The 60,948-nt window shown below is 42.1% G+C and overlaps 3 protein-coding genes across 6 annotated transcripts; 1 reads left to right on the forward strand and 2 right to left on the reverse strand.

Moving 5' to 3' along the window:
- Positions 1-4,478: 4,478 nt before the first annotated feature.
- Positions 4,479-5,206, reverse strand: LOC114557837 (uncharacterized). The gene is made up of 2 exons (XM_028581516.1): positions 4,831-5,206; positions 4,479-4,791 (listed from the first exon to the last, which is right to left on the reverse strand). The coding sequence occupies exons 1-2, from the start codon at positions 5,184-5,186 to the stop codon at positions 4,494-4,496; spliced, it is 654 nt and encodes a 217-aa protein (XP_028437317.1). The 5' UTR covers positions 5,187-5,206; the 3' UTR covers positions 4,479-4,493.
- Positions 5,207-24,536: 19,330 nt separating this feature from the next.
- ttc17 (tetratricopeptide repeat domain 17) lies at positions 24,537-54,030 on the reverse strand. Of its 2 annotated transcripts, XM_028573877.1 has the most exons (26): positions 53,889-54,030; positions 53,502-53,773; positions 52,179-52,268; positions 51,680-51,849; positions 51,419-51,530; positions 48,506-48,637; positions 47,897-48,006; positions 47,627-47,774; positions 46,814-46,953; positions 43,832-43,992; positions 43,564-43,676; positions 41,324-41,476; positions 40,608-40,723; positions 40,240-40,396; positions 39,795-39,866; positions 38,395-38,619; positions 34,671-34,890; positions 31,476-31,595; positions 29,697-29,995; positions 29,405-29,558; positions 29,161-29,281; positions 28,433-28,592; positions 27,110-27,193; positions 26,143-26,262; positions 25,051-25,194; positions 24,537-24,855 (listed from the first exon to the last, which is right to left on the reverse strand). In XM_028573877.1, the coding sequence occupies exons 2-26, from the start codon at positions 53,670-53,672 to the stop codon at positions 24,724-24,726; spliced, it is 3,624 nt and encodes a 1,207-aa protein (XP_028429678.1). In that variant the 5' UTR covers positions 53,673-53,773; positions 53,889-54,030; the 3' UTR covers positions 24,537-24,723. The 2 variants fall into 2 exon arrangements, with proteins under 2 accessions (XP_028429678.1, XP_028429687.1); XM_028573886.1 differs by lacking the exon at positions 53,889-54,030 and having other exon boundaries at positions 53,502-53,782.
- Positions 53,449-60,348, forward strand: traf6 (TNF receptor-associated factor 6). 3 transcript variants are annotated; one of them, XM_028573898.1, is made up of 8 exons: positions 53,449-53,941; positions 54,944-55,269; positions 55,409-55,559; positions 56,086-56,244; positions 56,396-56,467; positions 56,790-56,867; positions 58,082-58,405; positions 59,170-60,348. In XM_028573898.1, the coding sequence occupies exons 1-8, from the start codon at positions 53,918-53,920 to the stop codon at positions 59,773-59,775; spliced, it is 1,740 nt and encodes a 579-aa protein (XP_028429699.1). In that variant the 5' UTR covers positions 53,449-53,917; the 3' UTR covers positions 59,776-60,348. The 3 variants fall into 3 exon arrangements, with proteins under 3 accessions (XP_028429699.1, XP_028429704.1, XP_028429713.1); XM_028573903.1 differs by having other exon boundaries at positions 53,449-53,836; XM_028573912.1 differs by lacking the exon at positions 53,449-53,941 and adding an exon at positions 54,059-54,136.
- The last annotated feature ends 600 nt before the right edge of the window (positions 60,349-60,948 follow it).

Genomic DNA, 60,948 nt, shown 5'->3' on the forward strand with positions numbered 1-60,948 from the left:
TACATAAGAGCATTGCTGCATCTAAAAATAGAAATGCAGCAATGGTAAACAGGAGCCTAAACTGTTGGCTCTAAGCTTTCAAAGGAACCTGAATGAAATTTAGATTAAAGCTCCATCTCGGACATAAATGGATCCGCTGCTGATCCCAACCATGAGAGCCTGCAGGCAAGTACAGGAGGCCTGATGTCCACGTGTGACTGAGTGTGAACGAGGTGGATGAAGACTGAGAGTTAAAACTGTTGCATTGATAAATGATCAAGTAAGAAGTTAAATTATGACTTTGACAAAACATATAAAAAAACTGTTTTAATATATAAAAGTATATGGACATATTTTAATCACACAACATGGTGCACTACAGATAGACATTCAGCACTGTGTGTTGATGGACAGCTCCACATCATTGTCATTGATTTTGAGAATGCACCTTGTTGATAGAGACGTATAGTTGAGATTTACAACGGTACATATTGAGAACAACCTGTCTGTTATTGCATAAAACACATACAAAAGGAAAACCAGTCAGAGCAATTGTACACCGCAAAAGGTACACACTGATTAAACGTTTGTTTCACAAACATGGCACTCCAAATGCTGTGATGTTATTAAAACTACACATGCAAAAGCAATACAGACACATGATGTAAGATTTCACACTGCTTTATAAAAATGGTTAAAAGCATCAATATTGAAACATACATAATCTACAAAGGTGAATATACCAGTAAACCCATTCAGTCTCTTAAGGTTAGGCTTTTTTTTTTAAATCTATGTATGCACATTTTCAATTAGTCCATAGACATGACATATTTTAACAAAGAGAAAAGATGACAAAATCAGATCAAATATAAAATTATGTTATTTTAAATAACAAATAGGGAGACAAAAAAAGCACACAAGAGAGGGATTAAAGTGTAAGGTAAAAGTTAACACACACACAGTGTCTTGTCTCACATTTTCATCTGTTAAATTGAGAAAAAGACCACAAATCAATTATTCAAGGGAAAATGGAGAGTTGAGCTAAACGGCATATTTAAAAGAGTTTTAAATGTTGATCAATTTGCTTTTGGAGCCTAACCACTTATGTGTACCTGGTTGTTTTCCAGTTCAAGATAGTTGAACATTTCCTTGACCCATAGAGCGTGAGAAGAAATGGTCGCAGCTTTTCATTTAATTCAGTGCATGTCTGGCTGATTAAATGGCTGCTCGGTGTACATCTGATAACTATACTGCTGCATTTTACAAATAATTGTGAAAACACACACACACACGATTCACAATGAACATAGGAAACAGAGACAGTCTGCTTAAACAGAAAGTGTTCTTTAATGAAGCAGCTCGACAAAAGGGTAATGGTACAAACTGCAGCTTAGGTTTCTTCCCATCTGGGGTCGGTCAGCCTTCAAAAGGTGTAGTCCTGTGAGGATTCAAGCAGAGGGAGAGGTTAGTCTTTTCCTGGCCAATATCCTTGTTGACCATCAGCTCCTAACATGTTACTCCCCTGGGCCTTTGTTGCTCACTGTCTCCTCCCCCTCTGCAGCCTTGGGCTGGCTCTCTTAACACCTTCCCTCTGATTACCTGATGGGCTGCAGGTGTGACCAGTGCCAGGTGCCAAGTGGCTGCAGCACCTGCACAGGCAGATAGACTCCCTCAATCACTTCCCCCAGTCTGAGCCTATGTACCCACGCCCTGTGCTGGACTGGCTGACCCGTTTCCCCTGGTTTGCCACACACCCCCTCCACCAGCTCCAGGCAGGGGCCGAGAGCGTCCACAAACCCACATTCCTCCCTCCTAGAGAGGGCATCTGCATTCCCCTTGGCTCTTCCCGACCTGTGCACAACAGTAAAATTAAAGTTTTGCAACTCTAAGAACCACCTTGTGATTCGTGCGTTAGTGTCTTTGGCGGTTGCCATCCATTTAAGTGGTGCATGGTCAGTTACCAGTGTGAACTTTCTGCCAATGAGATAGTACCGCAGCTTGGTTAGGGCCCATTTAATAGCCAGGCATTCTTTTTCCACTGTAGAATAATTCTTTTCATGTTTTTGCAACTTACGGCTAATAATATACATCACAGGGTGTTCCTCCCCCCCTCTGGCCTGAGATAGCACAGCTCCAAGCCCCGTCCCCGAGGCGTCGGCGTGGACCACAAACGTGTCCTCAAAGTCCGGTGTATGCAGGACTGGCTCTGTGCATAGGGCCTTCTGAAGGGTGGTGAATGCCTCCTCTGCCTCGACACTCCAGAGGACATGGTGTGGGTGGCTCTTCCTTGTCATCTCATGTAGAGGGGCTGCAATGGTAGCAAAGTGAGGGATAAAACACTGATAATAGCCCACAAGGCCCAGGAATGTTTTTACTTGCCGCTTAGTTGCTGGCTTAGGCCAGGTGGTTATGGCCTCCACCTTTCGGAGCTGGGGCCTCACACTGCCCTTCCCGATAGTGTAGCCGAGATATTCTGCCTCCTCAAGACCCAGATGACACTTTTTGGGATTGGCTGTCAGGACGGCATGTCGTAGAGCTCCCAGGACCGTTCCCAGGTGGCCAAGATGGGTGGTCCAGTCAGGGCTATGGATTATTATGTCATCTAGGTAGGCGGCGGCATACTCACAATGAGGGCGGAGTATCTGGTCCATCATGCGTTGGAACGTAGCTGGCGCTCCATGTACTCCAAAGGGCAGCACTCTGTAGTGATACAGATCGTCTGGAGTAGAAAAGGCTGTCTTTTCCTTGGCTTCCTCAGTGAGGGGGACCTGCCAGTATCTTTTGGTAAGATCAAGAGTAGATACAAAACGGGCAGGGCCTAATCGCTCTATTAACTCATCCACTCTAGGCATGGGGTAAGCATCAAACTTAGAGACTTCATTCAACTTTCTGAAATCATTGCAGAATCTATCAGTGCCGTCTGGCTTGGGAGTCAGAACGATTGGGCTGGACCAGGCACTACGTGACTCTTCTATAACACCCATTTCCAACATCTTTCTCACCTCCTCTTTAATGGTTGCCCTCTTGGCCTCTGGGATTCGGTAGGGACGGAGCCTCACCCTCTTTCCTGGTTCAGCGATTATGTCGCGTTGGATCACGTTCGTTCGGCCAGGTCGGTCAGAGAAAACGTCTTTAAACTGACTGGTCCGTTCTACCAGGTCTTGACGGTGGACAGGGGTCAGCTGGGAGCCTAAAAGGCACCTGTGGAGAGTCATAACCTGGCACTTCAGCTGTTAACGATGTCATCGGCACACAATCAGGGACATGCCATTTCTTAAGGTTTACATGGTAAATCTGGCAGGTCTTTCTTCTATTCGTCTATTTGACCCCACCACCTCATAAGGCCCATGCGACTTTGCCAAGAACTTGCACTCTGCAGTTGGTATGAGGACAAGGACAAACTCACCAGGCTGGAATTCCCGCACTTGAGCATTCCGGTTGTAGACCCGGGCCTGGGCTTGTTGGGCTTGCTGCATATGCTCCCGTACTAGTGCCCATATTTTAGCCATCCTCTCTTGCATCTAATCCACATACTCTATGACGGAGCGGTGGGGCGATGGTTGTTGCTCCCAAGCCTCTTTAGCCAGATCCAGCATGCCTCTGGGTCTCAGTCCATACAGCAACTCAAACGGTGAAAACTCTGTGGAGGCTTGGGGAACTTCTCGTATGGAAAACAAGACAAAAGGTATTAGTTGGTCACAATTTTTCCCATCCACATCAATGACTCTCCTCAGCATCTGTTTGAGGATTTTATTAAACCGCTCTACAAGGCCATCTGTCTGTGGGTGATACACTGACGTTCTTATTTGACTCACTTTTAACAATCTGCACATCTCCTTCATTACCCGAGACATGAAGTAGCTTCCCTGATCCGTCAAGACGTCCTCTGCAATGCCAACTCGACTGAAGAGGAGAAATAATTCTCGGGCAACAGCTTTAGCAGTACGTAATGGGATGGCTTCTGGGTAACGAGTGGCATAATCCATGATGACTAGTATATACCGGTGCCCCCTACTGGACTTTGACAGGGGACCTACTATATCCATGGCCACTCTCTGGAAAGGGATGTCAATTATAGGTAAAGGGATCAAGGGGTTCCGATATGCTACCTTAGGGGCTGTCTTCTGGCACTCCCTGCAACTTCTGCAATAATCCTGGATTGCCCGTTTGACCCCTGGCCAGTAGAATCTACCCAAAATTCTGTCATAGGTCTTCTCCACCCCCAAATGAGCTCCCAAAAGATGTGAGTGGGCAAGCTACAAAACTTTGGGAACATAGCATTTTGGGACTAGGAGCTGATCAACAATGAGTTCATCCCGCTTAACCATCCTATACAAGAGGCCCTTTTTCACAGAAAAACAAGTTGACTCACCCCCTCCACACGTCTCCCCTCAACGACCACTATGTTCTGTCTGGCATGTTCCAAGTTGGCGTCGTCTAACTGGGCAGTCCCAAACTGCCCTTTTCCCGCTCCTGTTAACCCTTCGGAGAGGGGAAACTCGGGGGAAAAAAACTCAGAAAAAAACTTCCTCTGATGAGGTCTCGTCCGGTCCCGGGTCTTCTTTTCCTAGGTCCTCTACCGGAACCCAAGCTTCTTCAGCGGTTTCTTCATCAGATGAAAGGGCGTGTACCAACTTTGTTTTTCGGTTTCCCAGGAGTTTCTTCTTTTTACTGCTTCTCCTTGGACCCCCGGTTCTGTGCTCCCACAATCGCCAAAATATAGGGCAGTCCCGCCCAATCAACACTGGTACTGGCAACTTTTCTACCACGCCGGCCTCGACCTCAAAGGTACCTCTCGTGGTCTGCACCTTGATGTGGGTTGTGGGATAATCCTGCGAGTCTCCATGGATGCAGGACACCGGGATGATGGGCCCACTGGTCAACTCTGGCCTTATAAGGGTCATGGAACTCCCCGAGTCCAGCAGGGCCTCTGCGTCCCAGATCCCAATCCTAACTGGCAGCTTAGGGGCCTTTAGGCCTTCATGGGCCCAACAGGTGGTGAGATAGCTGCCACTCTTTTGGGTGGAGTCCATTGGCCCAGCTGTGGGCATTGATTCCTCATTGTTGGCACAATTCAAAGCTAAATGACCCTCTTGTCTGCAGGTAAAACATTTCCGGTGGTCGTAGTTCAGAGGTCGACGCGGGGGGGGCAGGTGACCTAGGCTGCCCCATCTGGGTGGTCTGGTGTTGATTCTGTGCGTCCACATTCCCCTTCTTCAGTCTTGTCTTGGATCGGAATGGCTTGGGCGCGGGTTCTCCATCCGGCTGCCTTGCATAAGCTCCATGGTGACCTGGTGGTTCTCCAACAGCGCTATTCGTTCATCCACTGTCCTTGGGCTGCTTTGGGAGGCATGTCATTTTGCGTCTGCTGGGAGAGCTCTAATACACCTGTCCATTAGAACCCTGTCAAGGGCTGAGGGTCCATCGCCGGTGGTTAGCCAGCCACGGGTCAGGCGTATTAGCGCAGCCACCTGTGGCCGTACTGGGGCAGTGCTGTCATAACTCCAGGAATGGAACCGCTGCGCCCTTGTCTGGAGATTGTGGCCATAATGAGCTAAAATGGCCACCTTCAATACATCATAATTATTCACATCTGGGAGTGCAAGGTCCCGACAGGCTTTTTGAGCTTCACCTGTTAAGAAAGGAGCCAGGATGCCCGCCCACTCGGCTTTCGGCCAACGCTCTCTCCCTGCTGTCCTTTCAAACACCTTGAGGTAAGCCTCAATGTCATCTTCACCTCCTTGCTTGGTCAGCACTTTACTGGGTTCCGTGGCTTCATCAAATGCTGGCCGAGCGCAGTCATAGCATCTTGTAAGGCCACCAGGCTTTGGGCCTGCTGGGTTTGGGTCCGGACAAGCTGGGCCAGCACATCCTCCATAGCAACAGCTGCGTCTCTCCCTCTACCTATGTCATTGTGAATCGTTAGCGACGGAACGACACTGCCCACATTCTCCACCAAAATGTGGCAACCCAGGGGATATGAACGCCAGATTCACAATGAACATAGGAAACAGAGACAGTTGGCTTAAACAGAAAGTGTTCTTTAATGAAGCAGCTCGACAAAAGGGTAATGGTACAAACTGCAGCTTAGGTTTCTTCCCATCTGGGGTCGGTCAGCCTTCAAAAGGTGTAGTCCTGGGAGGATTCAAGGAGAGGGAGAGGTTAGTCTTTTCCTGGCCAATATCCTCATTGACCATCAGCTCCTAACATGTTACTCCCCTGGGCCTTTGTTGCTCACTGTCTCCTCCCCCTCCACAGCCTTGGGCTGGCTCTCTTAACACCTTCCCTCTGATTACCTGATGGGCTGCAGGTGTGACCAGTGCCAGGTGCCAAGTGGCTGCAGCACCTGCACAGGCAGATAGACTCCCTCAATCACTTCCCCCAGTCTGAGCCTATGTACCTGCGCCCTGTGCTGGACTGGCTGACCCGTTTCCCCTGGTTTGCCACAACACACACACATATATACAGTATATACAGACACACATCTGCAAAAGTAACACTATTACATGAATGGGCATTAATTCCCTATACACATCTTTCTCCGTGCGTCTTGCCTTTTAAATGAAGACCGCGCTCATAGTCATAGCTGTGATACATAACAGTGATACTGTTGTCACAGCATAAAAAATAAATAAAGGACAAAGTCAAAGAAAAACTAAGAGATGGCACATCCTACAGTAATACATTTAGAAATGTCCATGCAAGGTTTCTTTCTTGTTTAATGTCCCGTCCCAAACACATCCATCACATTACGTACAGGACATGATATACACGACAAGGACAAATACAGTATGTCCCATAATATATACAATAATGGCACATAACATGTGAAAAAGAAAATCACACAAACACACACAACTTCTTTAGTCCCTGGATCTGAACTCTTTACATTTATATATCATTTTAGTGTTCCTAATATTTCTCTAAAATAGGAATTATATTGGTCAAATATGTTTTAAAGACTTTTTAAATGTGGTTGTCTTTCACTGTAGACATCACATCATCTTTCCACTATTGCTGCATTTTCATCAAGTTATTGTCACCAACCCCACACCTCACAAAACAGAGAACTACAGAAACAGACTGTCCGGACCAGTGTGTGTGTGTGTGTGTGTGTGTGTGTGTGTGTGTGTGTGTAACTGTAAGTACTTCTCCTTCAAGCAGGTGAGCTGATTAAAAAAGCTGTCCTGGAGGGGAAATCACAGGGAGAGGGAGGCTTTAACACATTTGCACTGTACCGAAGCAGGAGCTCCCTGCTTCGTGAGCTGCTAGACTTCTCTGAGGCGGGGGGGGGTTGGCTTATTGCTCATGGGCGTGAGACCTGAGACCACAGGACCCTAGGGTTGGGGCCCCTGAGCCAGATCTCCTGCGTGAAGTGACTCTCATAAAAATATTACAAAAAAAGCACATTTGTAAAACCAAAGGAAAAGCTTAAACATTCACAAGGAAGTATCATTTATCACCTTAGGTTTTTCTGAAGGATGTTCAGGTCTAGTGAACTATTTGAACTGAATACTTTACAACTGCGTGGAGATTTTGACTGAACAACGGATTTTCACATGGCAGTCAAAGTTGCTAAGCGTGCTGCCAGTGTTCCCACATTGAAGCATTATGAATGATTTTCAACACAATGTGTGTGTAACACGTTCTACTTGTTTTAGTGTGTGTAAATGGGTGAATGAGAGGCAGATTGTAAAGCGCTTTGTCTATAAATGCAGTCCATTTGCCATTTGCAGTAGTACTGAGCTAGCCTGGTCCTACCAGACTATGGTATATTTCATTTGTGCAGAGAATCTTCCCACTCTCCATTGACAAGTGTTAACTTCCTTGAGGAATACTCTGTAATAATATTGGAAATAAATCTTTAATTCCAGTTTGTGATGGAAAAGAGTTTTAAAGTGGGCATGTGTTAAGTTTTGCCAGTTTTTTATGTTAAGGTTATGTTAATACTCTGTTGAAGTTTAAAACTATTGGATCTGCCCAGAGCCACTCTGGATCTGCCATAACCAATCGCTAACGTTTGGTCATGACGTATGTCATGCGCATGTGCAACAAGAATGGAGACCGACAACTATCGGCTTATATTTAGCATTAGCATAGCTAGTGTTAGCCTTAGCCAACTCCTTCACCACTAACAGAGCGAGCTGGACAATCTAACTTTTCCCGAAACCCCATGGGGAGAAATGGCCACAACATCACGGCCACCAACACAACTCAGCAAAGATTGTTCTTGCTCAGGCTTTAGCTTCTGGATATTCGGCAGCGTTGCTGCCACAAAGGACCGAACGGCTTCGCTCGCATCTTTCTAGCGCACATCCTCAACTTCATCGTTCTCAGCTACTCCTTCTGTTCACTGATTGGACCGCCAAATATTTGAAAACCGGAGAAAACCCAAGAATATACCGCAAGTATATTACCGTTCTACCAGGTAATATACGTGGGAGGGCGGAGCCAGGCTAGTACTGAGCCTTAATCAGAACAAATGCATTTCCTTATATGGCTGGTAATTATAGCCATTCAGGCACATTCCTAACTTGCACAGTGCTGTGACATTCTGGGATAGTGGAAAAAAACATTCCGGCTAGTTTGAATTTCTTTAAACCAATCGCAATCGCCTTGGGCGGCGCTAAGCTCCAGATGCAGCGACAGTGCCCTTGCAAAATAGATACCGGCAGAGATATAGCGGGGAGGGGAATGCCGCCTAAAATATGCAGCCAATGGCAGTCCTTATCCCAACAGTCTACATCCGGTGAGTCAGACTGAGCTGGCAATAATAAGTAGACGCCCTTTGTTTATTGCAGATAATACTGCTAAGCAAGTCTAATAGCCTAATCTTTTTGTTTGTCTTTTTTAAAGTAAAGGATGTGTAGACAAAATTAATTTCCATTCTTGTAATATGTGGCGATCAAAAAAAAGAAGAAGAAGAAGAAGAAGAAGAAGAAGAAGAAGAAGAAGAAGAAGAAGAAGAAGAAGAGTATAAAGAACAAGACAATTTTAAATATAACACAATCTTAGGGTGACACACAGATAAATGCCCATCCATGCTGCCTGAGCATTTTAACATAAGTTGATGCTGAAAATGATGAAAAACGACTGTTTACTTCTCTTTTACAGTTTTCCCCACTCACTCGGTGGATTCATCCTGCGGCCCCCACTTTGGTTTGGTCAGTGCCCCCGTCTCCCGGCGTAGTGTGTGCGTGATGTGTAGACAGCCTGCGAGTTCAAAAGCCATAAACAAAAACAATAAAGATAATATGAGAAAGCGGAAGCAAATATATCATATATATATAATCATCAATATTGCTTCCAAACGTTCCTGATCCAGAAGGGAAACTGATGTGACATTGGTATACATTACATTGTGAGTTAAATGGGAAAATGTACTGCAAAATGAAGAAGACACTCAAAACATTGAGAACATCCATATATACAGTAGTATGCTGTGAATGTGATAAAATAGGAATTCTTAAGCTTTTGAATTTGCATTTTGTTGACGGTTGATTAGGTTCACAAAAGCATACAGTGGTGTATTTAAAAAAAAAAAAGGCCAAATATTTAAATTTGAAAAACATGTAAGTGCACCTCAGGTTTCTGCAGTGGTGATTTCTGGTACATCCTGTGTTTGTATGACATCTATGCAGAAACGCCCCAATTCCTGATTTAAGGTATATTTAAGTAACTTAAGTAACTTACTGCTTTGAATATAATGCCTTAATAACTATTTCTAATAAAAGCAAAAAAAATCCCCACAGCTGATTCATCTTCAGCTCTGTGACAGCTGTCAGTCTACGTCCCAGATGTTTAGTCAGCAGAAATGTAAGAATCAAAACAACACGTTGCTAAAATAAAAGCTTCACCGTAGAACGTCGTATTTTCATCTGCTCGTAAACAAGAAGCTGTAAAAAATATACATCACGTAAGAAGGCATTAGCATGCATGTCCAGGGAACAAATTCTGATGAAGATGATGTAATTCTGATGCAAAATAATGAATCAATAAAAAACTATTTTTGTTTATTCTAATAATGCATACATTCCTACTGTGTTGTGAAAAATCCTCCACATCTGTTGCTCTTTTAAACATGTTCGTTTATAGCACAACAGAAACCAACGCTGTGCATAATGGTGCATCACAAGTGTAACACCAAATAATCCAATGGACTGCTGAATGAGTGTACACTGGTGTTGGAGGTAGGAGATGGTGTAGGTTTTGAATTTTAATTTGTTTATTTTGCACAATAAAATTAAGGCAACAGTAACGCAAGAAAATAGAAAAATACATACAAAAAAAAAGATTGTGCAGGTGAGATTAAGAAAACCCCTAGGGGCTTATAGAAGGGATCTCCCCTAAGGAAGTGAAGAAGATATATATATATATATATATATATATATATATATATATATATATATATATTTAAAATTACAATCATAAGAGTCCTAAAATCTACAAATTGAACACAAGTATGCACTGAATTTAAAAACAAAACAAGCATAAGGTTGGCTACATAAAACAACAAAGTCATAAAATAAATTACGAGAACATAGATACAAGGATGATGTGTGGACTTATGTGTGTATGTGTCAGTAGTTATGAGAGACAGGAAGGCCAAACAAAAGCAGATATGAATGTGAACTATTCATGAATATGAATAGTTCAGATCAATACAGACAGTTAAGTTTGGGTCATCAGACAGGTCCTAAGCCTCTTTTTTATCATTTTTGACAGAAGTTGACTGAAATGCAGCGTTGCTGTAACTGTTCCATAGCTGCTACGCTCCCCTGTATCTAATGGAGAACTGACAGAGCCTATACAGAACATTGGAGTGTGTTCAGGGGTGCAAGGCAACACTCCTTATTTTAGTATTTAAAAAAAAATTTTGACCTGTGGACTCACTCCCTTACTTTAAGTATCACAGCTGGAGAGGATTCATATTGAAATCCATTTAAATGTGTAACATCATGCTATTACAACTCATCACTCTGTGTGTGTGTGTGTGCGTGTGCGCGTGCGTGCGTGTGTTTTGAAAGCATGGGTCACACTTGTACACTTTGTGAGTCCAGACCCCCGTTGTTACAACAAACCCACTGAGCCAGCAGTGTGACTTCTCTGTCCCAACAACATGAACGACGTTCATATCCTCCACAAATGCTTTTTGGGGTAAGGGCTTCCCAGATTCATGTAGGTACAGCAAGCCCAGACCGCAAAAAGATTCGTGACGGACAACGGCTACGGCTCCCAGATCCACATCCACTCCAGTCCACGGCTCCTCGAGGGGTCTTCATCCGCACAGTGTCTGGCGTTATAGGGGCGTTTATATGCACAAACGGCTCGGTTATTTTGGTTGATCATCCGCCGTAGAGGTTGCTACCAAAAGCTCAACCACACTGGATTGGCATTGCTTTTCTGCAGCAACACGCAGCCTTGTTATTAAAAAGAGCGGCGGCGAGAAGAGGCGGCATCTCACTGCCGTTACAGACTTTAACACGCAGCAGAGGGATGGCCGCGGTTCCATTGGACAGGACGACTCGACCGTCTACCAATGGCGATGCGGGGGGGGGGAGAGCACCTATAAGCAGGAGGCCACAGCACCTCACACTTTCATTACTCCCCTCCAACGTTCACTATGGACACCAATGGGACATTAAACCAAACAATAACCAATAACAGATGAGGTAAATACACGAGGCAACATCGTAATCTGATGTGTGGTTTCCTATGTGTGGATCCTTTTTTACATTGAAAAAAAAAAAATTAGAATAAAAAAATAAATAATAATAATTGGTTGAAAACCACCAGTGCCTCCAGTTTCATAAATAGTAAAGTTCCCTTTATTTGCAAAGGGTTAATTTGGCTCCAAAACCTCCAGCTGCCGAAGCAGGGGCCCCACCCTCGCTCCGTTTCCATTGGGCCGTCCAAGCCTTTCATTCGCGGACGCGTCTCCCAGCCGGTCACGATTTCCCCCCATCTGTCTCGAGCGCACCGGAGCCAGACGCCACTGACGCAGCACGCGCCTTACTCACTTTTTTAGCAGTCACGACTCGAGACTCATCGTGCACAAAAGAAGAAAAAAAGAAGGAAAAAAAAAAAAAAAAACTGCAAAGAAGGATCGGTGTGTCCTGTTCGGCGGCGAGCTACTTGGGATTCTCGCCCTTCAGCCTCTTCATTTAAAAAAACAAAACAAAAAAAGCGATGATGGAGATTGGAGATTAAAAAAAAAGATTGAAAGAGCAAAGCATCGAGAACAAGATATCGTAAAAGCCCATAAAAGCTTTTATGTGAAACCTGGGGCATTGGAACTTATCAGAAATGCCCACACCGGTAGCCTACTGTAAGGACGTTCCGCGTAAAAGAGCAAACACTGTCTTAAAGCACTTCAGCACCACAGCCAGAGGACAGCTCCCTACTCACGCCTTCAGAATAACCCAAACACGTTCTCTTGGTCCAACAGAGTAGCTACAGTACACATTAGGATAACAATGCTTTTGTCAACTACAGCGAGACTACTGACAGGAGACACATCCACCCTATTTGAATGAGAAGTGAGGGTGATTCCCGTGCAGCTGCAAACACAGACTGGTTAGAAATCCCTGTATAAAAAAAAAAATAATAAAAAAAAAAAGCATAAATCCACACAAAACACTCATGACATCGCGTTTCTCTCCGCACACATCTCCCCCCCTTTCTCATCAAACAATCGCATTTGCTATTGCCCCACGTTTTGCATTTGCATTGAATGAAAGGCACACATAATACAGCAGAGCCGTAAGAAAGAAAAGAAAAAATATAACGGGGGGGGGCGCGTGCAGCTAGAGAAAGGTTCACACAACTCACCGTTGTAGCAGCTGAGGCTCCTTTAAAAACACGAGAAGTGCCACGAACACGGGGGACAAAAAAAAGCCCCCCGTTCCTCCATCAAACACGCTCCGGCTTTTCGCTTCTTCAAACTGTGCACACACTGCACTCTTGAATGGTGTGCCTTTCATAGGAGTGATGCCCCCTATCTATTTCTGGATCACGATCCAACCCCGTTTCTATTTTTAGCTCGCGCGTGATGAAAAAAAAAAAAAAAAAAAAAAGCTCGCAGAGGTTCCTTGGAGGAATTTCGAGCGTGCCTGCCTGCCTGCGTGGTGCGTGCGTGCGTGCGGCGTTTGAGAAGTGGCGCGAGCTCCCGCGTTTCTCCCTCCCTGCACGATCGAATGCGCGTGCACGGTAGCATCTCCCTAAAATGATGGCGCTGTGGAAAACAGCACGCCCGGATTTCATGTCATGGAAGTGTGCAGAATTATTATTATTATTTTAAATTCATTTATGATTTGCTGCTGAAAGCATAGTGGCTGCCCCAACCTGCTCTATTGAACCCCAAAATAAATGGAAGAATAGGGGGAGCTGCGTCAGTCACTATTGACATCAGGTGGAGAATCTCCCACTTTGAAGGCGGAAGCGGGAGCCTCCAGTTGTCTGTACGGCGGCGGTACGGGTCCAATGAAAGGTCCGCTGAAAATGTAAAATAGCAGAAGATAGGCTAAAGAAGGCGCTGCCCCCCCCCCCCTCCCCCTCCCCCTTCCTCCTTTAAACTGGAAAGGCCATCGTGTGCTGGCTGTAGTCAAACCTATCTTTCATGCCATTTTGAACCAAAGGCGCCGTATTATAAATATAACGGTGAGTAAATGATGAGATCCGCATATATGGCATCATCATCAGACAAAACCAGCAGCGAATGTCAGATGAAGGCGTTTTTTTTCTTCATTTTATTCTTTTCCCTCAGCACATCTGTAAAGGTGGTTAAAATGACTCCGGGTTGGGGTTTTAAGCCTCCAGCAGAGCCAAAAGTGGCCCTCGGTGCGATGTTGCAGAGCTACACACACACACACACACACACACACACACACACGAAGGGGGAAGGCTGATTACAGGCTGCCGCGGTACTCCGTCCTGCAGACTCCCCCCTGCACAGGGCAGAATGCTGAAACGCGTAGTAACGGAGCGGCGCTTGGCCGACCGATGATGCTATTTTTAACTCCCATACTCAACATGCCTGGCGCTGCGGGTTTCTCTGCTCAGGGTAGCCTACTACTGTACGGGGGGGGGGAGTGAGAGAGAGAGGCAAAGAGAGGCGAAACATAAACACAGCAGGACAGCTTCCAGGAGGACAAGCGGGCTGGATCTGCTCTGCCAGAACAAATATTTATATATAGGCAAGAGAAAAATAATCCTGGTTAGATTGTTATTATTATTTTTTTAAATCATTTTTATCAATGCATCTCTTCAGAGTGATTCATTAAAGCTGCAACCTGTAGGATTTTCATGACATTGCAATCGCAGGATTCAACTTGCTCATTCCATTGACTATGTGTATGTATGTAATGAAGATTTGCATTGATGCACGGTGATATGAATTATTACATACTTTTTTTTATATCATAATTATAACTATTTAAATGTTGATGAATTCAAATATGATTTGTCTTTGAAGTAAATAATCGAGCCTATTTATAATACATTATGTACACCACACACATCCTGAACACAAGTGAATACAACTACTACTACTACTACTACTACTACTACTACTAAAATAATAATCTTTATTTATATAGCACAAAGTATTGCATAAAATGCAACACTAAGTGCTTAACAAAAAAAAACAGACAATATATAATGCATGGTAAGACAATAAAAAACATAAATTAAAAACGGCAGAAAAAGACAAGATGAAACAACCTTTGGCTCAAAACACTTCAGGAGAAAGCAATTATGAAAATATGCGTCGTAAAGGTCCCATGGCATGAAAATTTCACTTTATGAGTTTTTTTAACATTAATATGAGTTCCCCCAGCCTGTCTATGGTCCCCCAGTGGCTAGAAATGACGATAGGTGTAAACCGAGCCCTGGGTATCCTGCTCTGCCTTTGAGAAAATGAAAGCTCAGATGGGCCGATCTGGAATCTTGCTCCTTATGAGGTCATAAGGAGCAAGGTTACCTCCCCTTTCTCTGCTTTGCCCACCCAGAGAATTTGGCCCACCCATGAGAGAGAGAGAGACATCATGGCTTTCAAACGAGCAAAGTCAATAGCTACAGACACAGAAATGGCACTAAGGAAAGCTCATTGTGGGACTGGATCTAGTGGCTGTAATTCTGCACCAAGACTGAACTTCAGGAAAGAGACTTCAGATACAGTATTAGGGGACCACTAAGGTCTATATAAAAGAGACTTCAGATACAGTATTAGGGGACCACTAAGGTCTATATAAAAGAGACTTCAGATACAGTATTAGGGGACCACTAAGGTCTATATAAAAGAGACTTCAGATACAGTATTAGGGGACCACTAAGGTCTATATAAAAGCATCCAAAGAGCACCATGTCATGGGACCTTTAAAACTTCATCTGAAAGACTCAACAGATTCAGAACCTCTAAGACCGTATTGACGTAGGTTACCTTGCAGCTCCTGCACACGATTGATAATGAAAAGACAAAGAAACGAGGACATGGTTGCAAACAAGGTCAGTTGGTTAATGCAGTGTACCACTTTATTCTTACAGCTTTCAACCCCCCCCCCCCCCCAAAAAAAAGTTGTTCTCTGTGTATATCAAAATACACCCACAAAAAGTCAAACATTTTGAAATACTAAACCAAAGTCTGAAACTGTCCTGAGAGCTGCTCTCAGACCGAGAGAAGGGACAGAGAGTGCCAGGCTCGAGGTGTGGACTCAATTCACATGGCTCAGATCATGAAATCTGATTGTTTCAGAGTCGTCCTGACCAAACAGAAGAGAACGACTTTGAACTTAGAGCCAATACCTCCTGATTTCGCTTACATTTGAGCCTTTTGAGATGAAAGACTTATTCTTATTCTTTATTTCATAAAGGACAACACACATGAATCAACATTTCTGTAAAACTCCACAAAAAATGGCAGGATTTCTTCCATGAGGTCTACCCATACAGGCACTTTATGTTCAATTTCATTACTTTTTTTGTATTGCGACATGTCATCATCAGGGTTACCCATGCTTTATGGTTAAAGGTAAGGAAAACGTAGATAACACAACTTGTAGAAAGCATTTATTACGTTCGTAAATGGCCTATATTTTGTTTACAGAATGGTTCGGCACTTGATTTAAGACTTGGTAATTGCTTGTTGTGATCTATATACTCTTTGACTTGGAAAGCGAGTGTAGATATTTCAGTTTTAAGTGTGACTTTCAACATTAATAACTAGGTTCGGTGTTGTATAACAGTAGGCTCCAACCAGCTCAAATTTACAAAAAGGACAATATCCACAATGTTTAAATGTCCCATGGCATGATAATTTCACTTTCTGAGTTTTTTAAACATTAATATGAGTTCCCCCAGCCTGCCTATGGTCCCCCAGTGGCTAGAAATGGCGATAGGTGTAAACCGAGCCCTGGGTATCCTGCTCTGTCTTTGAGAAAATGAAAGCTCAGATCTGGAATCTTGCTCCTTGTGAGGTCATAAGGAGCAAGGTTACCTCCCCTTTTTCTGCTTTGCCCGCCCAGAGAATTTGGCCCACCCATGAGAGAGAGACATCATGGCTTTCAAACGAGAAAAGTGGCAGTTGGTCAAGGCCACCCCACCCCTCTCCTCCTCAATAGCTACAGACACAGAAATGGCACATTAAGGAAAGCTCATTGTGGGACTGGCTCTAGTGGCTGTAATTGTTCACCAAGGCTGAATTTCGGGAAAGAGACTTCAGATACAGTATTAGGGGACCACTAAGGTCTATATAAAAGAGACTTCAGATACAGTATTAGGGGACCACTAAGGTCTATATAAAAGAGACTTCAGATACAGTATTAGGGGACCACTAAGGTCTATATAAAAGCATCCAAAGAGCACCATGTCATGGGACCTTTAACAGCAGGTCCACGGTACAGTTACTCTACACCTCTGGCACATTGTCCTAATTGTAGGAACTAGAAGTGTAAGGACAGATGTAAGCTATGCTATGTTAGTTAATAGATTTAAGAGAAGAAGAAAAAAAAACCCTAATGACAGTGGTCTACTCCACAATGGCCATGCCTTTAGTAGAACTCCGGGTCTGTAACTTCGGTGGCACAGCAGCACGCTGAGGGGAAGAGCGTGACGGCATTACTTTGGAGCTGTCCATGGTACTAAAGCCACAGCGAAGCAGTCAACACAGTCAGGAGTGAGTTCAGATTAGACTGAAGATGAGGACAAGACTTTGGTGTTAATGGCAGTGAACACTATTTCCCCCACAGGGCCAATACATTTTTATTACACCGAACTGGAATCAAACAGCCAGTAAATCCCTTGAGGATACAGCCGAGCAGAACGCTCAATGAACGTGGTGAACTAGTGCAGTGTTTAGATGAACTTTCGGCCAAACATGATGAGCAAATGGTGGAGAAAATAGATTGTTGCTGCCATATTAGCATTTTACTTCACGGTATGGTCTTCAGATCTTGTATGGTGTGTATATATATATGCAGACTTAGTACATGTTTACACATAAAATAAGAACTTACATATCAAATACTTGTATTGCCTACTTAACATGCTGTAAAAGCCAACTGCAAGTTTATGGAAATCATTTTCTCTATTGACTTCTTGTTTTCCTGTTTTAATATTTTTTTTTTAGATTCTGCTTATGTGTGATCATATTCTATTTTCCAGTTTCTTATTTGTATTTGTTGAAGCAAGCATAAACTGTAAATTTCTTCTGATATCTAGATAACCGACCACGTCTTACATATCCTGTCTCAGACATATGGTCTAGTATTATTTTGCTGCGGCAACTGAGAAGTCACTGTCTAACATCGGATGATAATACCACACTGCACGCAAACGTTAATAAGTCCACACCATAAATGAGAGACATTCAGGCATTCTGTCCTTGTGTTGGAATCTTGTTCCACTCTTGGTGTCTGCATCTTTAAAATAGTCCTTTCCTTTTATGTGCATGTAGGAAATTCACTATCATTATGTAATGTCTTGCAGCAACATCCATTCAGTGTTACTATATTCGGCAGCGCTGAGCCAAATATATCCACGCACTGTGAGCTGCAATAACACATTCCTGCGTGGAAATGGGCATCAAAAGTTTTTGAATCAGAACAAATGAGAACCTCAAAAACATCGCCCACTCGTTCTGCTCGTTCCTCAACCCGAAATGACTTTTCAGCATCTATTTATCAGCAAGTTTGACTGGCTCATAAATAAATAGTTGCAAACAATGCTAAGAAAAACAATAGTATTCATTTGAACACCCCAGAGTGTTGCACAAAAAGAGATTATTTAACTATTACTAGCGTGTGACTGATAAGACTGGGTGGGGATGGCGCAGTGGATGTGACACACGCCTTCGGTGTGGGAGATCTGGGTTCGATTCCCACTGCGATACATCAACCAATGTGTCCCTGAGCAAGACACTTAACCCCTAGTTGCTCCAGAGGCGTGCAACCTCTGATGAATGTAGCAATTGTAAGTCACTTTGGATAAAAGGGTCAGCTAAGATGACATGTAATGTAAAAAAAAAAAAAGTCAGATTGGTGCCACACTCTATGCATAAGGATATTTGCTTTAACAGTGCAATATATGGCTAATACAAGTTCATACAAATGTGGACATGGCCAGTTTGTCAAAATGCAAATGTGTATTTAATCAATAATAGTATGCTCATAGATGAGCATACTTTACTGCTAATTTAGATCTGTATAAACATATGTATGCATGATTTAAACGTACAAAGGTGCATGTAAGGTTTGTGTTACCAATACAATAAGCTGCCTCAGCTGCAGCAGACTTAACAGTAAGTATACTATCACTCTGAAAACACTCAATGGGAACAGAGCATCACACACACACGCACACGCACACACTGATTCTATGGTGTGCCTATTACATAACAGAGCTCCTACTCCCAGGCCTAACGCCCCTGACAAATCCATGCACGCTTTGCTGCACATGAGCTATTTATATACTGCACCCAAGACAGGGCTGGTCAAAAATACCACTTCAGTCAATTATTTTTTAAGAAACATTCCAAAACAGTGCGTGGAGTGGGTTCGGCTGCACAGGAATATACACCAGGGGGCTAACAAGAAATAAATGTCCATTAGCAATGCAGCAGCCCGTTTGTCCTCAGTTGTACCGGATCTGAAAGGGAAGGGCGGGAAACGCGGAGCCGCAAATTTGCCCTCTCATGCGTTGTGCTTGTATTTATAGGAGTCTGTGCATACACTTCAGCTCCTCTGCAACCATCTTGTTCCTTTACAAGATTCTAAAATTAGCAGACTGCACTGTGCTTGTTCCATTCTTAGGTTTTGCAATTTAAAAAGGGGGAAAAAAGGCAGCAGGTGGGGGGGAAAAAAAAGGGCTGCTTCACAAGGATGCTAAGTGGACGCATTTATTTGTGGACCCACTGTTCCACCCTTGTTCTCCCACGCTGCATCGGCAACATTATATTCAAATAAGCAGCTTCGAGCTGCCTGGTTTTAATTCACGTCTTGCCATAGTTACCGCTTTACACACTGTCTGAAAGAAAAAGCATTGTGTTTTGTAAAGGGCTAAAAAAAAAAAAAAAAAACAGTTATGGTTGCCAAACTATGAAGCTTCTTAAAGCGTAACTCTCGCCAATATACCCGAGTAATGGCCTTTTGAATGGGAGTGCTAGGGGCAATACCATTGCTGCGTTCCAGACACAATTTTTAGCCCGTAAGTTACGACTTCAAGTCACGACTCACGACTTGGTAGCGTTCCAGGCACAGTCACCGCAAACCCTACTAGCTAGAGTTAGTGACTTTTAGTCGGCGACATATTTTGGTCTTCATTTAATAATCATAACCTGTAGTAGTACATATTATGTATGTGTATTGTTTTGATTACAATGTGCGGAATTTCTTTACGTTGCCTATTTATGTCTATTTAGTTCTATTTCTCACCGTTAACCACCGGCGTCTGTACAGCATCAACAGGGGGTTGCCATTGTTGTTTGTGTGTGTGTGCGTGTGTGTGTGTGTGTGTGACGTCAACAACTGTAACTGGGAGTACAACGATCTGGTACGAGTTCACGAGTAGTAAGTTAACGGGGTCTGACTGCCGTTCCAGGGCACTTTCACGGGTAAAAGGTTGTGAAAACACAAGTTAGGGGTTGCCTGGAACGCAGCATATGATCGCATCAAAATCGCTATTTTTAAAACATTGAGAAGGCTCGACACGACATGAAACTTTACTCTTAGTATCACCAGGGGCTCTGCACATCACCTCCAGCATTGAGCACCTTGTTTGTGTACACAGAGTTTACTAAAAAAAAAAAAAAAGTTTTGAACAACTCATTTTAGCAGTTGTTGTTCACGCTATCCGCCATCTTGCCAGTCAAAAAGAGTCGATCTCCGAATGCAACGTTAACGGAGGAGGAGAGTAAAGATGGAAAGCTCCTAAAGCTTAGTTCCATATAAATGCACGAATAATTTGTTGTTTTGTCGTTAGTAGTGCTGTCAAACGATTAAAATATTTAATCGCAATTAATCGCATTAATGTCATAGTTAAAGGAACACGCCGACTTATTGGGAATTTAGCTTATTCACTGTAACCCCCAGAGTTAGACTAGTCCATACATACCCTTCTCATCTCCGTGCGTGCTGTAACGCTGTCTGACGGTTTCAGCATTAGCTTAGCCCAGCACAGATCCTGCAGGTAACTGGTTCCAACTAGCCTACTGCTCCCAATTGTCACAAAAGTAACAAAATAACACCAACATGTTCCTATTTACATGTTGTGATTTGTATAGTCACAGCGTGTACAAAAAAGAACGTAACATGAGACACAGCCGTCTTCTAACAGTAAACAAACCGGGAACTATATTCTCAGACAGGCTTGCTGCGAGCATATCACTCCGCCCAAGTACTATATTCTTCCGCCTGAGAATATAGTTCCCGGTTTGTTTACAGTTAGAAGACGGCTGTGTCTCATGTTACGTTGTTTTTTGTACATGCTGTGACTCTATAAATCACAACATGTAAATAGGAACATGTTGGTGTTATTTTGTCACTTATTCGGAGCAGTAGGATTACTGGAACCATTACCTGCATGTTCTGTGCTGGCCTGATGCCGCTGGAACCGTCAGACAGCATTACAGGACGCACGGAGATGAGAAGGATATGTATCGACTTGTCTAACTCTGGGGGTTATGGTGAATAAGCTAAATTCCCAATAAGTCGGCGTGTTCCTTTAACTCCCAATTAATCGCACATTTTTATCTATTCTAAATGTCCCTTGATTTCTTTCTGTCCCATTATTTTTTCTCACTTTAATGCTCTTGTCAACATGGAAAAGTGGATCGGCTTGCTTTGTGCAAATGTTTTTTTTTATTGGAAAATTCTATTTCACACTAACATCCATGTGCTTCTGTCTGAAGTCATCCACTGTCGCCTGGCTTTGACGAGGGGGGGCGGAGAATTGGCATCAGCTGTGTGCTCGGCCATCAAGTGGTATTTCAGACTGGACGTGCTGCGAGGATAGCTCAGTTCATGATGACAAAACACACAGATCACTTTGCTCTTGTCAATGGAACCATTTGGCAACTTTTTAAAAGTAAACTTTCCATTCAGAATTTTATTGGCATCAATTTTGGCGTCTCGCGCTCGCCATCCACCCAAAACGTAACGTTAGCCTACTACTCTTTGGCCGGCTCGCAAGCCTAAACAAGTGTGTGCGGCGTGCCTCTTGTTTTGTTTCCGGTCTAGCTAGATCCGGTGTGGTGTTGTAGTTTTTCTAACGTTACTAGTTGTTGCAGCCGCATGTGAAAAAAACGACGTTTAGCTAGGCCAAAAAGAACGTTAATCTCGCAATAAAAACATTTACGCCGTTAAAATGGGTTTGCGTTAACACCTTTAATAACGCGTTTAACTGACAGCACTAGTCAGTGAAAAAAAATATTGACCTTGTAGTTGAAAGAGGAGCCTCATATAAGAATGACATTTCCTCCTGTGGAGTCCGTTCATTCGCATTCGGAGATCGACTCGTTTTGACTGGCAAGATGGCAGCGTGAACAACTGCTAAAGTGAGTTTTTCAAAAACCTTTCTTTTTAGTAAACTCTGTGTACACAATGTTCTCAATGCTGAGTTCACGTGTAGAGCTCCTGGTGATACTACGAGCAAAGTTTCATGTTGTGTCGAGCCTTCTCAGTGTTTTAAAAATAGCGATTTTGATGCGATGATAGTAGTGCCCCTAGCAAAAGGCCATTTGACCCGAAAACGAGAATACGGTAAATCTTAAAAAGTGGCGTTTCCGTCCTAATGCTTTTAAACGAAAGTCTGACTAGGGTGTATTCACGAAAACACCCTAGGTTGCATTTTGGCGAGAGTTACCCTCTTAAGTTTCTTATCATCATTCGTTCCGGACTACAACTATGGATGGCAAAATAGCTGGTTAAAGGTTGAAAAGGTAGATATAAACGTTGGTGTTTTTATGTCCTCAGGTCAGAAAATGAAAGGACAGACACACCTAAAACATGACTTTATGATTGTATTACTGCCATTTTAAAATCTTGTCACCGCACCACAAATGTTTATGTAGTGACGTAATTCAATATGTCCCCCCCCTCCCCCAACCCAACTGTTTGGCCTTTAATAGACCTTTTTCCACGGCAGTAGGAAATGGTAGGAAAAGCACAGGTATATTCAAACCCATTACTGATGGCTGCATTCCACTTAGGAGAGGCCCTGGTATTGTTGCATGCTGACGCACTGAATTAGCTTACTGGGACACTTGGTGGAACTGAGCCATCGTTAAGGTTATCAGTTTCAGCTGTGCTTTTCCTACTATGACAGGTCCAAATGTCTGCTGTGAGAAAAGGTCCATTAACAGAAAATCTATTTGAATCCTGTAAATAGTTCATTCACGTATCTGACACATATCGCATCGAAAGAAAATGCATCGACTCGTCTTGTTTTGAGCTGAAGCTAATTGTTTTCACACGTTCAAGTCAAACTCCACAGGTTTCCCAAATACAGTATAGATTAGGCCGAGGGAGTACATCTTTAATCACTTAAGCTATTTAAACAGGTTTCATGAACCCACCATCACAGCTGCTGGATCGCTTTAGTAATGTGAACTCACTCCCCCTCACAGCACTGCAACCTGACATTTTTAAAATGGTATATAGTAGTTGGTGACTGGTGCAAGGTAGAAAATCTATTAAATAAAAAATAAATAGCATTATAAATAGCATAAGTAAGACTGAAGATGCTCATCAATCTCTGAATTGATCTATAAAAGGCCAGAGTAGTGTGAATCTGAAATCTGCAACTCATTCATCTGATCAGCTATGTTCAAGATAAGCTGAATTTCAATGCACAACCCGAACGTGACCGAATGTTGCTGTATTTTACAGTAAATGATTGTAACATAACTTAGAATACAGGTCTAGGTCAGGTTCTCATAAAAACCAGTACAAGAGTGTAACCCATACACTCTCCCTTTCATTAAAACAGTTTAAGCTGAATGTTTGGGTGTTATGACTGAGCTACAGTTTTGGATGTTTGAATCATGTATCAGTCATTACAGAGCTGATGACATGTGGCTGACATTTAACCCCATATAGAATGCATTTTGGGCAATCATACAGAAAGGGAGAGATTGTAGGAGTTGATAGGAGTGTGCCTAAACAAGGTTGACAGTGTCCCCATTAGGCCAGTTTTAAAATGTTAACTAGGGGAAGGTTCCAGTCATGTTTAGGACAGCAGTTCCCATTCAAGGATTTATTTAGTGTGGCTTTAAAGTATTACTGCTAAAATGCTACACCTTCTATCTTTTAAGCTACAACGAGTCCAAACACTTTGATTTGATTTCCCATAGGAGACAAAGAATTGACGCAGAGAAATGAACTAATGAAATCCACACACTGCCTTTAATACTGTACATTAAATACAGATTCCACTTTTTTTTTATTATAGATGGTCAATGGCAAATCCTTTTTCTGCCTTATGATTTCCATAAGTTAAGAAGCAAATGTTAAAGCGTATTTCAGTTTTCTCTCTTTTGTATTTAAATTACCTTGGAGCAAAATCAAAGTTTGTAGGTCCCATAGAAATAGGAATGATAAAGAAAAAAAAGTGCAAAAACTGAGAATTCCCATCCATTTTATGAAGCAGAAATATTGAGGGCATATAACGTTCAATTCAAACTCCTTTAACCTCTGAGTTGAGAGGCACATTCCTTACCATCTCAGCATAAGACTGTATAACATCCTTTTCTTTTAAAATGTCCAATCAGGTTACATTAAAACATGGCGCCATCTCCAGGCTGTAGTATGTTATTATCCTGGAGAACCTCCTACATGCTGCCTCCTCATACCAAAATGCTAAAATGTCTTAACGAATGACTTCTTCCAATTAGCAGCGGCTGAAATCAAAATGTCGCCAAAGAATTCACTGGGATTTTCAAACCTTGTTCAATTCCATTTTTGCAAGTCAAGCAAACCTAGAAAAAGACGGAGTCTGACAATCCCAACGTCTTGATTGTTTGATAACAAGAGGTCCTGCAATTGACATACTGTAAGTAAGTAGGGGGGCAGAATTATACAGATTCTACTGGATATGGACCTCACCTTTAACCACATTAAACGTTTCTTACACTTTTATTTTGTGCTTCTTATCTGTGGTCTTCAGATGAGTGTGTGTGTGTGTGTGTGTGTGTGTTGGTTATCTAGTGTGTGTATGATTGTGGGGTACTCCTTGTGATCAAACTGGTTGAGTGGTTTAGGGCTGACGGCGTTCCCTCTTGGTGAGCAGGTAACACTGGATGGTCCTCAGCCGATCTTTGGCAGGGGCGAACTCTGGCTGCAGCTTCAACGTAGACTCGTACCAGCGCATGGCTTTCTCAAACTCCTCCTGTTGCCGAGAAACACAACGACCACATCACCGTTAAGGACTCACGACTTGCACCGCTATTTGACAAATGCCTCAACTTGCCGCGCTGCACAGGCTGAACTCGAGGAGCTGAGCGGTGCGGGTCACGTCAGTGCAGGCGAACAAATAATGACCAACGTGATGAACAGTAACAGAAAGTGTGACTGTAGCCATTACCATCGCTATGTAGACGTTGGCGAGGGTAAAGTGGTTCACGACAAAGTGCGGGGCGATTTCTACTGCCATACGGGCGACCGTGAGAGCGTCCTCCCATAGCCGAGCGTTCTGGAAGATGTTGGCCAGGCTGATGAGGGGCACGTCCTGGTTCACAATTCAGGAGGGAAAGAAAAAAAGAACAGATTATGTTCATGTTATTTTCCTGTCAAATTTGACCCATTTTCAAAGTTTTTTTTTTTTTTAATAATCAGAAATATGGGTTTCTTTCATCCAAATTGCCCAAAAATAACATGGATGCATGGCTGCACGATATTATGAAAATATCTAATTGCGATTATTTTGACTGATATTGCGATTGCGATATTGTTCACGATATTGGAGGGAATGATTGTTTTTGGATCATTATTCTCATTTTCATTGAAAAAAAAGAAAAAAGGATTGAATTTTTGCGAGGATCTGTACCAAACTGTACAATCTGTAGGATATGATTTGTAGGCCGGGACATCTCTGCAGCACCACAATACTTTATTTTAGAATGGTTTGACACATATTTTGCCTTTAAACAAATATTACACACCCCTGCGATTTGGATATTGCACTAGTTCATACTGCGATTTTGATACAATTTAGATTAATTGTGCAGCCCTACGTGGATGAACAGTGTATGGAAGCCATAAAACATTCTTTGCAGGTAAAATGAATGATTCATTCCATTGAATGTTGGGCGTTTTATTACATTTTAATAAAAGTGAAATGGTTTCGCTAAACTTTGACATAAACTGTGATCCCCTCAACATCCTCTGATCTTAACTATTAGTAAAAACAATTGATAATTTCTGTGTTTTTTTTAAACAAAAAAAAATTAAGGTATAAAGTCATCTAAATTTTAAAAAAGAGTTGGGGGGGAAAAAAAGTCACAAAAACATTTTAAAAAGTGTCAAAAGCGCTAAAAAAAAAGTTCATTTTCAATTTTGACCCAGAAGGACGACAAGTTCATGGTCTACGGGAAGACAACAAGGGTTCAAAACAACCCCTTTGTTCAGTAGAAGTACCCGGCGGGTTCATGTTGGGAGCAGCGGATCTTTAACTTGCCTTCATGTGATGGGGGGCGTAGTTGAGGGCCTGTCGCAGGCAGTCGATGGCTCTCTTGCCTTGACCTTTCACCCTCCAGTACAGAGCGGCCATGCTGGATAATACCCACGATGTCTGATTCTGCAGGCATGGATCAGAGAGAGAGAGAGAGAGAGAGAGATGGATCAGAGAGAGAGAGAGAGAGAGAGAGAGAGAGAGAGAGAGAGAGAGAGAGAGAGAGAGAGAGAGAGATGTTCAATTTACATCTACAGTTATTTGGTTGAGTGTAATAGTGGGGTGTCACAATGGCTAGGTGTTACTGCTAAATTATGAACAGCAATGACACTTCAAATCCTTGCTAATATTAGCGTTTCTTCTGCAACTGCCCCAGTAACGGCTTTCACATTGTTACGATTTACAAATAATGTGCTAATTGCATCTTTATGTTTATATATTTCTTCTTCTACTTTAGTCTTCTTGTTGGCGTTTCACATGTTTCCTCAGTGAGAAAAACCCCGTCTTCACTGGCTTTTCTGAAATGCCTACAATCGGAAAATCTGAAAAGTTTGTCAATTGTCAAATTGAGCTAAAAGAACCATATGGGCTTTGGCACAAACACTTTCACAACGCAGAGCTTCCGTTTGTCAGTTCCGTTCAGTTTTGGAGCACCGGGGGGTTCCAAATAGCCGCAGCGGAGCCATCAAAAGTTCGCTAATGAGCAAGTGTTTATGCAACTGTGTTTGTTGTTACATAGCACACAATGTGTGCCATTTGATCCTTTCCAAATTCACATAAAGATTAGTGTCTTAATAGTAGTGAAGTGTAGCAGTGTGCGGAGGACAGTAGGAAGGAACGACAAACACAGGAAGAAATGTATCTGCCATCCATCTATCTTTGCGGTTACATTTGGGTGATATCCAAGATGTCAAAACATCCATTATTTCAACACCAACGGTTCTCTTTAACTCAGAGAGGTGAGAGCCCTTACCTTCTCCAGTACTTTAGCGATGCGCGTTCCCACCTGCTCAAAGGACTGAGGGGAGAACTTATCTTTACCGAGATTCTGCAGGACCTGGGGGTAAGGATAAGAAGAGACACACGTGAGACTATTAACTAACGAGTGGGGATGTTCTGATCATTTAACAGTCCTTCCAGAAAAATGCGGTGTTTTTTTTGTGATTGTTGCGGGCAAAAATCCTTGATTATGCGGCACGCTTTCTTAAAAAATGCAATGGAATATACGGGATATTTATGCAATTTTATGCGATGAAATTGCGGGAACTTGCAAAAATTGTAGGAACTTGCAAAAACTGCGGTTTGATGAAAAAGAGAAAAAAAAAGTGATTCCCCTAACACCCTGCTTTTCGATGATGTTCACGTTGCGTAATTAACGTCACTTCATAACGTTCCCATGGCAACAGGGTAAAATGGCTGCTCGTGTGAAGTAAACGCAACATTATTCAACTTTCTGCTAAGATATTTGTGACTTTTTTGCAACGAAAATGCGGGCATTATGAAATCATGCAAGCCCCGCATATTTTGCGCGAAAATTGGCAATTTATGCAGCGAAAGTGCGGCGTATTTGAAAAAAATGCGGCCCCTGCATAAATATGCGGACTTTGGCTGATTATGCATTGAATTATGCGATCGCATAATCACGTTTTTCTGGAGGGTTTTAATAGTAGCCTGACTGTTTTTCTACACAGTATAAGAATCATTTTCCACTTGAGAGTTACAATACATTAGGACTGGCCTTGAGCATGCATTATACAGTGCTGCTCATGAGTATAGGAACCCATGCTAAAGTTGACTAAAAAGAGGAAAAAAAAAAAAAAAAATCATCTTTTGGAAATTGATCTTAATGCTTAAATTACAAGAAATTAGGAAAAATCCAACCTTTAAGGACACCAATTTTCTTTGTGAATGAATAATGTATCGTAAATAAATAAATGTTCTTCCTTAAAATACAGGGGGCATAAGTATAGACACCCCTATGTTAAATTCCCATAGGAGCAGGCAGATTTTTATTTTTAAAGGCCAGTTATTTCATGGAGCCAGGATACTATGCATCCTGATAAAGTTCCCTTGGCCTTTGGAATTAAAATAGCCCCACATCATCACATACCCTTCACCATACCTAGAGACTGGCATGGTTTTAGTCAGTTAGCCTAATAGCTGGTTTGATTTGCACTTTTATGGAAAGTACCCCATGCCAATCTCTAGGTATATATATAGGTGAAGGGTATGTGATTATGTGGGGCTATTTTATGCATGTTGATTCTTGTAATCTTCAGCATCGGTCTCAGCATACCTCGCGCAGTTGGCTCTCTCCGGTGTAGTGGATGGCGGCACGATTGGCCACCCCCGCCAGGTGGTCGAGGGTGTGCATACTGGCAGCTAGGTTGGCGTTGCATAAAGGTTCAGCAGCTGGCTCCTGAAGTGGAGTGGCAAAGTCTATGTGCTCTGTAATGCTGAAAAGAAGAGACCGAAAAGGGGCATAAAAAAAATCAAAAATCAAAAAAATCAAACAAGACTAAAAACTGGATTTACTGAATTTTGGTTGTTGATATGCTGTGATGCAAGAACATCAATGAGGCAGCAATGTTTTCTTTTTTCATTTGTTTTCCTGTCTCCGTTTTCTATTTCTAAACCCTTAAAAAGGTATTTGCTGTGGCCGGGTTGACTCAGTGGGTAGAGCAGGCGCACATATACTGAGAGGCTTATGCCTCGACGCAGATGTCGAGGGTTCAACTCCAATTTTCTGCATGTCTTCCCCCTTTCTCACCTAGCTGTCCTATCAATTAAAGGTGGAAAAAAGCCCTAAAAAATAATCTTAAAAAAATCATAAAAAAATAAAAAGGTATTTGCAAAATTACTCCACACATTTCTAAGGTGTCTTGAAAGCTTTTTAGATTTTTCCAGTTGTTCTGTGAGCAAAAAAAGAGAACACGGTGTGTAGATGGTCAATGTTTCAGTGCTAACTACATTCCCAGATCTCGCTCTCTCTCAAATAAGATGAAAATGTGACCATGATCTTACTCAATGTTCTTGGCGGAAACAGCCAACCAGGTGCTAGCTACAGTGGTAAGGTCTACCCTTCGTGTCCGCTGGCACTCCTCTGGCCCTGGCCAGCCAAGACTTGTGTAGTCCCTCCAGCGGCCTGCCCAAAAACACACAAAAAGACATCTCTCTCTCAGTTGGGTGAGGTCCAGCACAGCAGTGCTTTTTCTGTGGTCATGCGGTTGTAAAAGAATTATTAAAAAAATGCAGGTGAATGTGGTACCTGAAGGGCCAGGTGATGGGATAGTTGGCCCACTTATCTCCAAGACTGAGTGACTTCCAGGCAGTGACTCCCCATTCTGGCCATCATCAGCGCTGGCAACACTCTCTATGCCATCCACCTTAGCCTTCCTGACCCGCTTCACCTGGAAGGTGATCTGATGAACAAAAGGCACTCCAATTCAGTTCGGCTATCCACACTTCAGTCACATCAGTTCCTCAAATCTCACAGACTTTGGCGGTTAGAAATCAAACATAATTTTATGTCGTGAAAAGGATGTGGCATGTACCCTTACCCACTCAGCTCCTTCGTCATCCTCACAGTTTCCGAAGCAGGGCCCACCACCGGCACGGGCACCCATGACACGGTCATTCTTCAGCACCCGGATACCTCGCAGGTCCCCTCGTTTGCCTCCAACATCGAGTGCTCCCTCGAAGGCTCCCATCAGGTCCTCTTTCAGCTGCCACTCCTCTTCCCCTTCCACTCCTCCACCACCACCAAAGGGGGTGGCCATTTTAGCTGTTCCTGAGGCAGAGGGAGAGGCCCGCTGCTGTCCAGCTGCCTCACCTGACCCATTGCTGTCCAAGAGAACCTCTGGAGAGTGGGAAATTAGAGAATAGATAAACGTGGGCCGGAGCTATAGGAGCACAACTATATAGACAGAAACACTATTTAGAGAATTACTTTTTTTTAAGGGCATCACGTTAAGCCAGCTGACTTGTTCTCAATGACATTTTGTTAGTTAACTCAAGACAATTATACCATTAGAGTACATTCAACTCCAGTGCCCAGAAATGCCCATACTGTATATAAAACAGTGCTCACCATTGCAATCATTGAAATGTATTGTGCAGTATAAAGTAGCAAATAAGGCTATTACTTTAAAATCTTGAATGTTCATTAGAGGGCAGGGCTGCCACCTCTTAGTCGATTAGTCAACTAATCAGTCGTTTTGGTCTTAGTCGACTAAGATTTCTTTAGTCGATTAGTCATTTTTTATGCTTATTCATGCTTAATTACTTATTTCCAAGAAACTTCTGAGCACATTCATGGTAAACACAAGATTTAAAGTGGTGCTTTTGCAGGATTAATTGTGGAGAAACTCAGTTTTACAGATGGTTAATTAACTACATTTATAATTGTGCTTTTCTAGTCTTAACCACCTCTCGGCACAGCTCTGTCAATTAAATCAACTAATCGATTAGTCGACAAAATCGTGTAAGTGTTAGTCGACTAATAATTTCTTTAGTCGAGGACAGCCCTATTAGAGGGTGACAATTTTTCAGGACTCCCGCGGGTCACGGTATGGGAGTCAATTTCACTGATGGTAACGTGACAGGGACGGAATAGATCATGGAAATCAACGGGAGCAGGCAGAGCCGGAGGTTAAATAACAAAAAATGACCCAAAGATTGCGAGGCATTTCGTTTTAGAAAAGAGAACCACTTACAACTCACAATACGATTGTTGATTGGCTACTGTTGACCGCATAAGTAGCCTATCATAAGTAGCCTATCCGAGCAAGACAAAGCAGCTGCCCTGTTCGCAAGTCAATCAATCAGCGTCAGCGACCACACCGAGAGTCGGCTAAATGGATTCTGGAGCGAAGCTTTTGCAATTCAAAAGGACCCCTCGATACATTTTCAGGAGCTGTGAGAAGATCTCCGTTAGGAATTACGTAATGAAATCGCAGAGGCCTGCAGGTAATGCACGTATAGACAATAGTGTAACCTAGATTTCCCAGGCAACCTCAGTGATATGACCGCAATTAACGAAAAATGCTACAGGGGGGCAACGGAGTCTGATAACTTTTAGACAACGAAGGGAACAAAACGGGAGCGTGACGGGATTCGGGAGTCTTTCTCTCGGGATTTTGCAGGACAGGATTTTTTTTTTTTTTTTTTTTTTTTTTTAAAATGGGGTGGGGGCAGTCACCTGATCGGGATATCATTTTCGTTGGCTCGGGAGCGACAATTTATTCCTGTGTCACCCTCTAGTGTTCATGTTGGATGCAGTATACATTTCTTGACTGTTTCATATTGCCACTGGAGGGGTCACTAAATCATATTCTTACTCTCAAACAGCAAGGAGTCCTCCATGGCAGAAATGGCTGGCACATCCTGCTTCTCTTCGATGCCCTCCCATTCCTCCAGCTGTATACCAAGGTCCTTCTCAGCCACGCAGGCAGCACCCTCTGGAGAACACAAGTTTAGGCACCCTTAGTATCCAAACCTCACCATGATAGTAGACCTGCTGCAGGAATTGTATTAGCTGGCAATAAGTCAAATGTATTTGTAATCAAATTGATTAACAAAGACTAATTGAATGTATTCTCAAACAGGGACTTAGTGCACATTAATTGTATCTGTAAATTTGGAATAAAACTACTATTCTGAAACTTGAACAATTAGCCCACTCTTATATGGGAAATTATGTCATCATAATGTTATTACAGACAAGCTACTAAGGCAGTTTGGATATTTACTTTGAGTTCAACTTTTTGTCTATAAATATGGTTCTTATTATTACTCTACTACATCACTGGCCAATATATTGGTTCAAACCAAAGACAGACCATAAAAAGCTTCTGCACTAGATCTTCCTTGGGAACAATTCTCTCCAGGACAGAAAATGATGCATTTTATATTTCAAACCACAGCAACTGTGTTTGTTTTTTTGGGAACAAACAAATCCGTCCCTTCAGAATCTCTCTCTATACACTCTGCTGACTCCATTCACTGTCTCAATTTACTCTAGCAAAGCTCAGGGGTTTTTTTTCAACTTGGAAACTCCAGCTACTGCCAGGAAGACATTAGATCTGTGCACTTCATTACCAGATGCCACAATCTTATAGGAGCAATAGGAGAGCCATGAAAACAGCTGTATAGGTGCAAGAGACACCATGGACGGCTAGTTGGCAAGTATTTTCTTTATTTTCATTTGTTACATTTAACCTAATAGGACTGTTGCAGGCTGGACACCGCTTTTTACAAGCAACAGCAAGAAGATAGTAATGATGAGAACATGCTATGCCATGGATTATACCTCCTAACAACGTAGTATTGCAATAACGCTGCTCTTGTAACAGCCCTGTATGGCTCTTTGTTAGGCTGGTATGTTTTTCGGTTGTTTGTTAGCTTGTCTACAGTGAATGGTATTACATAATATTGGGCTGTGAAGTCGTTTCCTAAGTGTATTAGTTAGCTACTTACCGAGACTATGTATGATATGATGTTTTTCCACACCGTTAAAAAGACAGAACGCCCAAATAATGACCATTTATTTTACTGTAGCAATACCCCTAAGAGGATCAAACACGTGGTAGGAACAGGAGTTACCATGAAAACAAATGTAACGTGGGAAAGGTTTGTGTATTTGTTTTTGTATATTTAGACTTTTGCCCTAACTTGAGGTGGTTGTGTGTTTTAGAAGTGCTTGTGTGACCTCATGGACTCAGCATACTTTAAGGGTGCAATATTTAGCTTTGAAGAGTAAAATATAGACCCTTCTAAATTTGGCATCAGCTATTTTCTGCAGTCTAAATTATTGAGTGGCAAAATTTCTCCACTTCAAAGCACTTTTCTCTTTACTCCCACTGATATGAATAAAGAAGTTGCAGTCTCTATTCACATCAGAAGCACAACATACTACTTTTTTTTTTTTTAAAGATTATTTTTTGGGGCATTTTTAGGCCTTTATTGACAGGACAGAGGAAGACATGAAAGGGGAGAGAGAGGGGGGAATGACATGCAGCAAAGGGTTGCAGGTCGGAGTCGAACCTGGGCCCACTGCGTCGAGGAGTAAACCTCTATATATGGGCACCCGCTCTACCAACTGAGCTATCCGGGTGCCCACAACATACTACTTGTTGTTTACAGCTACAGGGACAGACATGCATTTTAAGACGATGGCTAATTTCCACCTCAACACAGGTGGCTGGTAGAGCTGGACATTTTAGCAACAAAATATTATGTTAGCATTTTGCTTTTGTAAGCCTTAAAAAGGTAGCCTGGCTCCACCCTCCTACATACTTCCGCTCAATTTTCGTTTTCCTTCACTACTCCGTCTGGGTTTGCGGTATATGCTTGCGTTTTCTCCGGTCAAATCTTTACCGGTCCAATCAGCGAACAGAGGGAGTGGCTGAGAATGATGACATTGAGGTTCGGTAACCTTCGGTGAGTTCCGTAATGGCGGCGGAGAAAGATGCAAGCGAAGCCATTCGGTCCGTTGTGCCAACGCTGCCGAAAATACATAAGTTAAAGCCCGAGCAAGAACAATCTTTGCTGAGTTTTGTTGATGTTGTGGCCTTCCTCCACACGGGGTTTTGGGAAAAGTTAGATTTTCCAGCTCGCTCCGTTAGTGGTGAAGGAGCTGGCTAAGGACGAACGCTAGCGCTGCTAAGCCGATGTTGAATAAAATACCGTCATGAAATACCGGCGATTTGTCACGGCCACACGCACGTGCAGCCGGACCGGCTATCAAAAAACAACATAGAAACTCTGATTACAATGCACACAGAGGGAGAGTGTGTCTCTGCTCAGGGCACCATTACTTTACTTTTTCTTTACATAGCAAATATTTGTTTGCTGCTATATTAATGTTCTGAATGTTGAGTACAGAAACTTGGTAATGATAAGTAATGGTTGGTACAAAAGATTGTTTGTAATCACAACAGTGACGTGATGTCTCAGACTAAATGAAACTAAATACAAACTTAGAGATGAAATAATAGGTTGACAAGTGGCAAGTTGTCAAATCAATCAGAACATAAGGTGAATTGTGTTAAGTGTATATACATCTGTTGTTTTCCATCATGAAATTAAAGCAAGGATTAGTGTCCCTGGTCTCTCCATCTGCTATCTTTATGCTACAGCTTTGATAAAAAAATAATAAAATAACTTCAGGAAATTATGATTATCACTGCTCTATCCTTGCATGTTTGTTAAATATGGCAGGATTTACTAACAACGGTTTGTTTTGGCCTAAACACGGTCAAACTATGCAATAGTTTGGCGTTCAAAAACCAAGAAACACCTTTAAAACCTACCCTTTACTTTGGTATAGCTTTCTAACAGTGTCTCCAAATTCCTAATTGTTATCCCAGATTAACATTTAGGTTATGAAACTTCATCACCGTAAAGTTTAGTTGCCTGCTATAACAAAATCAGGTAGTGTACCATTATAAGTAGTACAATATCAAAGGAAAAAAGTAAGCAAAATAAAAAGCAATTGAGTAAAACAAGTCTATTTTTGTGTGTGATTCACTTACGTGGGCAGGGCTGCCGGTGGGAGAGATTGTAAAGGAAGGGGTAGAACTGCAGACAACGCAGCAGAGGTAGGCTGGTGCGACACTGTTCGCAGCCAGCAAAGGATGAGAAGGAAGAGGAGGAGGAAAGGGCCGTCGCCAGGATGTGGCGGAACAACGCCAGAGCACCAGTCACGTTGCCCTGGGCCAGCTGCACGCTCACCAGGCTGAGCAGGGTGTGGGGCTGAGGAAGGAAAGCAAAACAAAACAAAAACAGGGGAACATTAGGTGATGGGTAACATATGTGAAAACAAACACTCACCTTTAGCAGATATGTGTACTTACTATAAAGATATAGAGACATTTCTTTTTCATAAAACAGTATGTACAACAACGTTTGCAGTCTGTGGCGGTTGAGTGATTCGAGTCGTATACTGTATTAATATATTACCATACCCTACTACACTTTACCGGCTTCAGTTCTTACATACATTCCACCTGCGGTTCCTGGATTGGTATATCATCAACATCGGCGGTTGGGAATCTCTAGGCACCCCACGATTCAATTCCAATGTGGGGGACTGCGATGATGAAATGATTATTGATGTAGCTTGATTTCTACAGATGATTGTTTTATTCACTGTGTGACTACTTGCTAAAACACAGCGTATGTGTAATAAGAAATTGTTTTAAAATAAACAATTTACTCATTATGAATTTACATTATCTTTTAGTTTAATTAGACACAACTTGCATTATATATATATATCTATATCTATATCTATATATATATATATATATCTATATCTATCTATCCATCATTTATAAATCTAGAAAAATTTAAAGTGCTCATATTATGCTCATTTTCAGGTTCATAATTGTATTTAGAGGTTGTACCAGAATAGGTTTATGTGGTTTAATTTTCAGAAAACACCATATATTTCTTGTACTGCACATTGCTGCAGCTCCTCTTTTCACCCTGTGTGTTGAGCTCTCTGTTTTAGCTACAGAGTGAGGCATCACACTTATGTTCCATCTTTGTTGGGAGTCGCAGATGCGCAGTAAGTAGGTGTGAATCTTCACTGATCTCCCGATTTGATTACGCTTATCACGTCGGTGATTCAATTCGATATCACGATGCGTCAAATAAATTTTTCTATTAAAGCCATATAGGATTTTTAATTCATAGCTTTTCAAGCTTCAAAAACAAAAACATTCTGCAGTGCTCTAATACTAAATAAATTGGATACATAAAACTACAGAACTGAGCACATGGCACTTCCTGAATGTGCAAAACAAAACAGAATATGTAAACAGAAATGTTGTTAGGCCTACATTAAATTGTAAACAGAAATAATTGATTATGAGCCTGCCGATTATCGATGCAACATCGTCCATGTCCACGATTCGATGCATTGCTTATTTGATTAATTTCAACACCTCTAGCAGTACTACTAGCCAGTCAGAAGCAGAGTATGAGGGCGTGCCACGCTAGCAGCTAGGAGAGCATTAGAACGTGTGTTACAAAGTGACGCACGTTTGTCACGGAAGTGAAGGTTGGACTACAATAGAGCTGTTTGGAGCAGTTTGTGAACAGTGTTTTCTGTTGGAGATGGTAAGTCCCTTTGGGGTGGACTTTGGGCTTTTTCACTTTGGGCTTTTTCACTTTGTAAACCTATAACCTATATATAGCTAAGATAAAAGATATATAGCACAATAAATGAAAGGGGAAAAGCCAAAAAGCATAATATGAGCACTTTAAAAACATTCAAAAGGTGGCTTATTGGCCACACTTCTTACTGTAAGAGTTAAGGTACTGGCATTTTGTCAATAAGAAGAAAAAAAAATTATTAATCAGTAATGCTCCATCATAAGATTCTGACCTGTTGACCATTTTATGATCTGCAGCTTTCGCTTGTTTATACAGGGCAGACACACCAGACTGTAAAATGTTACCCAACAGGTTATGCACATATGAAGGCACATTGTAGCGGGGCAAGGACACTTTGACCCAAATGCTTTAACTCTCAGCGATTAACACTTTGGCACGGTCCCAATCTGCAGCAGGAGGCTGCCTAAACGCTGCGGGGAGGACTCGCCTTCCCGTCTGTTTTTGTCTTGTTATGCTAATTTGCGGTCGGGTGACGCTGTAGATAAATGAAATGTTTGTTCGGAGTGTATCACTTCTGCCTTGAATGCGTGTGAATCTGCAATCTCAGGTTTATTAGCAGCCATCCTGAGAGCTCCGCTCTTAACGAGAGCTCAACTGCAGTACATTTCCGATTATTGACTTTACTGCATCGAGCCATAATCTTTCAAGAGAGAATCGCGATGCATCCAAGAATCAGATTCCCCCGCCCCTAATCGACATGCATTGCACAGACATAACTTTTTACCTCTATAAGGTTGTTTTTTTTTTCCAAGGCTTGATTTAACAAGAAGTTGGAAATCTATATTGATTTAAGTCCATGCTGACTCAATAGCATCTTGCAGATCCTGCAAAATCTCATGCTTTAAATCTTCCAAAGGTAGTCCTTTGGGGTAAATCGTGGAGAATCTGCAGGCCACTGGAGACGACTCAATTCATATTCGTGTTCCCGGAACCACCTTGAGATGAAGAGTGCTTTGTGACATGGCACAATATACAGCTGGATGCCTAAAACTCACAAAAGGTACAGTGAGTAGCCATTCAAAGATGTGCTTAGTAAGCAAAGTTTGGGCATTATGTGCCATTCAAACGTTGCTCAACCGGTATTCAGGGCAGGGTATCTTTTGTGTCAACTTGTATTGCTAGTAATGATTTTGGACAAAGTACATTTTGTTCCAGACACTTCATACAAATGCTAAAATACATGTACATTACCTTGTACAGTCCTAAACAAAGAAAGTATCCAACAATTCTGTTTCATTAAGATTCAAGCCAATATTGTCCTTCTTACTCCTTATTCAGTATTAATTTCAGCCTCAGATTCCTGTGAATCCTCCCACCTATGAGATCTAACTTTAATGTGGATATCTCTAAGTATAAATGCATGGCTGATATAAAATGTAATCAGCTCTGCATTAATACTATGTGGTGTAATGGCAGATTTTGCCTTTGGCTAACCTGATGAATAAGAATCTTTTTACACTCCAGTGGTAATATTAAAGGTGCCCTGCCACACGCATTTCATTACTTTGTGGTAATGTCTGAAGTTCTACCAGAAAAAAAATTGTGGAAAAAAATGCCTCGACTCAGCTCAATTTGTGCCAGTTCTCATTAATATTCAACTAGCTAAAGTGCTTGACTCTGATTGGCTAACAGCTAGCCAATGAGAGCCTGGCTATCAGCATCCTTTGCCTAGCGCAACTGGGCGAGCTCATGAACAGTAATGAACTCAGGCAACACCACGTCAGACGGACCAGCTTTTGTAATTGGCCTGATTTCTCTGCTTATTTCTTTTCAGTGGCTAGAGCTGACAGAGGAGGTAGCAGTTCATTTTCACATTCATAACATAACACAAACACATATGGACCTAACATATTTAAAAAAAATACAAGTAAAAACGGTTTTGTGTGGCAGGGCACCTTTAATGTTTCATGAACACTGGTACACCAATACCAGTTAAAGTTGTATACTACACTGAAGCCATGTGACTGACTATCTGAAGGAACTGCTTGTATTTGTCTGTAAAGTAAACCTAACAGTGTATGAGTGCAACTCTAAGAGGGTAAAACCCAGCGGGTTATGTATCCAATGTGCCTTTACCTCGGATGCATTGAGAGCCAGTGCTTGCTCCAGCAGTGTTTGTGCGTGGGCGGTCAAGCCGTGATGTAGCAGCAGGTTAGCAGCGTTGGTGAGGGACAAGTGGCGGTGGGAAGACGGGGCTGAGCTCAAAACTTGGCGCAGGCACTGCAGGGCACGGCTGCCATTGCCTTTGGCCCGCCAGAATAGAGCTGCCTCATTCTGGACCTGCCAGCGGGGTACAGTGGCCTATATATACAAACAAACTTCTGTTAGATCTAAAAAATGAATGACTTAAGATGGGTTCAGACTACTGCAGTTGGTAGCAATTTAGAGTGATTCATACTCACATTCTCAAATCTGAGATTCAATAGAGACGTTTTTCGATAGACGCGTTTGAGCATTGTCCAATGCCGATCCTAGCGGTACTGGCTAAAATATAGTCGATCAAAATCTGATCCCGTTTTTTTTTTTTTTTTTTTTTTTTTTTTTACTGAACTCCACTGTGTTTAGTCCACCTCAGCCTACTAGTGCTGCACTATGGCTCCCCCTTCAGCCAAGCTCTACAGTGTGAGCACTGTACTCAGAATGAGGGATACAATTAGTGTGTAAAGGTGAAAAATGATTTAATTGCAGATTGACTTCCTAAGCAGAAACAAATCTGTCACCTCTCCTCTCCCTTTCTCATTAGCAAAGATCAGTGTACCAAACCTTCGGGAAGCAACTTCTCATTTTTAGCCAGCTGAGCATCACTTTCTCAGAATAAAAAAAAACAACAACGGTTGCTGGCAGCAGGTGATATCAGCTTTTGCAAATTGGCATTCATTCTGGGAGCACGTTGATGGTAGGCCAATACAAAACTTGGCCTTTGTGAGGTTTATGTACTCTGCCAAAAGATCCTTTATGAAGTAAAAGACGCATCACTCTGTCCCACCACTGTACAACTAGTGGACTGAGTGTTTTTGTAGTCCAACAACAACAGAGTGATGCGTCTTCTCTCTAGTGGATCGCTTCATGTCAATTGCAGGACTCACATTCTCCCACTAAACTGTCCTTATTATGATATCTATAATTTAAGTTTATCAATTTAATAGTTTGGTACCAGGGCCTTCAATATTTGGATCAAGTAGCTCGTGAAATAAAAGTTTAGTAATTTCAGTTGTTAATTCAATGTGTCAGATACATATTTAAATCTACATTTAGATGAAATATAAGCAAATAATCGGACTTGGTATCGAAGATACACAATATTAAAAGAACCCGAATAGGAAGTAGGCCCAAACAAAAAAAACTTTATCAAATAGTAAAAATTTATAAAAATAAAAAATGTATGTGCGACTCTACATATTTCGACTTTCAAGCATTTCATTTCATTTAGGTAGTGAGATGTGCAACAAGAGCCGAAGAGTTAGGAGCCATCTTACTTGTTTCATAGCTTGAGCTATTCTGGAGCCAATCTGCTCCAGCGTCCATCCTCCACTACGTAACTGCAGTATCTGTAATCACACAGTGATAATAATGATTGGATATATACGTAACTGCAGTATCTGTAATCACACAGTGATAATAATGATTGGATATATACGTAACTGCAGTATCTGTAATCACACAGTGATAATAATGATTGGATATATACGTAACTGCAGTATCTGTAATCACACAGTGATAATAATGATTGGATATATACGTAACTGAAGTATCTGTAAATCACACAGTGATAATAATGATTGGATATTGTTCTGCAAAGTTCCTCATGCCATACACAGACATACAGAGTAAGGGCATAGTAATTCTGTGAAACATACTGCACATGCTCCAATATTTTCCTATTCAAATATATTACACCCACACACCCACACGCACACGCACCTGGGAGGCAGAGGGATCTGGCAGCATCTTTTCTTCCAGAGGCCAGTCTAGCGAGGCAGGCAGAAGGGCTGGATATGGTTGGGGGACGGGACCACAGTTTGGCAGAGCTACTGTCAGAGGAGGACTGCTGCTCCCATAGAGCAGAGTTGCCACTGGGCTGAATATAAACAATTAGACATTTTGCACTCATAAGTCTTTTTTTTTTTTTTTTATGGGTTTCAAGTTTAGGTGTTTAAGTTTTAGTATGCAACTCTGGAGGCACAAGTTGACCCTTTTCTCACTTGGATATAAATCAGCATTCTTTGCTTTGAAGATGCTGTTACTATGTACCCACAAAATACCCCCCCCATCCAGTAATATGTACTGACCTGAGGCCCTGAGTTTCAGGTGGAAGGTAGTAGGTTGGCAGCAGGTGAGCAGGGGGAACACTTGGGTACTCGTGGACACAGTTGGTCCTCTGAGGCCACAACATCTTCTGTATGTCCTACAGCGAAAACACACTTTGCTCTCATTCTGCAAAACCATCGCATGGTTGAATTCAACCTATATATTGGTAGACTGTCCTCGCATTCATATGCGAGACAAAATATGATCCAGCGTGGTCGTTGAAAGTTTTTTGTACATTAGCATTGCAGAGGTTAGGGGTGCACGATTCAGAAAATGTAACGATTCGATCGATTTTTAGGCTCAAGATTCGATTCAAAAACGATTCTCGATAAAAAAAGAAAAGAAGAAAAAAAAAAGGATTCACGGGCGCCTGGATGGCTCAGTTGATAGAGCGGGTGCCCATACTGTATATAGGAGGTTTACTCCTCGACACAGCGGGTCCTATGTGGTTGCAGTAGACATACAATTTAAAATAAAAAATATGCATCAAATTTGGAATTCAATGAATCGATTTTGAATCGGTAGAGCTTGAATCGCGATACGAATGTGAATGGATTTTTTCTGCACACCCCTAATATGTATGACTTGTCCTTTTGGTTTTAATTCGACAGTGTAGTCCACAGTCACTGAGCTGACCTGTGGAAAACGCATTCAAACATGAAGAGAAAACCAATCAAACGCAGTTCTCTGTTCTTGCCTGTGTGTAATCCTGATGGCTGCTCCAGAGGGCAGCAGCAGGGTCATGGTCTCCGGACACAGAGGGATGAAGCTGGGGGCTGGCTGCCGTCTGGTTTGAGTTGCGCTCGGACACAAGTGCCACACTGGACGCCACGGACACCTCCTCCCCAAACTACGAACAAAGAGAGAAACCGAAAGAACTGAGAAACAGAAACGGAAGGGGTTGTTTTTCCCCCCACCGGTAATGTGGCCCTGTTTGTTTGCTGTCATTAATAAATATCCACTGAAACGGACAGATTATTTTCATAATGAAAAGGGAATTTGTGCATTTGTGGCCTCCCTTTAAATTCTTTATGCAGGAAAAATAACTGGGGCTAAACATGACCAAGTACAGTGTAGTAGGCCTGTCACGATAACAAATTTTGCTGGACGATAAATTGTCCCAGAAATGATTGCGATAAACGATAATATTGTCGTTCCGAGACCATTTTCATCTAATATAATGATAATGGCATAATAATGCGGGTACACCTTTTCAAAGATCAATAAACTTTTATTTCTAAAGAATATTTAACACTGGAACTGGAAGACATTTTAAATATCCACAATATGTCTTTGATCTCCTTTAGTATGTCGTCTTTCACGCTGTTGTACAGTTGTGGAATGTTTGCAGCATTCCTCCAGTGTTTGTGCGATAGACTACATACTCTGTACTACATTTAAAAAGGTATAGTGGAGGATTTTCTTTTTCCGGGTGGATCATCAAGACTATTGGTCCTCCTAGTTGTCAATCATTCTGGTGATATGTTTACGTAAGGCCGTCGTACGTGCACGTCCCTAGCTTTCCGGTGTATATGTGTGGTGAGCTTGAGCTACGGTTTCAGCCATTCATTGAAGCATTGAAGCTTTTGGCAGAATATTTCACACGCTGGCGTGCGCTAAAAGCACAGGTTGGGCTTCCCACTGATGCCTCAGTCGTGAAGTTTCTACTCAACAGGTAAAGTTTGGCATGCTATTTGGAGTAATCCATTTAAAATCACTGCTAGTAAAAGCTGATGTAAACTATGATTAGCGATGCTTGCCCTGGCACAAGTCACGCACGCACGGTAAACATCTCAATTTGTGAAAAAGTGCAAACCTTCTTTTGGAAAGTAGGCTTGTATGAGCCATGCCGACAGTAAACCGTGCACTCTCGTGCATACGTTCAATAGGCGTTCCCTCTCGGGAGCAGGCAGAGTGTTGCGCATGTGCATTTTTTTCAAAAAGTACAGAGGGCGGTTCTTTTCTAAAATTCGGGGAAATCCTCCACTATACCTTTAACAATTATTTATTAAACACTAAATTTAAATAATATGTAATTAATAAATGATATCTATCTATATGGCTATCTGCCACATATCGAGTAAATGTTTGTACCAAAATAGTTCCGTTTTTCAGTCTTCATTTCGGTGAAGGTGCGGCTACTTTCTTCTGCAGGTCGGAGCTTTGCGGGGGCGGGCCACACACACACACACACACACACACACACACACACACACACACACACACACACACACACACACACACACACACACACACACACACACACACACACACACACACACACACACACACACACACACACACACACACACACACACACACACACACACACACACACACACACACACACACACACACACACACACACACACACACACACACACACACACACACACACACACACACACACACACAGTCTGCGGACAGCTGGAGGCTTGTACCGGTTAATGCTCTGTGCATTGCCGGACACATGCAGCCACTTTCCTGAAACCGCTTGGGAGACTGACAAGTCCACGGCAGCCCGCGGCGTCTATGTCCGAGCCTGTCTCCACCGCATCCACCTGCAGGTTGTCAACTGTGTGGTTTGGAATGAAAGGGAGAAAACACGACGCCGAGTAACACGGCAGATATCGCTCGTATACCTCTTCTTTTTTTTGACAGCGCCTTAACTATAAAGTGCTGCGGGAAACCCTGCTCCAACTCTCAACTACCGTTTCTCTGTGTCTCTCTCTCTCTCTCCGCCTGGAGTCCCACCTCCCCACACAAAGACCATGTGACTTACAAGAGGGTTCACTCCTCGTTACGCTAAGGAACCGAGAGTGGTCATCCAGAGAGAGAGAAAGAGAAAACAAACAAGCATGCAAATGGGAGTTATCGCACGATTAATTGATTTATTGACTATCGCGACAGGCCTACATTGTAATATCTCAGACTCACTTGGACATAATGGACATGCTCAAACAGATCACCGCGGTGATAGCGCACAGGCAGGTCAAAGGGGCAGTAGAGGCTGCGCTGCTGCTGACCCAGCCGACACATCTGATGGTTCCCTGGAGCACATATGACACACAGTACTCAGGTGCTGCTTTTCTTCAGTTAAAAAATATAATAATACTTTCCTATACAAAATCCAAAAAAGTAATGCACACCCTTTCACACCTCATGCATGTTGTGTGTTCTCCGTTGTATATGCATGGCATCTTACCGAGTTGGGCTTCCTTAGCCATCTGGGTCTCATGGATAATGTTGCGCAGGATCTGCTCTTCCTGCAGCAGCTTGTGTTTGTCCAGTGCCTCCTGCTGGCGAAGGTAGTGGTCATGCTGCTTCTGGTACTCCTTTAGTTCATTCAGTGTCCGCTGCAGGGATCTAAAAACATAGTGAAATGAGGAAGGGAAATACAAGAAAGGCAGAAATGCATGGCAAAGCACAGCAAATCACATGATCCTTCTCCAGCCACAAGACCCATGAAAGGTAAAAGGAGGCTTTTAAGACCTTGGTATCTGCACAAAATCCACTATGCATTTATGAGCACAACACGGACTCTCTGCCAGCACCAGGGACTTTTCAGACTCCTCCATGGGGCCGGACAATTTCCCTACAGTGTTTTGGTTTTACCGTTATTAAAAAAAATCCCCTATACCGAATGATATTTTAAGATAATTTTTTGGGGCATTTCCGGCCTTTATTTTTAACAGGACAGCTGAAGACATGAAAGGGGAGAGAGAGGGGGAAATGACAGGCAGCAAAGGGCCGCAGGTCGGAGTAGAACCCGGGCCCGCTGCGTCGACAAGTAAACCTCTACACATGGGCGCCCGCTCTACCAACTGAGCTATCCGGGCGCCCATACTTTGACATTTTAATGAAATCCTACACCAACCAATCCTTGTTTAAACAGAAATATAGTGGACTGTCCCAGGTAGTCTGAATTGCTTACCAGTTCAAAATAGGGCTGGGCGATATATCGATATTATATCGATATCGTGATATGAGACTACATATAGTCTTAGATTTTGGATATTGTAATATCGTAATATGACATAAGTGTCTTTTCCTGGTTTTAAAGGCTGCATTACAGTGAAGTGATGTACTTTTCTGAACTTACCAGACTGTTCTAGCTGTTCTATTATTAATGATTATTTATCTAAAATCTAAGTGTGAAGATATTTTGCGAGAGCACCAACTGTCAACTCTAGAATATATCGCCGCAATATCGATATCGAGGTATTTGGTCAAGAATATCATGATATCTGATTTTCTCTATATCGCCCAGCCCTATATTAGAAAATATGGGACGTAGAAATAAGCGCTGAAAATGTGTAGAAGAAAAATGTAACAATTTAAAACGTTGGAAAAAACTAAAAAAAAACTTATGGAGCTTTGATTTCAAAAAAGGTACTCCTGTTGTTATACAGTATTTATGTTTACATTTTATTGTTATTTGAACAGCTGAGCATTGAACCAGGTGAAGAAACCTGTTTATTATTTATTCATTTGATTTTGCAACTGTTCACTGAAATAGCCGGTTTCTATGAAACTACATGTGACATGTCCTATTTGGCTTTGACTTTGACTGAACATTTGCTCTCACTTTGCAGAAAAAATATCGGGATATATATCGTATATCGATATTCAGTCAAAATATATCGGGATATGACTTTTGGTCCATATTGCCCAGCCCTAGTTCAGAAGTCCATTTGTAAAGAAAAGTTATGATGATAAATATGAATTCAGTTCTACCATTTTTAATCTGTCAGTGCTGGTTTGGCTACACCGCTTATCTATTCTGGGATAAGGGAAAAACTCTCTGGCTTGTTAGTATTTATCTAAACCAGTGACAATCGTCCTGAGAGGCACTAAGCAACCGTTCCCTTGCAAAATAGATAGTGGAAAGTAGGGTTGCACGATATTGACAAAATGTGCGATATTGATTATGAATATTTCGATATTTTTAAAACATATGTAAAACTACAAAAAGTTACGGGAAAACGCATCAAAATAGATTCATAACAATATAGTGCACAGTGAGGCTAATGTACGGCTCCGTAGTGCGGCTTGACCACAGGTCGGTCGTGGATGAAAAATATTCAATCTTTCTGACTCCAAACTCTGCCTGCACCGTTTATAAAGTTGCGGGATAGCTACCTGTGAGAAATTGGTGCGGGATGGGACTTGGTACTGTTTGTCATTCAGCTCATTCAGAAGCTTCTTGAAGCCTTTTTTAGCCACCGTGTGGATGCGCATCATATATTTGGCCAAATAGTACGCTATAGCATTGGGGATTTCGGTAGGTCTCCTCTTGTCGTACTTTGTGCCAATAGCGAAAGCACTCGCTAGTGAGGCTTGTTTGGCTAGATCTGGCATATTAGCTGCAATCGGCTTTGTATTGCCTCTTGCGCGGTTTACCACCATTCAACACGTTTTGCATAGTGCATTAGCCTGTGCAAAATCTGTTGGCTTACAGCCAAAGTATTTCCAAGCTACCGAGGAGGCACTACTTTTGGCCGCTAGAGTTTCCTCTTCAATCAATGTTATTTCGTCTTCTCCCTGAGCAAGACTCATTTTCTTAATTTCGTGTGCTTTCTTTTGCTCCGCTGACTCCCATCGCTCTCTCTTTAGGTCCTTTCTTTTCTTTCGCTTCTCTGATTCGTTCCGTTCGGTTGTCTTCACTTACGCTGTCACTCTGTCGATATATGCACACGCGTCACGTGGTACGCTGCTTATGGTTTGTCACCCAGTGGACCTGTGCGCAAGTGGCATGGCAACTGGCCAATGAAACGTGATCATTATTGCGTTTCAAGCGGGCTCTAAATCAAACACAACTAAGCCACACAGCCAACAGATAGGACGCAGCGCTCCACAAAATAAACAAAACATTGCATGCTTATCGTGACACTGTCGATATAATATTGCGATAACGATATTGAGTCGATATATCATGCACCCCCAGTGGAAAGGGAGGGACGTCTCTCACGGGCCAGCTGCCAGTCGGTATCCCGGCAAAGGCCATCCGTTAAGCCAGACTACAGATAACCTAACCCAGGATCAAATGTGTGGTATACTGGTAAGCTGAAAGTTTGTTATTGTTGGTGCTTCGCAGTTGCGTGCAATGGGACGTGTTTGAAAATGTCTAGTTATCATACACCCAACCAAAAGTACTTAAAGTGTGTATGTCCGAGTGCTTGCCTACCTGTGCTGCGCTTCCAGGCGCTGCTCCAGCTTTTGCTGACAGAGCACGGCGTGTTTCCTCCTCATGGCCTGTTCAAAGCCTGGCTGGGCCTGCAGTGCCTGCTCGTAACACAGCACGGAGTGGTTGTATTCCCCAAGCATCTGGTCAGACAGCCATAAAAAAGGGAGCGAAAGACCATGGATATAGATAGAGGTCAAACGGTGATTTGTCTTATGTAGAAATCATGCTGTGATTTATTTAAGTCCTATTACAAATACTGTATATAAATCATGTTTTTATGGGTCTTGGATGGCAATATGCTTTACCTTCTACATTCAGAAAAATAGTATCAGGGTGATATGATATATATATATATGATAGATAGATAGATAGATAGATAGATAGATAGATAGATAGATATACACACACCAGTAAGAAAATAAATTGCAGACCACTGAATTCTGTCTTGTTTGTGTTATGGGAACACTGAAACTCTACCACAGCAAAAAAAAAAAAAAAAAAAAAAGGTAAATTGAAAGCATTTGTCCAATGCACACTGCTCTACCAATATATCGGATTAATTGTAGATGCACTGGATATTTTTTACTTTGAAACAGTTCTCCAAAAATTTAGTAAACTATCTCGTTTCGTAAGCTTTTACTTTAACACATGCAAACATATGTAATATTGAGCTTATACAAGAGAGTACACAGGCTTTGACTCCCAATAAACCAAACCGTAAAAAAACCCTACTAAATGGTTAACCATACGGTATGTATGTGGTTTAAATCCCCATGTGTCTACTGCAGTGGAATGATTTTCCCTTTTACTTACAGCATAAATGTTGCCTAAGGTGTAGTGGCTGGTGAACAGATCGGACGTTAGGTCCAGGGCAGCGTGGGCGAGAATAGCGGCATCGGCTGAGAAATGGGCACGGTGCAGGATGTTGGCCATGTTGACCAGGGCTACATCCTTGTGCTGCCTACACACACACACACACACACACACACACACACACACAATGAGAATTTGAACATCTGTGATCAGTCTCATACAATAAAACAGCATACTATTGCAGTGGTCTTCTGACCAGCCCGACAGTACCTTGGGGAGAAATGCAGAGCACGCACTACACAGTCCACTGCTCTCTGAGGCTCGTTCTTCATACGCCAGTAAAATGATGCCATGTTGTACAGCACCCAGGACGATGAGTTCTGGAACACACAGTCATAAAGATGGGCAAATACACACTTTCATAACTACTTTAGAAGGACTAACTGCTAAGTGTTAGGCATGGAATCCCAACGTAGTTTTGCTGCATTGAACAATGGATCTCGGTCACGTGTAATTGGGCTGACTTGCTAGTACTATGCGTCTGGGCTTGTTATGCTAGCTATTGCTACAATTTCTTGGGAGTCATTAACCCATCTTCAAAACCACGCAGCTCTTTTTTTACACGGATGCTGACTGAGAGGAAAGCAGATAAATACACATGTACACAGACGAACGCATGACAAAAATCCTAAAAATATGGATATGCTCCCCATTATTTTCCATGCTTTACAATTTCTATAAAAAGGCTTTGTCCAAATTGAATGTGTTTTTTTTTTCTCTGCACATTCCATGCTTTGTCCAATAAATGCACAGGGGAGAACAGGGGTCTTTAAATATTTGTATAGTTTAGTGAGGCAAAGTTGTACAGGCAGACCTTACCCTCAGTAACCCTTGATGGATGCGATGGCCCAACTCATCAACACTGCAGCCCAGCTTCTGAGACAATGAACTAAAAATGGGATCCTCCTTAGAAAGCAGTGGGGAGGTCAAGTTTGCCCTCTCCTGCACACCCTGGAACAGACAGGAGGGAAGAGTCAATTACTTGGAATTTTACCATGTCATCACACAAGGGCTACATCTCTGTTGCGTACAAATTAAGCAGAGCACAAATGACCAGCTCTGACAGCAAGGCCAACTGAAACTCTCAAGTGTTTTACAACTAGATAAACACCATACCAACTTTTGAACTTTAAATGCATCTGCAACTATATTCAAATGAAGACGATGTAGTGGTGACCGCCCACTGGACTCTTAACCTGCTAAGCAAATAAACATGATAAATCAGTGACTGAATGAAATGTGGCAAAGTGGTCCGGGTTTTCCACTCTTGACTGTAACAAAATATCAACTTTAGTTATTGGTACTTGCTCACAAAAAAAAACACCACTGCCCTTTTATCTTTACCCAAGGGCCTCATTTATGAAATTGTTGTTGGACTTGAATACAACCGTAAAACACAATCAAGTTATTCTCGGGATTCAGATGATTTGCATATCTCCACAGAGAGCATTTTTATCATTAAAAAAGGGTCACGGAATATCAATGTCCTGATGAAAGACTCACATTTAAATATCACACGGACAACCTTGTTGATAAACTGCAACAAAACAGCTTCCCTCTGAGCTCTTCTTTTTACTTCTTGACGATTGGGATGTAATTTATTGACATGCAGCGGCCTCCACTCTAGGCCTTTAGATTGCATTTCCCATTAAGCTCTTTAGCTCATTACTGAAGATAATTACAATACTCGCCATTGCATTTTATTTGCTAAGGTTGGCTGGGCTTCCCTTTCTGAGAAACATAATACACTTCAGTCTTTATAAACGTGCAAAGTCTTGCCAAAGAAAATTGGCCATTGGCCACCTTATAACTTATCTTCGGTGCTTGAACTCTGTCCATGCTTAACTTACTTTAGTAAATAGCTGATGCTTCAGTAACCCTGTGCCACAACTGATCTAAATAAAACTGCTTTTGCTGTTAAATACATAGCTGCAAACTCAGAAGGGCTGAAAAAGGTGACACATATTATGACAACATTTATATCGTTGGCAGATAACAGCACTTGAACTAATGTGAGTGATTGTGATTGGCCAAATGACTCTCGTGACATATCACCAAAGAGGTTTTATTGTGAAGAAGAACGCAGTAGGTTTTTGAAACTCCCGCCTATGGAAAATATTTAGGTCCTTTGAACATACACTACCGGTCAAAAGTTTGGGGTCACTTAGAAATTTCCATTCCACTCCATTCCAGACACAATACCTGCTGAGATCAGTTGCATTGTTTTTTTAATCAGAACAGCAGTTTTCAGATTACATTATGTGCTTACATAATTGCTAAAGGGTTCTCAACTGTTGTAGAAAGAAGTGGCTGAAGAAATGCTTGAAATCCATGTTTTTTGGTCTAAACGTCATACTCAAATTAAAAGTAGTACAGCTCCCATATACTTTGACACTCAGGGGTGTGCCTGATATCATTGGAAAGGAAACATTCTCAAGTTTTTGTTACAAGTGTCAGGGCGATTCTAGGCCTTACTGACACAAAGTTACAGAGGCTAGAATGGAGGCGTTTTATTTCCGTCCAAGTCATACATCTGTAAAGTGATTAGAATACACTGCTGTAAACACATTTGACAGGTGACAGATGCCACAGGGCATTAGCCACATGTCTCAGCTTACTACAGAAACAATCCAGACACCAAAAGACTCAAAAAATGGATTTTATATGATTTCTTTCTACAGATATGTCTGTGCGTTTTTTTATTTCCATTTGAAAAGTGCAAAGAAAAAAGCCCAAAAACTACAAAATACAACAATTCTCAAATACACAAACACACCCACATCAATCACCTTTCCAATGATATCAGGCACACCCCTGAGTGTCAAAGTATATGGGAGCTGTACCACTTTTAATTTGGGTATGACGTTTAGACCAAAAAACATGGATTTCAAGCATTTCTTCAGCCACTTCTTTCTACAACAGTTGAGAACCCTTTAGCAATTATGTAAGCACATAATGTAATCTGAAAACTGCTGTTCTGATTAAAAAAACAATGCAACTGATCTCAGCTGGTATTGTGTCTGGAATGGAGTGGAATGGAAATTTCTAAGTGACCCCAAACTTTTGACCGGTAGTGTACATCGGCAACAGGATGCTTACATTTGATGGAGAAAAATTGTTGAAAAAATAAGAATGTTAAGCACCTGTAACTAATGAGTTTCAATTTAACATACATTTGACAATGGAGAGTTCTTGTACACATAGTTACAGCATAGGGCTGCAAGATATTAGGAAAATACGTAATTACAATTATTCTTGACTGATATTGCGATATGATTCACGATATTGGAGGCAATGATCATTTTTGTATAATTATTTTTTTCATTGAAAAATATAAAAATTACAAATTAAATGATTGAAGTGTGATTTTTTTGTGAGGATCTGTACCAAACAAAGATTTTTTTCTTTAGTCTGTAGGATATGATTTGTAGGCCGGGACATCTCTGCAGCACCATATTTTGCTCGCCCCCCCCCTACCCCCTCCCCCCCAATTTGGATATTGCACTAGTTCATACTGCGATTTCGATAAAATTGCGATTAATTGTGCAGCTCTATTACAGCATAGCCCCCCCCTCAAAAACAGAGGTTTAAGTCGGCATACTAATATAAATAAAATAATTAGATAATAATAATAGATGATCAAAAGCAACTTCGATGGCACTTATTATCATGACTCATGAGTCATTCCCATCTACTTCCATCCCGAGCAAGCCAAGTTTGGCCTCTACTCACCCTGAGATGTTGAAAAGCATGGATACTATAAGGCAGTTCAAACACTATGGCACAGTCAGGCTTCTCTAGATCTGGGGGCAGAGTTGACCGGGAATCCACATATTCTTCAGGGCTATGGGAGGAGAGCAGAGAAATCTCTTTCATGATGACAATGTCTTCATAATCATAGAACACTAAACACAAATGACGATTTAACCACTTTACAAAAACATTGTCAAGATAACAAGAATGTTGGCAATTGTTTTACTGATGAAAGCGTACCTGATGTCTTTGCTTTCCAGGGAAATATAAGTACCATCATACAGGTCCAGGTCTCCAAGGGGTACCTTAGCCATGACGCAGTCCGCATCCTCTTTGTAGTGTCTCTGCTCCAGCCCTGTGTCTCTGTCCTCGTTCTCCTCAATGTGAATCTTCTGTGCCACAAGCTGCTTCTGTTTAAAACCAATAACCAAAATAAATCAGTGAGGACAAGTAAGCACAAGAAATGGACTGCTGACCGATTAAGTAACGGCGATCAATGAATAGTAGTAGTAGTAGTAGTAGTAGTAGTAGTGATAGAAGGTATTTATGTTTCCAACTAAAAGATAATGCTTCCTCCTCCTCCCCAATGGAATTGAGATACTGTTACAGCTTCTCTGCACATATTAATCTGAAGACAAGAAATGCTGTTGTTAGAGAATAACCAAAAAGAGAACCCAAAGAAGGAAACACTTTAGACAACATCTTTGCACATGACACTGTCAAAGTGAAACCCACAAACCTCCAGCTTCTTGAGGTAGTTAACACGAGTCTCTTGCCTCATGAAGATCACAACGTCGTGTGGATGCTTTAGATTCAAAGGTGAGTCAACCTTAAACAAAAACAGCATGGTAAGGACTGGCACAGACAGTGAGAGAGAGAGAGAGAGAGAGAGAGAGAGAGAGAGAGAGAGAGAGAGAGAGAGATAGATAGATAGATAGATAGATAGATACTTTCCCCAAGGGGAAATTCAATGTCCCAGTAGCTCACGGAGATCACACACAACATTCACATACATCACAAACAGGATGATAAAAAGCAAATCCACATGAATAGCATGGACAATAAAATAAAAAAAATACTAAATAAAATTAAAAAAATCCACATGAATGTACTAAGGGATGTATAAGCATGGCAGGGCAGTGACAGTGCAGGGACGGACCCTGTGATTCAGTATGTATGGTAATGTGCTCTATGAGAGTGTGTGTCATGGTGGTAGTGCAAATAAGTCCAATAGTGCAAGGATAAAGTCTAGAGCCCAGCATTAAATATGGACAATATAAGAGAATAATGTAAACATAGTAATATAAAAACCACAGCAGTGCAAGGATAAAGTTTATAAAAAGACAGCATTAAATATGGGCATTATAAGGCAATAAAGTAGCCAGTAGGATAGACACAAATCAACAGTCAATGTTAGAGGTTTGAAGTAATAGGGTTACAGCCATTGTTCAACTATTAAGTTAAACCATCGCTGTGGAGTTAGGCCTGGCAATGCAATAACAATTTAAGGATATGACAGTAGTTTCAAGTTTTTTTGAGTCATGTTGGAAATATCTATCCATCTATCCATCTATCTATCAATGTTACATTAACATAACATACAATACAACACAACATAACTCTAAATGAAGGTAGCAGTTCGCTGGTAGTTGTCACCAACCAACATCAACGTTATCTCAAGCGTAATAAATAAGCGGTTTCCAACGCGGATGTTGACATGGGCCTGTAATATAGGTTGGTCATCTTGACCTCAGACACCTAACGATAACGTCAGGTTTGAGGTAAAAAAATGAACGTTAGTTATTGTGAGCTAACCGATTTAGCCAAATAAAAGGTTTGCAATGCTACATTATCGCTGCATGTAACGTTACCGACACTGGCAAACGAGTCTTGATGAGATCAAATTAATTACTGGAAATTACGCTGACAAACCACATAACGAAACGTAACTGTTAATGCTAACGAATACAGCTAGCTAGCTAGCTAGCTTCACAAGCTAGCAACCTAACGTAACGTAACGTTACGAGATAGCAGGTCAATGAGCTAGCGTTAACTGTCATACTTGTTGTTGAATTTTCCCATCCTCCGTGACAACCCAATGGGTCGTAGCTCCTCCGGAGTCCACTATAAGGATGCAAAAAAGGACGAAAAGCTTCCCCTGAAATGATGTTTTCCGCGAATAGTTGACACGACAGGGCAAATACTCGGGACAGATTTTCCTGACGTCCGCCATTTTTCTGTCTCATTTTGCTCTGTAGCAGGGCAGCCTCCGGCCTGCCGGCGGCGCTCACGTCCGCCCCTGGCAAGCACTCAACAGGTTATCTTTGATGACGTCTGGAAAAGAAAACAGGAAATTCTGTAGAAACGAAAAAGTCCGAGACGTTTTCAAACGCAAAGGTGGGTATTATATATACAAAATAATATATGCTTTCACGGAAATAGGCAGTACCTTAATGCCGTTGTTGCTGAAGAGGACGTATGTTCGTTGTCCCTGCTGTTTTGGTCAGTAACTTTTCTTTTAATCGCTTTTTTAGCACTTAACGTTATGGGTTTAAAAGTTGCAGTTCCGCATCCAGGGGCACTGTCTATGGGCATGACTAAGGTTACTAGCTAGCTACATCAAGTGACAACATTGCCAACACAGTTTTTTTGTGTGTGCAGTTATTACATCATTTGCGAAGGCGTCTCGGTGTTAAGGTAACGTTACCGCTTTAGTTAGGACCTCGCTGAGTCATGTTATTATAACGTATTATAATTATATAATAAATAGACTTCCACGTTACTTCCCATTCTAGGTGTAGCTTTACCTCGTTTTTTAGCAGTTTAAAGCGCCAAGCTAGTAACATAATAGTGATTTTTAGCGCTAATGTTTCGACACCGCCACTGTATATTTACTGTATACTGGATAACCGTGTGATTAATATATATGGCTTCAGTGTACACAGATGCAGCTGTACAGTTAACCGTTACTTAATTAATATATCGTGAGCTGCACTGGGATTGTGTTGATATTATTTTTGTGTGTGTTGAGCTACAAATCTTCAGAATATGTCTGCACATAGCTAAGGAAGTCCCATGACCAGAAGAAATATTCAGCTCAGTTGTCAGTTGACAATGTTTCTCTGATGTCGAATGTTTAACGTTAAAGATCAAATTATGAATCAGTTATCTGAAAACCTAATAGACTAATTATTCAATAATGAAAATCATTGTTAGTAACATCTTTTAAACGTTCCCATATTAGCACTGTAAACCAACTATGATGTGTACTAATTGTGTACATACTAAAATGGTATCTTATGGTGGAGAATAATAACATATCTGCCATCCATTCAAGCTGTCTTGAATTAAAAAAAAAAAAAGTCTTTGCTGAGCTTTCTCAGTACTGTTGAAATATTGACTTCCCACTTTAAGAGATGAAAAATAATGAATATTTACATGCTTTATTTATTCTGCCACTTTCACCCTTTGATTGATTGCCCATTTGTGTCTTACTCTCCACAGATGGCGTGCTTTGACAGCAATAAGGGGAGTTTGGAGGAGGACAGCTATGAAGGAGCTGTTGGCGGAGAGCTGTCCGGCTGCGCGTTGGCAATGCTGGAAAAGGAACGGGAATCTCTTCCCAGCCCTTCAGAGAGCCCTGGCACCTTCATTAGCAGCACCTCCACTAGTCTTCTGGCCACTGCACCCCTCCAGGGCTATGACGTGGAGTTTGACCCGCCCCTAGAGAGTAAATATGAGTGCCCTATCTGTCTCATGGCTTTGAGGAATGCCATTCAAACACCCTGTGGTCACCGTTTCTGCAAGCACTGCATTGAGAAGTCTATTCGGTACGCTATTGTTGCAGCTCTCTTAAAATAAATGTGCTCTAGGTACAGTGTGTGTCCGACACATTATCACACTAACTTTCCTGAACAAATATAAAACGCGCTGCTTTAAATTATGACTTTTCTTCCTCTTGCAAAACAGCGACACAGGACAGAGGTGCCCTGTGGACAATGAACGGCTGTTAGAAGACCAGTTGTTCCCGGATAACTTTGCCAAACGGGAGATTCTGTCGCTAACTGTTCGCTGTCCAAACTCTGGCTGTGCTGAGAAAATGGAGCTCCGAAGTTTAGAGGTGAGCATTTTAAAAGTGAAAGGCATCTCTGCCTTTTTTAAATGCAGCCCAACCAACCACATGAAAACAGATTTTTTTTAAGTTAAAAGTCCAGAATTTAAAATGACATCAGGTTTCATAATACTATTTAAATGATATTTAGATCGTTGTGATTACTTAGCTGTGTTTATTATACTGTATGATGCATAAATGGTCCCAGGACATGTCGTTGTGATCATTTATGGTTGATTCGTCACTACTTTAAAAGAACTGCCTCAATAAAAATAAGGTAGTAAAAAAAACAAGGCAACAAGTAAGATACTTCCCCTGTCAACACCACCATAGTCAGCACAGACTCTTCCTGCTGACTGTTCGAACATTTCCTCACACTATGCATCCTTGCTTTGGCATGTAAGAAACGCGTTATGTGCCAAGTAAAGCATGGCATCTTCCTCTGGTGTGGACAATGAACTTGTTATAGCCACTGCCGTCTGAATGCAGAACAAAATCAACCGACTTGTTTCAATGTCTTATTTTTCCTTCCCAGAACCATTTGGCACAGTGTCAGTTTGCCACTGTGCCTTGCCCACAGTGCCAACAGTCTGTGAGAAAGAGCCACCTCGAGGAGCACACAACTGTTGAGTGCCAGAGGAGACCTGTGTCGTGCCCAGATTGTTTGGCACACTTTGTTTATGAGGAGAGCGAGGTAATGTGGACTCCCTTATCTAACTGCTCCCTGCCCGCTTTTTTTTTTTTCTTCTTCCAAGAATAGTTTCTTTTGGAAAAATCGTACAGCTGCATTGTGTCTCAGTGAGGATAAGTCTCCTTACATATATCTGGTGTGGTTGCTCCTTTAGCTTCATGAGCAGCAGTGTCCCTTTGCCAGTGTGAAGTGCCAGTACTGTGAGATGGACCTCACCAGAGACCAGGTGAGTTAGATAGTGTCTTAAAAAAAAAAAGGCCTCTGATAAATCAAACATTTTTTCCTAGTTGTGTATTGTTAATCATTTAAGGTAACTACTGTCAACAATAACTTCTCTTTTCATTAAATTAAAAACACATCGCACCTAGCCGCAGTGCATGTCACAGTTGACGGGGGCATCCACCATTTCCTGATGACGTTTAAATAATTTTCAGTATGAGAACAGAAAAATTTGTTATTTCCAAGAGGGTTTCCTCATTACCTTTGTCCACAATCATACAGTAATAACTGACTTGTTATAACTGATTTTTTTTTTATTTTTGTTTCAGATGGAATCTCATTGTGATACAGATTGCCCCAAAGCACCCATTGCCTGTAACTTTAGCACCTTTGGATGTAAGGAAAGGGTAGGTGATCCAAAGTTAATCTTCCACACACTGTTAATGATCCTTGAGAACTTGGTTTGTTAAATGACCATTAGTCCTATCAGTCCTGCAGATCCAGTTTTCACAAAGAAAACAATGTTTGCCTTTACACATATTTGGGTGTTGAAATAGACAATAAACTGACATTTAATGAATGTGCACAAAACAAGTCCAAAAAGAAACAGAAGAGGGTGTTTTTTCTAAGGTAACTCAATCATTGTAGAATAGACAGCTGTATTCTTCAGATGTCTCACAAAGCTCTCTTGCAGAGTTTCTTATCATTTGGCCTTATTTGTGCCTTTGGTAACATGTATATTAAGGACCAGAAGAAACAAAATAGTTTGACGAATAGTCAAAACAGCCAGTAAGATCATTGGAGTTGATCAGGTATTCGTAGCTCAACTGTACAATGACCTTAGCTTAAAAAAGACAGAACAAACTCTGAATGATTCAACCCATCCTCTTCATCAGAATTTTTTAAGAAGCAACAGGTCAAGTGGCAGACTCCTGCAACAGAAAATTAGGACTACAAGGTAGGGCTGCCACCTCTTAGTCGATTAGCCAACTAATTGGTCGTTTTGGTCTTAGTCGACTAAGATTTTTTTAGTCGATTAGTCATTTTTTATGCTTATTCATGCTTAATTACTTATTTCCAAGAAACTTCTGAGCACATTTATGGTAAACACAAGATTTAAAGTGGTGCTTTTGCAGGATTGTGGAGAAACTCAGTTTTACAGATGGTTAATTAACTACATTTATAATTGTGCTTTTCTAGTCTTAACCACCTCTCGCACAGCTCTGTCAATTAAATCAACTCATCGATTAGTCGACAAAATCGTGTAAGTGTTAGTCGACTAAGAATTTCTTTAGTCGAGGACAGCCCTACTACAAGGTACTGCAAGTCTTTTGTGCCTACAGCAGTTAGACTGCACAACAATAGACTTAAAAACTCTTAGGCATTTTAAACTATGAGCATACTGTGTATATCAACACTCAACTTTTAAATACAACATGATTGTCATGTTTCCTCAGTGTTTTTACCGTCTTGTCTGTCTTGTCCTTGTGTTCCTGCCTTTTTAATGTTTTGTATTTATGTTTTTAATGTTACGCAGTAGGCTGTGTAACGATGTAAGCTTGTAATGGTGACCACGTGAATTTCCTACTTGTGGATAATAAAGTTGACCTTGACCTTGCAGATGCAGCGCCACAACCTGGCTCAGCACATGCAGGAGTTCACGCAGATGCACATGCGCTACCTGGCGGAGTTCCTGCGTGGCCTCAGCCTCAACGGCACCACAGCCAAGTCCCCCTGGACGCTAGGACGTTGCGTTTCCTCCGAGGACCTGGGAGCTGCAGCATCGGGATCGGCCTGTAGCGGGCCCAGAGGGGCTGCGAGCTGCAGCAACAACTGTGCCCCGTGTCCGCCTAGTGAGGAGATGCAGAGGCTCAGGGAGATGGATGGACGGTTGGTAAGGCAGGATCACCAGCTGCGTGAGCTCATCATCTTAAAAGAAACACAGGTAAAGTAGGTCCCTGAGCCTTAGGCCTCCTGCACACTGGCCGCGTGGCGTGAGCGTGGCGGCGTTTCTGTTGCGTGTCAGCTGCGTGGCGTTTTCTATGTCTTCGCACACCAGAAACATGTCTCAAGCAGTAGCGTACTTCATGTTAAACATAAATATATACTGATTTGATTACAGCAAAGGCAACGTCTGCAGTATTGACTGCAAAATAGGCTTCAGAATATTCCGTGCAAATTTGAAAATCGATAATTATTTTTTTTTTTTAAATTACATTTATATCTGCAATTATGTCAAAACCTAGAGCAAGTCATTTATTAAATGTATTTGTGTCAAAATTACACATAACCATCTTTTCCTATTCTATTTTGCCTGGAAACGCTTCCAACACGCTTGCGCGTCGCCTGAAAAATAGGCGTCGGTCTTATTTCTGGCATGCGCGCGTTTTTGAGCCGCGCCTGAGACGTGCGTGTCACGCAGGCCGCGGGCAAGCTCTAACCTGTTAACATGGGAGCCGAAATAAAAACGGACACGCCACGAAGCCGACACGCTCACGCCACGCAGGCAGTGTGCAGGGCGGTATTTGCTTAGATTCCAAATATTTGCATGCGGTTTGTATGTGTAATCGCAAACACAATTTGTGACGCATGTTGCCTAGTTCTCTTTGATCTCTTGCATACGTCAGATGGTGCAGAAATGTAATATGAAGTTACAGCTGTCTAGAGCCTTTCGGTCATTTTGAAGCTATCGTCCCGTCTCTTCCGCAGGCTGGCCATCTTGCGGAGTTAAGGCGCAGAGTGTCAATGCTGGAGGAGACCGTACGGGAGCTGGAGTCTCAGCAGTGCAACGGTATCTTCATCTGGCGCCTCAAAGGTTTCTCTGCCCACCTGCGGAACCAAGAAGCGGGCCAGCCGGTGGTGGAGCACAGCCCCGGCTTCTACACGGGCCGCCCGGGCTACAAGCTGTGCCTGCGCTTGCACCTGCAGACCCCCAACGCCCCGCGCTGCTCCAACTACATCTCCCTCTTTGTCCACACCATGCAAGGGGCTTTCGACGGGCTGCTGACCTGGCCGTTCCAGGGCACCATCCGCCTCACCATCCTAGACCAGGGCCCCGAGGGCCAGCACCACACGGAGGCGATGGAGACCAAACCAGACCTGCAGGCCTTCCAGAAGCCCACGATCCAGCGCAACCCCAAGGGATTCGGCTACGTCACCTTTCTGCACCTGCACCAGCTGAGTCACAGGGCCTTTGTTAAAGATGACACTCTACTCATCCGCTGCGAGGTGACGCCGCGTTTTGACAGTATGCATCACCGCGAGGGGCCAACGGTGCAGCCCAGGGGCCACGAGGCCTCCGTTTCGAGGGACTGAAGTCAAACTCCGATCTCCAGGATTATCATCGTGCTGAGATGTCATCGCGGTGCGGCGCATCTGCCCGAACTGTGTTTTTAAATACTGCTCCGTTCAAATCAGGGGGAGGGAAATCGATGTTCACACCCATTTAAAGTTTGGACACTGCAAGTATGCTAGTATTTATTTGTTCACCAACTTTTAAAATGTCAGTGTTTTTAAAAAAAAAAAAAAAAAAAAAAAAATATACAGCACAATTATTTTAATATATTTGAAATGTATGTAGTGACCCACAAGCTACCAACATTCAGCAAGCCTCATGAATTCAAATTTTGTAAAGAGTCAATAACATTTAATCAGCACGACGTCACCAGTTCAAGATGTGCACTTTAAAGATACCCTGTGGAGTTTTTGACAACTAGTGGCGCTAGGGAGCAATGTTTGTTACAAGATCATTGCATTTTTAATTTTTTTATTTTTTTTTTAATCTCATTCTCAAAGATGCAGAGGGTGCTAACAAAGGTGAGTAGCGCATACAAACTATTTAAAAAAAAAAAAAATAAAAAATTAAAAAAAAGGGCCAACGGGTTAAGGAACAGCGCCAGGCTGTGTAACAATTTTGTAACAAAACTCACCACTGTGTCAACTCTCCTCCTGCTGGCAAAAAAGTAGGAAAGATGAACTTCAGCTATGATCTATGGCTTTTTTTGTGATTGTTGCGGGTAAAAATCCTTGATTATGCGGCACGTTTTCTGAAAACATGCGATGGAATATGCGGGATCTTTCAAAAATTGCGGGAACTTGCAAAAACTGCGGTTTGATGAAAAAGAGGAAAAAAAGTGATTTCCCCCAACACCCTGCTTTTCGATGATGTTCACGTCGCAGAATTCCGTCACTTCATAAACGTAAATGGCTGCTCTTGTGTGAAGTAAACGCAACATTATTCAACTTTCTGCAACGAAAATGAGGGGATTATGAAATCATGCATATTTTGGGCGGCGAAAGTTAGGCGTATTTGAAAAAAATGCGGCCCCCACATAAATATGCAGACTTTGGCTGATTATGCATTGAATTATGCGATCGCATAATCACGTTTTTCTGGAGGGACTGAAGAATCATTAAAGATCCAAACCACCCAGGTAACAGCCCTTTGTCCCTGTTGAGGTTGGGGGATAAGGTACACCAGGCCGGCAC

This window comes from Perca flavescens, chromosome 1 (genome assembly GCF_004354835.1).
Source record: "Perca flavescens isolate YP-PL-M2 chromosome 1, PFLA_1.0, whole genome shotgun sequence".
Classification (NCBI taxonomy): domain Eukaryota; kingdom Metazoa; phylum Chordata; class Actinopteri; order Perciformes; family Percidae; genus Perca; species Perca flavescens.

Bases quoted from the DNA above. Each gene is read 5' to 3' on its own strand.
- ttc17 (XM_028573877.1), bottom strand. From the start codon at position 53,672: ATGGCGGACGTCAGGAAAATCTGTCCCGAGTATTTGCCCTGTCGTGTC. The intron at 46,954-47,626 runs GTAAGTAAAAGG...CTGTCTGACCAG, and splicing joins CCTTAGGCAACATTTATGCT to ATGCTTGGGGAATACAACCA. The intron at 40,397-40,607 runs GTCAGTACATAT...GTTTATATTCAG, and splicing joins CCTGAAACTCAGGGCCTCAG to CCCAGTGGCAACTCTGCTCT.
- traf6 (XM_028573898.1), top strand. From the start codon at position 53,918: ATGTTCGTTGTCCCTGCTGTTTTG. The intron at 53,942-54,943 runs GTCAGTAACTTT...TACTCTCCACAG, and splicing joins TCGTTGTCCCTGCTGTTTTG to ATGGCGTGCTTTGACAGCAA. The intron at 55,270-55,408 runs GTACGCTATTGT...CTTGCAAAACAG, and splicing joins TGCATTGAGAAGTCTATTCG to CGACACAGGACAGAGGTGCC.
- LOC114557837 (XM_028581516.1), bottom strand. From the start codon at position 5,186: ATGTGGACGCACAGAATCAACACCAGACCACCCAGATGGGGCAGCCTA. The intron at 4,792-4,830 runs CATCCATGGAGA...CACAACCCACAT, and splicing joins CCCATCATCCCGGTGTCCTG to CAAGGTGCAGACCACGAGAG.